Source organism: Thermobia domestica, chromosome 5, assembly GCF_964235325.1.
Source record: "Thermobia domestica chromosome 5, izTheDome1.hap1.1, whole genome shotgun sequence".
Classification (NCBI taxonomy): domain Eukaryota; kingdom Metazoa; phylum Arthropoda; class Insecta; order Zygentoma; family Lepismatidae; genus Thermobia; species Thermobia domestica.
Window position 1 is genome coordinate 255,875,044 of NC_137458.1, and position 72,089 is coordinate 255,947,132.

Below are 72,089 nucleotides of genomic sequence, written 5' to 3' on the forward strand. Positions count from 1 at the left end.
CCTCTTAAATTTTTTTTAAAAACCCTTTTATCCCCTGTGGAACCTAAATAACCTATAAGACTAAAGAATGGATGTGATTTCAAATTTCCTGTTGTTCGTTTAGTAAAATTAATTGGCTACACAAATCTTCCGAAAATCTTCCGTTTTTAGTTGAGACATACTAGTCCTTGCAGTTTGATTTTTTCAATCTGATAAAGGAAAACTGGGATAAACAGGCGTCCCGAAAGCCTTTTTCGGGACATTTAATTCTTTCATTGAAAACCGGGACGTCTGGCAACCCTACACATGTACTCAACACAATGACACACATAGTACATGTAATAATTATATATATATTGGGTAAATACTTTGGGGATATGCAGTGGCGTATTTACGATTTTGTTTCGGGGGGGCTTTGCTAACTTTCGGAGGGGCTTTGCCTGAAAATGTGAAAATTCTGCAAGATATTTCATATACTTTACTATAGTAAGTAAGATTTCGGGGGGGGCTTAAGCCCGGAAGCCCCCCCCCCTAAATACGCCACTGGGGATATTTAAATTTAACAACGCTGTGGGTTCAAACGGAGATGTGTGTCAAGTGCAGCGATCTTCAGAGTCAGAATTAGGTGTGAAACGACTGTTATTCAGAAGATATTAGTGACAAAAGAAGTGCGTCATACTTCTCCATTCCTTATCCTCCATCTGATTAACAAAAGTGTAAAACAGTGATCACCAAACCGTAGATCGCGAGCTACCAGTACCTCGCGGAGATAATTTCGGTAGATCGCGTTAACGCTCCGGTTGGTTAACCTTCATTCCTGTAAGATTAATTCCTTGAATAATGTAAGATTTTAAAAGAATAGTTGGTAGGTCTTTTGATTGGTATTTAACAATAGGGTTTAAAAAGGGTATGTTAGTTCAGAAGCTTCATAAGTTTGGCCAACACTGGTGTAAAAGATTTATTATTGCTGTGTGAAGATGACTGTTGACCTTAGACACGCAATAGAAAAGAGGAATCGAGATATAATGTACTACGGTAACGTTACTCCTTCGTTTCACTGCGTTCACACTGCCGCTAAACAGAGAACGTCGTTTCCGTTTCGTTTCTTTGCTAATCGATATTAAAGAAAGCAATGCTTAGATTAGCGGAAGTGCGTGAAAGGTCCTACGTTACGGCAATTAACCTTTCAGTGATAGCAGAATTTTTGTATTAATAGTGAACTTGTTGGTATTAACCTCCTTTATCAGCAGCGATTAGATAAATAACGAGACTTGAAGTTTTAAGTAGAATATCAACTATTGTAGCTCGTTCGATGTCCTTACGGGAATCAAACCTGGATCCTCGGTGCACCAAAGACACGTGTGCTAACCACTACAAATAAGAAGAGCTGTTTTTTTTTTTAAAGTCAGGTCGGATTATATGAATTTTTTAGCGTTACCTACCGTCGATTTATTATACTTATGTGAGTAAAACAGTGTTACTACTGCTGTCCTGTCTTCATAAATTTTGCATTCTTTGTTCTAAGGTATAACAAAGGAGAAAGAATCTTGTTAGTTACGTGCGGGATGCTAGGTTTTTTTTTTTTTCGTGCTTCATTAACAATGGAATTTGGTTTAAGATAAATGTCTTCATTTGCTCTTCATAGAAGAGTTCAAAGTTCTTTAAGAGTTTCAAGATCATAAATATGAATATACAAATAAAACTGTAACAAAATAATGTACTCCAGGTGGGGGGGGGGGTAAATGTTATTAAGAGCATAAAATGGTATCATTGTTAGTGTTACCAGACTTTCTACTTTTATTTTAAAAAAAACGTGGTGAAATATAACAAATAATTTTTATAACAGCTATCCCATAATTTTCGCTAATTGTAACTTCCCTCAGGAAACCTGTCTTAAAAACTGGCATTGCCTACAAAACGGGAAATTTTTCTTCTCATCTCGAAAACAGATGAGATGTATCATTTTAATTTGGGATGAGATTAGAAACATGAGTATTAACCCAGGCCTGTAGCCAGCCCAAAAATGCAGGGGAGGCCCGGCTGAAGTTAGGGGGGCCCGATTCAACCATATTATATTTCATCACCATATTATAGTTCATTTGCAAGCCTACCGTGAAAATTTTAGGCGGGCAGCAAAATTTTAGGGGGCCGGCTCCCTTAGGCCCCCCCCCCGAATACGGGCCTGTATTAACCTAAATTGACTGATTGTTAACGAGGAATTCGTATGGCTATCAACCAATAGAAAAACCTTAACTACAAATTACACGAATTTAGTGGTCTGTTCTCCACTTTATTTTACCACGCGCGGTGGCTCAGTGGTAGAGCGTTCACCTCCGGTGCTTGGGGTCCGTGATTCGATCCCAGCTCGCGCCGTGTGGACTTTGTGGTGGACAAACGCCATACTCGTGGGCTTTCTCGGGGTTCTCCCGTTTTCTCCCACTTTCTTCATTCCATCATTTCACTCATCTCTCATTATCACCGTCTCCTTTAGCCTAACCGGCATAACTGTGGGACGTAAACCTTAAAGATTTCATTTCATTTTTTCCACTTTATTTTGAAACCTTAACTCTGATAATGACTATTCCTATTTCATGGTCATAAATCAATATATTATAGTAATGACTTTTATTTAATATTTATTTTTCTTCAAAATGAACGTTTTGGAAAAGTAGTTTTCAGGATCATAATAACGTGTTAAAACTACGAATTAGAATGGAAAATATTACAATGCGGACATGCACGATCGCAAATATCTGGAAGAACTGAAATGGGGAAATATATTGGAAATGTGAATTAGAAGAAAATAGAAAAAGCTGTTATGTGACTGTAAATTAACACAGCATTGTAAGATTTGTTGATGAATACTATACGTCCTACCCATAAGTAGTGGCGTATTCAGGGGGGGGGGCTTTCTGGATTAAGCCCCCTCCCGAAATCTTACTGTAGTAAAGTATTGAAATATCTTGCAAAATTTTCACATTTTCAGGCAAAGCCCCCCGATACAAAATCGTAAATACGCCACTGCCCATAAGTATGTAGGTCATTCAGAAAGTAATGACCTCAAGTCCATTGCTTGACCAATAGTATCGCAAACATTATAAACTGTTTATCATTAATGCACTTATGTTTAAGCTATAGAACGCCACTTGTTTCATCTTTTTATCTCATCTTGTTCTAGAGTAATGGAGCAAACAGTGGCATCCAGTGGTGACGTTCAGTTGAAACAGTGGGTTGTCATTGAATTTCTGACTGCGGAAGGTTGTGCACCTACGGACATTCATTGCCGGCGACGAGTCGTGAATACGCCATTACGACTCGGAAACGAAGTATCAGTCGATGGAGTACCGCCACACGTTCTATTCTCTGCCAAAAAAAATTAAATGTAGTCTCATCTGCTAGCAAAAGTGATGTTCACATTCTGCTTCATTCTGCCTGTAGTCCAGATTTTGCGCCCTGTGAATTTTTGGTTCTTCCCCAAATTTAAGGATCAACGCTACAGAAGGGCCAACGCTACAGTTGTAAGGCGGAGGTTGAAGCAGCAGTTCGGCAATAGTGTCGCCAGCAGCCACCACAGTTCTTCGCCGACGGCATGAAGAACCTTGTTTTGCGAAGGCGCAAGTGTGCTCTCCGTAATGGGGACTATGTTTAAAAAATGATGCAACCATTGACAGCTGACATTGCAAGCTTTCCACTGACACCTACTGATACTATCTGTCAAAATTAAATGAAGTTATCACCTTGGAGGCATTACTTTCTGAATCACCCTTGTAGTATTGCCTACGAGACGGGATTTGGCTGTCTCGTCTCCATAATGTGGCATTATACTCTTATCTTATCTCGAAATGAATGTTTGTGTCTATTGGAAGAGATCTGTCTCATCTTGTACTTTGTCACGAAAATTCTGACTCCTCTCATTTCCTCTTCTGAAAGATTCTGTTTCGTGGCAACGCTGTTAATGAAATAATCTTCGTTGATAAATAGTAATCTAAAAATAATTCATAGTACCAATAGCTGAAATGTGAATCCAGAATGCGAAACTTTATAATCTTATGTATCTCAACTTTCATATCTCGATGTTATATTTCTCTAAGTGATCAGAATCTTTACAGCTTTATTTTTCTGTATTTACAATACTGACAAGGAACGGACATGGACATGTTATCCGGACAACGGAATCAAACTTACTGCATTCGATAAACATAAAAATGATATATTCATGCACAAAAAATTAGGTAATATGGTCAACGGTGTAGTCTGAAAATTTCACAGGTTATTTTTTTTTTTTTTTTTTTCATTTTTGTTACTGCAACAGAATTAGTATTTTATTCACTTCTTTTAAAATACAAATTCGTCTTGAGTATTTTTGTTCTCTGTTAGTCAGAGCAAAAAAATTCTTGTCTTCCCGGTTCTAGCTGTTTATCTTCCCTCGCGTTGACCTCAAAATTCAAGCTCTCTAGTAGATAACAACAGCCCCTCTGTTAACAGGGAAATGTCTGTTTCACAACTCTATATAAATTATGCAATCTCAGTACTAGTTTTATTATTATTATTATTATTATTATTATTATTATTATTATTATTATTATTATTATTATTATTATTATTATTATTATTATTATTGGTAGAAGACTTTAAAAGAAGTTCATATAATCTGTGTACTTTTTCTGTCCTCAAACTGCAGACGTTATATATGTTTTAACACTGTTTTAAAGATGAATTATAACAAGAAAGTCCTTGGTACAAACATATATAAAATCTTTTATGTTTAATATTTTCAAATGATGCTATGTATGATTATTGTACATTTAGATGTAAACCACTTTGCCCGAGTTTGGGGGCAACACACACAAATACACGGAGTACAGAATACACATACGTACAAGCTTGAGCACAAAAAGAATCTCTTCTTCTCATTTAGCGCCGCCCAGGCACCTTGTTGTAAACCAATCTTGATGTTAAATTCTGTTATCAGCATGACGTGGTCCAATCGCTACTTTCCCCGCCCACGGAGAACTTTTCTTAGTGACTTTGCCCTTAGTGTTGTGCGCAAACCAATCAGCTCCCTTTTCAGGTTGCTGACTACTACTTGGTTCCTCCCCGGTTAACTTTCAGACTACCACGCATGTCCAACCTTTGACCTAACGGTCCTAGTGCAATGTCTGCACACGTTACACCTATACGCCCTACCCGTAAATTGGTGCCGACCGTAGGGCCCAACAAGCCCTTTAAAAGCTCGTGATTTTGACTCGTTCTTCGGACTTAGTCCCTTATTTCTGGCCCCTCAAAGTCGTGCTATCTAGGTGGTGTCCGCAATGTCTTAGGCACGACTTAGTCCAGAAATTTCGAGTGGATCCTATAGTAATCCTTGCCGTCACTCTGCCTGTCACTCTGCTGGCTTCCCCGAAAGCCTCCTTACTCTCTTTTGCTTACCATGCATACCTTGTCTCATTGGCTAACTTGGCAATCTGTTTCTGAAATTTTGACAACAGCCACTGCTCTGCCCATAATCACTGGTCGGCTTAGGAAACTGACGGTCAAAGTCTGCCTTCTTCGAACTTGGCAATCTGCTTCTACAAGCTTAGCTCCAACCCGGACCTGTGCGCCCAGAAATTGCTGGCGAGCTTAGGAAGCTGATGGTCGAAGTTCTGTCATTTCCCTATTTGATGTGTGTTTAGATAAACTCTAGGTTATTTTCCTAGCGAGCTTAAACACGCCGGTAGATCAAATAGTCAGATCTGGTAAAACTTTCTTATTTGATATGGTTTAGTTAGACTCTAGGTTTATTGCCTAATTAGCTTAAACACATGGGTAGATCAAATAGTTACACCTGTGCACATAAACCTTCTTTGGTAAACTCCCCTATTTGATGTGTGTTTAGATAGGCTGTAGGTTTATTGCCTAGCTAGCTTAAACACATCGGTAGATCAAATAGTTACATCTGTACACCTAAACCTTCTACTAGGACTGACTCGTGCCTTCCCAGTCTAGTGAAGTTTTGTTTTATTTTGTGAGTTTTTCTGTGAAAGTTTTTAGAGATTGGAACCTGTCACCTAAGTCATACATAAACATTTTCTATAGATACTTAGTTACACTCAAAGCCCCGGCTCGTGGACTTGTAATATCAGTAGGACAAATAACCGCAGGCTTACTGTAAGAAACTGTGCTTCTGAGCGTTTGTTCTCAAGTGACATCCCAAAGGATTGGTAGCTAATAACTTTTTGTCGAGATAACAAACTCTATCCTTTTTATTAGAAGTTAAGTCTTGGCCGAGGCCGATCTTACCTTGTAAAACTAAGATCCTCAAATTGGTTGTTTGCTGAGTTCCTGTTCCATTTTATAACTTTGCCGCTCGAGTTATAATTAGTGATTTGCAGAAACTTTGTTGACCAATTATGACTATTTTGGTTAATTACTAAACTCTCTTGTATGGGTGTCGGTCTACCCAAACGCATACCACTGACCCGCCACAACGGAGTCCCTGGGGTACATTAACCTGTTAGTATCAAGGAAATCAAAGACTCGCAGTGAAATAGCTATTGCATCAACACTGTTCATTGGAAAGTTATGGTTTACAGTTCATTCTCTTCAGCATGGAACAAGCTTTCCAGAGGTACCTTTAGAAAGCTTGTTTCATGCCGCAGAGAATGAACTGTAAACCATAACTTTCCAGTGAACAGTGTGGATGCAATAGCTATTTTATTGTAAGTCTACTATTTTCTTTATACTAAGAGGGTTAATGGACCCCAGGGACTTACTTCGTTGTTCATGGCATCTATTATTTTGTGCATGAACATATCTTTTTTATGTTTATCGAATGGACTAGGTTTAATTCGGATGTCCGGATAACACGTTCCTGTTCATTCCTTGTAAGATTTAAGTTGATTAGCAATAAATCTGTGCCAATAATCGCAGATGACAAAATTGAAGTCTGTTTTTGCAGATTGGCAAGTTATTTATTACTTGGACTTGCATCTTTGCGTCCGTATAATCATGGGCAGCCGAGGGAGATAGCGGGCCCTCCCCCCTGGCTCACGAAAATATATACGTAATATAGGAAACCACGTAGAATATATAAAATACGAGGAATACTAGATGTAATATAGCAACCATGGAGATGCTTCCCCAAGAAAATTTTCTTCGGGCACCACTGAGTGTAATTATAACGTCTTCCTCGTATTAAATGAATACTAATTTTCTTCTTTAACTTTCAATTTATATGTACGTTAACAAGAAGTTAACTTTCTTTTTCGAGTAGGTATGAATCCCTTAAATTATCATTCTAGATAAGAGGGAAGACTATCGAAGTGGATCTATATGCTTATCTTTCATTACTGTAGATGTAACTCTGAACTTCGTAGGGATCAATGGGGAACTGGTTCAATTAACAGATGCCAGATCGTAAATGGTGAAGAACAATAACGAAATACCAACTTCCTACCTGTAAACTAGGTCATTGGAACGATACTTATAATGAAAGAACGAGCTAAAGTGTTGAAATATTGTATTTTTCCGATTGAGGGTAAATGACTAGTTAGGGTTTGAGTTGCAAAATTGAGACATGTCACACAAATAAATAAAAAAGCAGAATTTTTATGGTAAAAATCTTAAAATAGTGGAGAGCGAAAGATTCCACACTGCATTTTCGATGTACACATTAAAAAATGGCTGTGCTAATTGAACACAATGGCTCTGTGTTAACCAAGATGTTCTAAATTTTGTCACATGCTTGGTGCTACTTCATTTCCATCACATTTTGGAGTAAAAAGTTTTAAAATTGTAGTCGTTAAATTAACCAACTGACATAGTGAATGAAGAATCACTTTAGGAACACACTATTGGTATTGTTTCATATACAGAGGAGAAATTGCTGCTTCTACAAAAATATTTTCTTTCTTCTTAAACGTACATGACTTTTACGACGAATAATAAAGTGTGCATAAACTATTTATAGCTGGTTACGAGAAATGAAATATAATTAGTCAGGGACGAAGAGAAATATAATGAACATACGGGCAACATATGGCAGCACTTCTACTGATGTAAATATTGTTAGAAAGTTCATACACTCACAATATCGATAATGTTTTCGTCAAAAATTACTTAGTATACAAATAATAATAATAATAATAATAATAATAATAATAATAATAATAACATTAATAATAATAATAGCTACTCAATGTCAGTTACTAGATATGTATGAAACCTTTGGAAGTAAGTGTACACGCAATAAACTATCCACTAATCAACCATACAGTACCAATCACAAGCTGGATTCTAATAGCACCACTGATCAGTCTTTCTATTATTCTTGTTAACAATTTTAACTAACATCTTACTTCAGTTTGGATCTTGTTCGACATTCTAAAAGCCTTTGATACAGTTTGGCATAAAGCATTAATACAGTATTAAAACTGTAGTCTCATCGCTAATTTTCTCCACCAGCACCAGGTCTCCGTTCAGACCAACATGGAACAATCTCATCATTTTCAACTCTGCACCTATGTATCGCAAAGTTCTGTACTGCATCATTACAATACATCCTTTATGTCTCCAACATGTGTAGATCTCAGTCTCCAGCATATGCACTACAGTTTGCTGATTATACTGCTTGTTTGAATCTTGTGCTGACTGTATTAATTAACTCCTACAACCAGCTTTGGACAAACTCGAAACCTGATGTCCCAATTCTAATAGATCGAAGAGTCATTTGGGTCTTTGATCTTAAAAGCAGGGGTAAAAGTGAAGAGGAAAGCAAGAGATCGCCGTCCCCCACTTTCTAAAAATTACAATGGGCAAAGTTAGGCACGGGGGACGGAGTGACGTCATGGGTTTTCCTACCTTTTTGATCCACTTTCACCCCTGCTGTAAAGGAAAAAAACAATGTATCAGCCAAAACCCAGAACGTTCATGATTATCTCTTTTATCTTTTCAGTATCACCTCAAAACATCTCAAATACTTGGGTATAACCTTGGACAAGCATATCACCTGGAAACTTCATCTTGCACAACTGGAAACTAATATCCTTTGATGTTTGAATCTTTTACAAAATCTTACAGGACAACCTGGGATTTTCCTTATTATCAACCCTCTACGGTCTTCGTGCGCCCAGTAATCACATTTAGTGATCTTACTTGGTCATCATTGTCCCGAGGACTCGTGCCTGCAATCCCAGACAACTAACGATAATGCCTCAATAGAATACTGGCAGACATAAATGAGTAATCAGTTTGGAATCAGTCAATAATCAGTCGTTTGAATAGAAGGTTAGCAGATTAGACGGGACCTATGCTTGGGACGTTGAATCGATTCCAGAAAACCACTTGTAGACATCTCTTACTGTTTTTCTCTTATTCGTGTTGACAGACAAGAGTACTTAGCATATCTACAAGACATCGGATACTTCTTCGTAGCATAGTTTGGAGGTCTAATAATCACTTCTTTAGAAACATCGATAATCACAAAAAGTGTTTAGAGTGCTTCAGCTCTTTTAGACCCTTGTTATGGCTGATTAAATGATAATGAATGATATATCGTAACATAGCTTTTGTGAGATGTATTTAAAATGCTTTGTTTTAGGCCATAGAATAGAGAATAGAAAATTTTTAATTTGCCTTTTAGCATGCAAAAAGCCCAAGTCCCGTGAAATTCAAATTATTTCCGCTAGAACAACTTGCTGGCTACACCCATGTGATGAGACTTGGTCTTTTCGTAGCGGTGCCTATCCTCCAACTGAACACCCGAAAATATCCTGTCTCAGCTTGGAGAACAAGTTAGTTTGAATAGTACCGCAAATGTCCCATTATCACAAATATCGATACTCGAAGTACCGCAAATGACGTAGTATTGCAAATGTCGATACCGCAAGTGTTGCGCTTTCAATCTACTATAAATCTTTTCAAGACATTAAGAACTGTTAAACAAAGCATTAAACATAATAAATATTTCTGTTGTAAAGTAAAAATGAAATTAAAATTGTCAATAACTACACTGGTATGTAAAACTTAAGGACACGATAGATAAAGTGAAATAAAATATTGTATAGTCGGCGGAAATAAATAAAAGCCCCGTAACATGTTACAAGGGGTAACCTACACATACAAACGGAGCAAGAGTTGCATTGAGAGACGTCATCTTGACAGAAGAGCAATGAGTCTACTCCGTAGCACGAAGTAGTTGAATGAAAAGAACAAGACAGTGTGTCAGTCAGAGAGCTACTTATGTTCTTTGGGGTGATGTTACAACAATATAGCCCGTAAAGAACATTTTGATAACTTCACAAGAGAGAGAATCGTCGGGAAACTAGAAAAAGGATGAAGCATGAAGAGAGTCGCTAAGGAGTTTGGTATTGTCCACAGTACTGTTTCATGTGCATGGGAACGTTCCGAAGTTATGCTATGCGATGGAAAGATGGTGGCCGATCATGGCCAAGTACAGAAGCGGGTGACAGGCAAGCAACAGGCAAGAAGGGACAGGAGTTAAACAGCGGATACAATTGGAAACAAATTTAAGAGGACTGCAGGGCGCCAAATCTCACGCTTTACAGTGTCCCATCGACTGTATGGGGGTAGTATCTTTGCCCGATAACCATTGCATTGCATTCCGTTGACACTGGTTTGGCCGTCTGTAGTAGTGCCAAGTACATCAGGAAAGGATCGGGCAAGAGTGGGGTCACGTTCCTTTTTCCAATGAGAGTAGATTCAATATGAGTAAAGATTCTGGATTTGGTGAGAGATGGGAACACACAATGAGTATTGCCGAACGTAACTGTTTCGGTGCTCTAGGTGTTCTTATGTGGGGAGGCATAATATTGAGCTCCCAACTTTTGAACATGGTACACTCACCGGCCATCGTTATTCTGACATTTGTACCTCTTCCTTCCCCAACAGCGTCTTTTCAGAAGTACAGTGAATCCCGACTTAATCTTTATTTATGATAATGCGTGACCGTATCGAACAGCGCAGGTGACAGAGCTCTTGGAATGAGAAGATATTCGGTGAGTGGACTGGCCTACAAGTTCCCCCAACCTGAATCCCACTGAGATACTATAGCCAAACTTCCAGATGTACTAGGAACCATCAAGGAGTTGTTAACAGTACTGGTGGAGGAATGGAACTCCATATCACACACGCACACACACAAATGCCAACTTTATGAGCAGCATGGGAATACATTGCACAGCATGCATCGCTGTACGTGGTGATCCATTCCACATCCTTCTAAGATCCATTTCACTCATTCTATAATGTTCATCATGAATCGCAACTTCTTCAGTCTCAGTTATTGTTTCTGTATATAAAACACTTTTTTCTTCTAATCACATGTTTCTTGCTGTTGTTTCTTGTATCATACTTTAGCACTATTTTCTTCGTATGGTTCAAGTTTCGCTGATATATGCCAATTGCGAGTGACACAGCATTCAAAACGTGTTTTCGGTCTTTAAGTTTTGCACACCGGTGTACGTAATAAACATGTGCGGTGCCCTTTCATTTCAAAGTTGATACTTCTTGCATACAGTCGTTCTTTCAGAAAAAATGTTCCGGGGGGCACACTTAGTATTCTGGAAAGACATTGCTGGTACTATTCTATTTACTATTATATTATAGACGAATTATTTTGATATCCTCCTGGGGGCACTCTCAGAGGCCCGGGGCAGTGCCCCCCAAAAGAAAGATGTCTGCAATAAACACTGCTTGTATAATGTATTTTCAGAACAGTCATAAGAAGTATGTACTGAACCTTTTCTTCCCGTTTTCTTTCTTTCCTCTTCTACTTTTTTTTTATGTTGTGATCTTCTTTTTGTTCACCTCAACCATAAGATGGTGGGCAACATAGAAATTTTAAAATTTTTCTCTCCTTTGGGATAGCTGTTTTATACTTTGATAAGGTCTCTTCCTTGTAACTGCATCTAGCTATTCTATCCTTGGTTTTCCTTCTGCCTTCCCCACTATCAGCAGAGTGATCCAATCGGAGTGCTGAATAAGATGACCAAGCAAACTGTTTATTCTTTTTCCTATTATCTTCATGATCTGTCGTCCTTCATTAGCTTCCTTTAGTACGTCTTCATTCCTTTTCCTTTCGGTCCATGATATGCGCAGCATTTCGCGCCAACACCACATTTCAAATGCTTCCAGCGTGGATAGTGGGAAGAAATAAATACCAGCCCCCTGAAGCAGGGGCACCATGGACAGTTATTTTTGTTTCTGCTTGACGAGATCATTGCACCCGCTACTTTTACCTGCATGACAGGACGAAATATGTAATATGAAAAATGAAACATATTTTAAATATGCTAGCCGTTACGAAGAATAGTCGAAAAATATTACTATTAGCCACTCTTCCCCCTGCGAATTCATAACTTCATCCCCATTTGCTTAGGACGAAGTAATATTTCTGAAAGTCAGGATCTGTATTACTTATTAAAAAGTGATTCCAACCTTCCCAACATTTGGGTGAGTTTTCTGAAGGCGGTTATATCCTCTCAACAGCCAGCAAGGGTCATTTAGAACTTTGTTTATAGTTTGAGTGTCCTCCTCTTCGACGTATTCTCAGGACAGTGGAGTGCGCAATAAGAAGTCTCTTGTACCCCCTTCAACAATATAATGAAAAAATAAACATGGATTTGATTTTAAGATATGTATACAAAAAAAACGTACTTACCTTGAAACAACATGAGGTTGGGTGTCTGAATTCCCCTTTGACAAAATTCTGTGTACCCCGCTGCTCAGGCGAAATACTTTCTTCAATTGTACTAAAAGTAAGTAAAAAAAAAAAAAAAGTATGACAGGACTGGCAGAGAATCTAGTCTTTGTCTCCTCTTGTCCAGTACATCTTCAATAAATTCATACTTGTGATATTTTATCGAGAAGTTTATTAGTAGTCTGTCCTTGCGTGTTACAAGAAGTCCACAAAGGGTGAAATATAACAACATTCAAGCGATATTATATATATATATATATATATATATATATATATATATATATATATATATATATATATATATATATAGTTTTATTTTTTCTCAAAAACCACACTGAGAAAAATCCGTTCACCGGACAGCAGTATATTGTACAAATATACGGAATCCTCTTGCTTACTATAGAAATTAGTATGGAACATATGTTAACCGTATGCTACATAGGCACTGCGCTTAGATGTTACATCATGCCGTTGCAGGTTGTCTGATATCTAACAGTCTTCCTTATATTGCACACATATATGTATGTTACCTTCGTCAGCTATATGTTATATACGACCATTTATATGTGAGATCCTGACCGCCTACATTGTTTCATACGAAAAGTACGTATAGATTGAACACTTATACAGAAAGTATTATAAAACATGCGTTTTCAGTTAAGATTTACAAATGTAACACAATTTTACGTGTGACACATACGATTTTTTTCCTCAGTGCATAAATAATTATTCATTACTATGCATTTAATTACAATAACCTTAAACAATAAATGACATAATATATAATCCCAAACAAAGCGACTTTTGCCTAATTATTTTACAATTAAAATTTAACAGCGCCATGGCTCAGTGTTAGAGCGTTCACCTCCGGTGTTTGGGCTCCCTGGTTCGATCCCAGCTCGAGCCGTATGGACTCTGTGTTGCTGGGTTCTCCCGTTCCCTCCCACTTTCTTTATTTCATTCATTTCTCATAATGACCGTCTCCTTTAGCCTAACCGGTATAACCGTGGGATGTAAAACTTACAGATTTCATTTCAATGTTTTTTTTTTTAAATTTAACAAGCAAATATTGTTATAACCCACGGTCTCATTCAAATTTATATTTATTAACAGTCTTCTTCATCATCATCTTCGTATTATTATTATTAATGTTAATTGAAGAAAATTTTATCCCGAATAGTTCATAAATTGCTAATGAAAGATCTCTTTTAATTCTTTGCCGCTTGGCAAAGTTCCCAAACTAGCTGACATATGTCCTCGTTAAATGGCTATACTAATCTGTTGTATGAGAAATGCTCTAGCTCGAATATCTCCCGATTTTAACGATATGCGTTGACCAATAGGGATGAGTACGAGACAAGATTTGTGGCTGTCTCGTCTCGAAAATGTGCTGTAAAAGTGATGTCTCGACTCGAAAAATGTATATTTTTCTATTGGAAGAGCCGTGTCTGGACTCGAATTTTCTGAGGAAATTCCTGTCTCGACTCGAATTTTGTCAGGAAAATCCTGTCTCGACTCGTCTCGTGCGCATCCCTATTGGCCAACTTCACTGATAAAATTAAACCACTCTTGGCGGCATGAACAATTTAATTCAATTGCTATTGTAATAAATATTTGTCCAATAAATTAACATATTTATTCCTTTTCTTGACTTCTTTTCGAGCAGCTACGAGTTCTTATCAAGTCATTATCGAAGGATTTGGTACATTTACGGAGCATAAGTGTCTGTACAGGTAAAATCCCAAAAAAGCGCCTATTTGATGTAGGTCTACATTTCATGTAGAACTATATGAGTTTCTGTGTAATTCTAAAATAAAGACATTTACATTTTATTGCTACAAGCTAAGAGAAGAAAGTTTTCCTTTCACAGAAGTTGTATAAAAGCTTTGTTCTCTTATCTGGTAGGGACAAAATTTCAATTTTAACTAACGTGACTTCCCTCATGAACTGGCCGAAGCGTTCTTGCACACTCTCTGCAATCATGGAAAGGTTCAATGTGAGAATATTGTCGAAATTTCTCAAAAATCGAGAGAAGAAAGTTATTTTCTTCTGAAGAAAAATCTAGGAATAAAAAGTTACTACTATTCAACTTCGGGTTAGTAACAACTGGAAATGCAATTGTTAGATGTGGACCCATATTTCAATTCGCGATTAATGTTTCACAAGCCTTTCCCTTGCGTATTGTTCATACTATTTGTGCATTTTCTTCAAATACTTATATCGTTACATAATTTCAAAGAGGGGAAATGTCAATTCTGGTTCTTATAGAAAGTTTTATAGATATCTTTGGATTCCGTTTTAAAATTCCATGTTTCTGTGTTTCAAAGGAAATTGCATTGTAAGAGCTCCTTCGTGCCTAAGCAGTTAGGGTATACTCCTTTGTCGTGGGAGAGTCGGGTTTGATTCCCGGCGGGAACTCATGTGGTTCGGATTCCACGTTAATGAGTAGGTCCACGTCTCATATAGCCTCGCTGCTGAAAGGGACGTTAAACTCAAAATAAAATCAACTCCAATTGTATAGTACTTTCACTTAAGGATCTGCTTTTCCTACCGTAATGAGATTAAATTCATGATCTTTAGAATCAATTTTGCTTTCAAATGAGACCACTTGCATGCGTCACAGTTTATAAGTTTGAAAATATTTTCCGAGAAAAAATTATTATTATTATTATTACTATTATTATTATTATTATTATTATTATTATTATTATTATTATTATTATTATTATTATTATTATTATTATTATTATTATTATTATTATTATTATTATTATTAGGGAGATATCTTGACAGATTTGAGAAATGGAGTAGTGGACAAGCAAGTAGCAGGACATGATTTGACTGATTTTAAAACAGTGGTAGGAGATGATGGAGTTGAATTGTTAATTGGCACAGAAGATGCAAATGACAGCCACAGTGAAGAATACAATAGAATATCCTTAAAGGAAACAAGTTGTGGATTGGATTCTATAAGTAAGTACAAATTATTGAGGCACTCAAAAGAAGTTTATAGAGTAGTATTTTAGGCAAGAGTTTATCTTACCAGATTCTATTTCAAATAGGTCAACAGATTGGCGCAATGTATAAAAGAAGTCTACGCCTCCAATTGAGACAATGGCACAATATTATGGAAATGAAGCTACGTATAAGGATATGCTACAAGATATGAAAAAAAAAACGAGTGGAAAAGAACTTAATCTGTGGATTCTGGAGGAATTCAGAAAACGTGATCTTGTAATTTGTAAATTACAAGAAATTGTGAAGCTAAAATCTATGCAGGAAATGAGGAACAATGTTACTGAAATTGAACAGAGATTGAGAAGATTAGAGAAGAAGGACAGTTAAAATAAAAAATATTACTTTAGTTGTGTATATTTAAACATGTAGTATTCTTCATTTTTTTTGGGGGGGGCAATCCCCGGGAGGATGTTAGGGGTATCAGACTTTGTGTATAGAATGAGGCTTCAGTAATACTTTAGGCTGAAAAGTATTTTAGTATTAGAACTGCACCCGCTGACTCCCAACATATTTGAATCCTCCTACCAAGATATCTGCGTACCTATTCGAAATGTATCTCGAAATATACTATATACCCTAAGCTATGTACTGTATTTGTGACGTTTTATTATTGAAGTATGGTTTGAAGATATGACGGACGATATAATGTTTTTCAAAGCTTGATTAGGGAAGGCACGGTGGCTCAGTGTTACAGCGCTTACTTCTGGTGCTTGGAGTCCCTGGTCCAAGTAACTTTGTGGTGGACAAAACGTCTCCGTGGGTTTTCTCGGGGTACTCCCGTTTACTCCCACATTTTCATCCTACCAAGTCTTCCATTATCATGCACTTGCCTTAATTATCCGTATCCCTTAGCCTAAAGGACATAATCGTGAGATGTTAAACTGAAAGATTTCAATGATTTTCGAACAAAGAGTACAACAGTTTTTGTAGGTAAAATATTTAGAGAGACACATAAGCAAATGCAAGATCAAGACCAAGACCCTTGATGGTGGTGGCGGTAGTAAGCCCCTGATTTGAGGCTATTAAACTCAAGAAGGTCGAGCCCAGAGCAGGGGAGGATCCAGGCCAACTTCTCGGGGGGCGGTGTGTTGTCATACTGCTACTTAGAGCTACTTTTAACAGCTTCAAACTCTGGGATGGGTTTTATTTATATATGTAAAATAAGAAAGTTTCCTCTTCTGGAGGGGGTCGATCGTCCCCCCCTGGATCCGCCACTATCCCAGAGCCACACAGAAAGAAAGAAGGAGTTCTACCACAACGCTTGGCACTGGAATAATTGAAGCACAACATCATATTATTATTATTATTATTATTATTATTATTATTATTATTATTATTATTATTATTATTATTATTATTATTATTATTATTATTATTATTATTATTATTGAACAGTCGTCAGTACTATTTATACGAAAATAAACATATGTGTGATTTCTTCTTATGTCCAATGTTTATGGCCTTTAGGCTAAAAGAGACGGATAATTCATGCATGCAATTGAATTTGTTGACCACGAAAGATTTGGTGGAATGAGAATGTGGTACGAAAAGGGGAGAATCTTGAGAAAATCCCCGAACACAATGTTTTCCCCCTATAAACTCACATGGTCGGGAATCGAACCGGAGACGCGTCACACCGGAAGTGAGCGATCTACCACTGAATCACCGTGTCCGCACAGGTGTGAACTTTTTTCTTTAAGAATAAGAAACATGTACGTTTCATTCTTAATTAGGCTCTTCTCAAAAGTCAAAGGTCAAAGTGCACATATTGTGTCCGGTTACATGTAAATACCATCAGTAGGAACTGCATATCAACAAGCAGTGTGCATTAAAACGTCACCATATCCCATTGATGTAATTTATTCTTTTTAACAATCCATATATCTTCACGTTTGGCATTTACATAAAGAAACACACACACACACACATAATCACATATAGGCATACACACAATGGAGCTCTTCTCTGCTAGATGGTAACACTGTTATCCGAACTCCACCTACTCATCTGCAAGGTGAGAAGATTTTCTTTCTGGTTGGCTCGCTCCAGTAACCCTGAAATATAAGATGCTGAGGTGATGTGTTGGTTCTTGTAATTTTGTACGAGACCACTTCATATAGATATATATGTAGATCAAGCCACAACTTGGTTCTCAGCCATTGAACTTGGACACACCAACAATACAAGGGTTGAAAATGTTGTTGGTAAGCAAACATTATTTTCATTCCAATGTCGCTTCTTTATGTTACTTTTTATAGGGTATGTTGCATTGTAATGAACTTTACTCAATTAACACGAAATGTAATACTTTTCCCACAAAAAATATAACTTTTACTTTTTTTTAGGGTATATATATCTTGCGATTATTTGACTACATTATAGTTTAAACGGGGAAAAATCAATTGGTCCTAAGGTTGATGTGTTTTCAACGTAGTTATTAGATGCTATATAGAATAAGTCTGATTAAAAAGGGGTTAAGCAGGATTTTTTAAATCTTTGTGAGCTGTTTAATTGGAAGTAGTCGAGTGGTTAATACCAGGAGTTTTTTTTTTTTTTTTTTCATGATTCCGGCTTCAAACCACGATGTAACCATGAGTGATTCACATTTTAGCTTTACAAATGATAAGTCTCTCATTAAATAGCTCTTATTCGTTGTGAAGTGAAGGATTCATTGGAAATCAACATATAGCCTACGATGAAAACTTACGAATGACCCCGCGTAGCGTAGTCGCTAACTCTCTCGCCCTCGGAGCGAGAGGTGCAGGGTTCGATACCCGTTGGAGGTACTCGGTCGAAAAAATGTAGAAAGTTTTTCCAGACCAACCATTCTGAATGAGGTTTTCCTTATTCACACCAGGCAAATCGGGGTGGTATCTAACATATAGGTCTAGGCCTTTCCTTCCTTCTCTTTCCCCGGGTAGTGTGCTCACCGAGGGACGTCATCCCTCAAACGTGACGGGCTAACATAGCCATAGACGCCGAAAATCCAGAAATCTAAATCCTAAATCCTGAAACTTACGAGCACTTCTTCTTTATTTATTTATTTATTTTCTTATTTATTGGATTTTTTTTCACCAATATACATCTTTTAAGATTGGTTTTGCATTTTTTCAGTATTTTCTTCCATTAAAATTGGATGTATATGTTCCACGCCAAAAATTCTGCTCGGTAATCTCTTGCTGACTATAGCATGTCGTTGAGCACTTACTTCTCTCAGATAAAAATACTGTATGGCTTACGTTTACATTATAAATTTTTTATGCCATGGAAGTGTGTTTCTACATTTCGGAGATTAAATTCTTTTATAATTAGTATAATTTTTGTACTTCAGTGAACAGCAGTAGCTGCTTGCACTTTTATTTCTACTACTCTATAAGCTTCAGATTTTATTTGTTAAACGAACTTCTTATTTGGCCACTTTAACGGTAAATATTATCAATCAACAAATCGTAACAATGAGGCAAAGAACTGGAAGGAAATCGATCAGGCCTTATACTTAATGGTACCATCACGGCATATGCCTGGTGAAACTGAAAGAAAGCACATGGAGAATCTCAGTGCCAGATGTCCGGCGCCAAATTGGAACCCAGTCTCTCTGCATTGTAAACGAGAACACTGAGTACTTATCCTCATCGTTATAGGCATAGTCCTTTCCTTTGGTACCATGGTTAGGACGCGGAACATAAGTACAGGAGGTCCTGGGTTCGATGCCTGGTAGAGAAAACTTAACATGTAAACAGAATACTGTAGTTTTACTTACGAGACAAGGCGAGAAGTAAGGTCTTCTTGTCCCGTCTCGTAATGTTTTGAAGAAGTTTTATCTCCTGTCGATTTTTTTCGTTCCATTATTTTAATTTATAGAGAAAATTTATGCCATACCTGAAACCTTCCTGGTCATAAGAGGCGAAAGTTGTTACATAACACTTAAACCAAATTTTTGTTCGAGTATATTGTGCAATGGCTTGTGTATCTTTTAACGGTGATAAATGCTGTTCATTATGTTCATAAATCACTTTATCAATTTATGGTTTTTGTACTATGAATAATGTAACATTTACAATAATGTTTTGAGATTTCAGACGCGGATAAAGTAGTGTTACTCATGAGACTTGAGAAATTGCTCCGTCTCGTCTCGAAACTCATTCTCTAAACCGTATTGTCATAGTTTTCGTCTCGTCTCGCCTCGTTTCGAAGCTGAGAATGTACTCATCTCCTGGGTAACATTCTTTCGGTTTCCACCTCAAAATGTAGCTCCACGTCTCATATAGCCTTCATGATGAAAGGGAATGCTAACTCCAATCCAACCAAAGGGGCACAGGGGTACAGTAGTAGATGATTCAGCTCTGGTGCTAGATATCACTGGTTAGATATGAGACCAAATGACGTTGCTGGACAATATCATGGTCGCAGGATTTCTCGAGAGTCTTATGTGTTCTTCCACATTCTCATTCCAACAATTATTATCATTTATGTTCATTGATCATCCATCTCCTTTAGCCTTATTAGATATAAACATTGGATGGAAAATGAAATCTTTGAGTTTTATGTCCTATCGGTTGTACCGTGTAGGCTAAAGGAGACGGTGATGATGAGAAATGAATAAAAGGGTGGAATGAAGGAAGTGGGAGAACCCCGAGAAAACTTGCGAGCACGGTGTTTGTCCACCACAAAGTTCACACGGTGCGAACTTGGATCGAACCAGGGATCACAAACACCGGAAGTGAACGCTCCACCACTGAGCTACCGGCCTCCAAACATTGGATGGAAAACTAGGAAGTTTAGTTCATTCCGTTTTCCAATCCAACCAACTACATATAGGCCTACGCTTATTTTCTTACTTTTTTTTCGAATAAAATCATATTATTCTCTATTATGACCTACATGCTTTGTACTTAATTGGACATAAAGAAATAATTTTACTTGGACTTATAATTGAAGATTCTATGGAAAAATCTGTGAACTTCATTATTTTTTCGTTTCGTGAGTTTTTGCCAAAAACGGCAATTCTAGAAAATCAGCAATGAATAACCCGGTAACTTTGAGGTGGTTAGAAAATAACCCCTCTAGTAAAAAGAAAGGAAGAAAGAAAAAAGAAAATGCGAAATGCCTTTTAGCCGGTTTTCTTCATTTGAAAATATTTTACTATTCCAAGCACTGTTTTATTATTTACCTTAAGTTAAGTTAATTAATTAATTACGAATTTAGGGATCATTTTTCAATTTCAAGCTTGTTTAATGGGAACCAAACCACACGAGTTTCCACTAGGAATTAAACCTGGATCTTCCTCGCCGAAACCATAAACAAAACCAATCTAATTTCAGGAACAACTAAAAAAAAACATAAAATGAAATTTCTAATTAGTATTCCACCACTATGGCTTTCAAGATAAAGAAAAGGGATGATTAATGAGAGTTATTAAGTATGAAATTATTAGGGGAGGGAGAATGTGGGAGAGGGCCTTTTGCACCAGAACTGAGTGCTCTACCAGTAAGGTACCATGGCCCCAGGGAGTTCTAAACTTAGCATTAGTCCCAATGTTAATACGCTAGAAATAGACACTAGGGATGCGCACGAGACGAGTCGAGACAGGATTTTCCTGACAAAATTCGAGTCGAGACACGGCTCTTCCAATAGAAAAATATACATTTTTCGAGTCGAGACATCACTTTTACACCACATTTTCGAGACGAGACAGACCAACAAATCTTGTCTCGTACGCATCCCTAATAGACACCGTATTTCTCTCGCCCAACCAGGGAGATGACATCACTTCAGACCAGTGGGGACCAGCAAAGAGTCAGTTTATAACTATAAATTATGCATGAAGAAACTGACAGAAAATATTTCACATAGTCATTATTGCTTGCTGTTTGTTTATTAAAAGAAGAAATATTGAAGAATATTTTTCGGGTTCTTATAAGTCTCTTTTCAGCGCAGAGGTTATTTATGAGGGTGAGCTCTATGAGCGTGCCGCATCTAGCCCAATAGTGGGCTGAGTTTATAAATAGTGGTCCAATTGTGGATAGAGAATGGTCCAACTCATTAGGCGGTTAACTACATATCGGGAGGGTATCCATTCGAGATTCGAACTTGCGACTATATGCACAAATAGCCCATACATTAATTAGTCTCTTGGGACACCCAATAGAAGATGGAAGCGTGCCGGCAGGGAGAATCGTCATCATTATCACAGGTACTTTGCCATTATCGCGGTCACTTGTCATAAACTGAGATGCTTCCATGTATAAAAATTTTCAGTTAACTTCCCAGTGTTGAGTTAGGAGAATCACATGAGATAATTACATAGAGTAATGAACTGGATTAAAAAATAAATGATGTTAGGGACGTGACCGAAATTATGGTGGAGGAAGCAGAAGCTTGAAATAAACGATTTTCAAGAGCTCCCTCGTGACTATATGATTAGCGTGCTTGTCTTCGGCGCGGATAACTCGGGTTCGATTCCTGGTGAGAGTTTGTTTAGTTCTGATATCACATTAAGCTTTATGTCTATCTACATCTCACATAGTCTCGATGTTAAAAGCGACGCTACATTCTAATAGAAAAAAATGTATTCAACCAAATAATTCTTATGTCGAAAGAAAGAAATTAGTAACGATCACAGTGCCTGTAATCTTCTTGTTCTATTTTTTCAAATTGCTGGAAGTTATCTGAGACAGTGACTGGTGAACTCATATGATAATGACAGTTATGATGATTTATGTGTGTGTCAAACATAATGGCTCGTACCATGTATCTTCAAACAGTCGCTAGCTTTATTAGAATATAATATTAATTGAAGATGCATTAACGGTGTTGAGTACGCGCTCCATCCTTATTTTTTCTTTAGCTCGTTGCAGAGATGCCCATGAGACGAGACGAAAATTAAAATTTTCTCGCGTTCTTTTTAGATTTTTTGTAGAAATCTTGTCTCGTCTCAATTCTCGAACACTTCTTCCTCTCGTCTCGATTCTTCAACTGTTTTCACTCGTCTCCTCTCAATTCTAGATTTTTTTTCTCATCTCATCACAATTCGTGAAGAGGTTTTTCTGATGTTCTGATACGCTGATGTGCTTTGTGTTGAATTAACACACAAGTAACACGCTAAAGTAGTAGTCATTTTGTGTTGTTTCAACACCTCATTTTGTACAGTGTGTTAGTGCTGTTAAGCGGTTAGTATACGCGTCTTTGTGATGGGAGACCTATGTTCGATTCCCTGCGATAGCTCGTATGGTTCAGATAGCACGTTAAGCTGTCGATCCACATCTTGTATAGCCTTGCTGCTGAAAGGGAGCTAAATTTCAAATCAGATCAGATCAGATCAGATAATTGATAGTTCTGCTGGAAAAGATTGTTTATGGCTGTATAAAAATTACTCTCTTAAATTTCAGTTCGTTGAATTGATTTTGAGTTTTAACTTCCTTTTCAGCAGTACGGCTCTTTGAGACGGGACCTACTGATTAACGTGCAATCCGAACCACATGAGCTCCCGCCGGAAATCGAATTCGGATCTTCCACACCAGAGGTGGATACGCTACAGGCCCGTATCCAGGGGGGGTCTAGGAGGCCGCCACCCCTAAATTTTGGCTGCCCCCGTAAAATTTTCACGGTAGACTGGCAAAGAACTATAATATGGTTGCATCGGGCCCCCCTAACTTCAGCCGGGCCCCCCCCCTACATTTTGGGGCTGGCTACAGGCCGGTACGCTAACCGCTTAGCCATGAGCGAGCTTTACATTTTGGAGCGTGTCTCCTCCTAACAGTAATATAGACAAGACATTCCTTGCAGTGACACACACTCTCCTAATAATTTCGAAGTTATTATATTTGTACCTTATAACATTCGGTTATATTAATAAATCAGTGTGGGGAAGGGAGAAAACCAAGGTACTCAACTTTTGGATAAATTAAGAAACGAAATGTTTTTGTTTGTTTGTTTGTTTAGGGTACAAGAAACAAGGACTATGGTTAATCAAACTCATAAGAGTGATACGTAAAAGGGATACATAACTATATTAGTAAAATATTTTTTTAAAAAAATTCTTGCGTTCAAAATTTACGTTCCACGCCTCTGAAGAAAGAGTCTCTTTTACAACAGTAGTAGAATAATTCTATACAGTTACCTTAGTAACAGTTGGGGCGTGGCAAATTGGCAGTCTTTTGAACAAGTACATTGTTGATAGGCGGTTATAAAAATAGTAATAGTCTGTATTGTATAGCATGCATTACAATTAAGATGTTAGTGAAATTTTAAGAATAATAGAGTTTTCTGCAACTGATGATCTAGTTCAAAGTAAGGTTTAAATAAAATCCCTGACTACGATAACATATAATTATAACCAGTGAATATATATCTATCTTCTTTCCTCATCTAGCTAGCATCAAATATAAGAATATCTACCATTGGAAATTCCCAGATTGCCTACCCTATGTCATCTAAAATGACGACTAGAAATTTTTGAATTAAACATTGAATTTGTGTACTAAATTATTAACCATCATCATTACTAAATTGTGATAACTATGGCAATTTGCCTTACGATGCAAATCGTTAAGTATCTATTTTCGATTGACGTTTCCTGGGATAAGGCGAAACGGGAAAAGGCGAATAGTACATTCTTGCCCGTTATAACTTGCAAGAGCTGTTAGAGCTCAATCAGCATGTTGGGAAATACGACAATGAATAAAATTGAAAAAAAAATATATGAAATATTTGAAATGAAATGAAATATTTGAGTTTTACGTCCCACGGTTATGCCGGTTAGATTAAAGGAGACGGTGATGATGATGATGAGTAATGAATGAAATGGTGGAATGAAGAAAGTGGGAGGAAACAGAAGAACCCCGAGAAAACCCACGCACACGGTGTTCATCCACCACAAAGTGCACTTGGCCGGGGGTGGGATCGAACTCGGGACTCCAAGCAGCAGATGTGAACGCTCTACCACTGAGCCACCGCGGCCTCTATGAAATATTTGAGTTTTACGTCCCACGGTTATGCCGGCTAGGCTAGGTAATGATGAGAAATGAATGAAATGATGGAATGAAGAAAGTGAGAGGAAACGGGAGAACCCTGACGAAACCCACGCACACGGTGTTTGCCCACCACAAAGTTCACTTATCGGGAGATGTGATCGAACCCAGGACCTCATGCACCAGAGGTGAACGCTCTACCACTGAGCCCCATGAATAAAATTGAATTCAATGTTTTAACCGATATACATTTCATGACCCATATGCTGAAAAAGTTGTTTTCGATGTATGTTTGCTCGTTAATCGTCTATTTTTCCATTTGTCTATTGACATGTGATCATATCTGGATGCCAAATTATAAGGCTCACATAAGATTCTACAAAGTGGGTTTTCGACTTTCAGCTTTTTCTCCAAGAATAAACGTAACGCACTGTAAAGTGAAAATCAAAATTCAATTTACTCCAAAACAACTTGAAAATTTATATTTTAGAAATGATTTAAGATAAACTAGCAATATTGAAATTAACTTATTGATTTTCATATATATGATCAAAAATAGAGATTAATAAGTAGTGTAGTTTTTTCGAACGTGTTTTATGATATCACAATTTTATAGTTTTGATGGCAATTAATGTACAACGAAAATACCCTCACGATATAGAAATTTCCTCGTCATAATTTTAGACAATATGGGATTAGGCAAGATAAGAACTCTCATCTTGCTAAAAATGACAGGTTCTTATCTTGTTGAAATCAATGGTTCCTAAGCTATTAGGCGAGATGAGATTAGGCAAAAATAGATTCGAGCCATTAATTTTACATAAAGATGAATATCCTTATTCTATTACCCAGGCCTGTATCCTGTGATGTTATGTAAGCCGGCAGAACAAAGAAGTATCGTGGGTTGCATACAAGCAAGTTTTCTTACAAACAGTCAGAAGAGAAAAATGCATAACTTTTGAACTCCCCGACCTCTGCTTCTAAATTCAAGAAAAGAAACTTCGTACACGAATAGATCTGTTAAAAATATATCTGTGTACCAAATATTGGGGCAATATGTGACTCTTTTCTATGTGAAACCCTGTACACAGGCACACGTATTATTTTATAACAACTCCTTAGGATCTCTCATAGCAGTCTCCCTACTCTAAAAGAGGATGTTTGTGTTTTGGAATGTATGTTCTTCATTTGAATGTTCCTGTTCTGTACGCGTTAATATATATCTACATCATCTTTATCTTCTACGTCCATGTTGCTGCATGCTTGCCCCATTTAGCACGTATATAAGGTTAAGCATTTTAAAGTGATTTCCGACATTCACAACGTCTTGGACAATCGTCATCTTGGACACACGTCAATATGTGTGTGTGTGTATGTTATTATACCTATAGGTGTATATTGGGTAGAGATAAATTCTCTCCCCCATGATAATTGATGGATGTCAATCAGGAAACAGTGAAGACTATTTGAAAGCCTCAAGAAACATTATGGACTGTATAACATTTCATTGAAGTTGAATACCTTTTACGAAAGTTATCGTGGAACGCAGGGGCGGATCCAGGACCGACTTCTGGGGGGAGGCGGTGGGTTGTCATACTGCTACTTAGAGCTACTTTTAAGAGCTTCAAACTCTGGAATGGGTTTTATTTATATATATAAAATAAGAAAGTTTCCTCTTCTGGGGGAAGGCGATTGCCCCGATCGCCCCCTGGATCCGCCACTAGTGGAACGTTTTATAAATCAGGAGGGAATTGCATTCATTTTTCTTCTAATTTTTCACTGATTTTACGTCTATCCAGTGAGGATTATTGGGAAGGATTTTTTTCTAAATTTATACAAACGATGAAAGGAGAATGCAATGATGATATAACTGCAAGCAATAAAAATCAATATGAAGCCTTGTGTTGGGGCACGGTGGCTCAGTGGTAGAGCGCTTACCTCTGGTGCGTGTGGTCCCTGTTTCGATCTCCGGCCAAATAAGTTTGTGGTGGACAACATCGTGTTTTGAGTTTTCCCGGCGTAGCCCCGTTTCCTCCCACATTCTCATTCGAATAATTCTTCCATAATCATTCACTTGACTTAATCATTCGTCTCCGTTAACCTAAAATAGCATAATCGTGAGCTCTTAAACTGAAAGATTTCATTTTATGAAGTCTTATGTATGTCACATTGCATTAAAATAGGAGGTAATAGGAGAGAATTAATTTATCATATTATTTAAATAAAGAAACTTAGAAGTTCAGAAGCACTTATCCTGTCTCACCTGCTTATCTGCTTCTCTTTGACATATTTTAATCACGGCTAATGTGGATAATTCTAAAATGGATGTTGGAAGTTCTAAAGAAGTTAGAAACCATATAGAGTTAAAGTCGAATAAATAGTACGTAAATTATACTGGCTTTTCTTTTATTTATTTATTTATTTATTTATTTATTTATTTATTTATTTATTTATTTATTTATTTTGTTATCCTATGTATGTTTTCAAAATTTAACATAAAACATTTTATCAGCTTCTACCCTTTTTTTTCGATGGATTTCAACTTGAAAAAATAATCTTATTTCCTAAGTTTGGACGAATTTGAATGCCTAGTTTCAGTAACGTCCGATATATTTTATAAAAATTTTCGTGGAACAGACACAAGTCGGACAAACACAAAAATTCTGGTTGACTCCAATGATGGAAACTCTCTTACGTTTTCTTCAAATGGCATAAGCTAAACGCAACTTCGAAGCCATTCTATATGGAAGGAATATTGAAGCTTGGGAAGAAAGATGTAAGAGCCTTTATCTAAGATACCACATCAGCATTTGCATAGTAAGACTGACCCTGGAATCTAGCCAATCTGGATAACTGAATACGAGATCAAATCCAGAACCTCTTAAGCTATTTCGTGACATTTATCAATTTATGTATTTCATCTGACGACATCGACTCTAAAGTGGACTTTTTGGAGAATATACTGCTTTAAAAACTCATAAGGTTATTCACAAATTTCTAAGCACAATACGTAGACGCATAAGGAATCCAACCTCACAAATACGACTACTCTATCATCATCATCATTACAAATGGTTCAATTTATATCCTATCAATAACGAAACAAGGAACAAATGAAACTACCACTTTCTACCCAAATGTATTAATTTCATGAAGTATTATAAATGTATTAATTTCCAACGAAATAATACGTTCCTATTCATCAGTTGCGTCATGATTTGGCCTTGGCGTCATAAAGTACAATGCCTAAAGCAATATTATAAGTAATGAATATGAAGTGACTAGTATTAAAACAATAGTATAAATTCATCTTGCATACGTAATAGCTTATAAATGGGTAACCAGCTGGGTGAGCTAGTATTTGGAAGTTAATTAGGGTAACCAAAATTACACTTTCTTTCTTTCTTTATACTTTTAATTTACTTTTTGATAATCATGCTTTGTCGCTTTGCAAATAATGGGTTTATTTTTTTTAAAAAAAAAAAAAACAAAGAATGAAACTCAAATATTATTCTAAATATTTTATTTTCTGCCTATTTATTAATATTTTACACACAACAAATTATTTCATACTAATAAACTGAAATCAAATTTTGTTTATCAGTTTTATAGATTGAGACTTTTAGTGAGTGTAAAGAAACTGTGCAGTGCAATAACAAAACAATGACAATTTTGTTGTCGATCTCAGTCTTTTCCTGCACCATTTTGAAAAAGTAGATTAATTGCAAGTTGTACATGATCCTCAGGATTCTCTTGGCAGGCACCACCATTCAGAATTCAAAATCAATTTGAGCTTTGAAAAGCTTCTCTTAATTGTAGTATAATGATAAATTACTCAGATTCAACGCAGGGGTGGATCCAGGACGGACTTCTGTGGAGAGCGGTGGGTTGTAATACTGCTACTTAGAGCTACTTTTAAGAGCTCCAAACTCTGAGATGGGTTTTATTTATATGTAAAATAAGAAAATTATCTCTTCTGGGGGGCGATCCGCCCCTGGATCCGCCACTGATTCAACTGTGCAGTGGCCATAAAACGTTAAACTTGATATATTGTAATGAGATTTTTAATGGATTTACCGTTCCTCACAGAAATATAGGTTTACAATTTCAGTTGTATAAGTATATAATATAACATACTCAAAAATATACATAATTAAAATGGCTAGCTTCTCTATTCGCTGTAAATAAAACAAAAGTCTAAATATAATTCTTGGTTACAATTATTGGCCTAATAACTGCACAAGCAATTAATTTTCAGGATTTAAATCTTATTTTACATACTATATACTTTTATGATATTTTACATATATTTAAAAGCTTTTATGCTTCTAAAATTTGTGTTACCTGGATTCTGAGAGACAACCAAAATCATGCAAAAGGTAGTAACTAACCATGGGCCTTTTGCAGAGCTATTCTGACGCGTGATTAGTGCCATACTAAAGAGTTCGACTACCATATGTTTCCTACAGTACTCAGGCCTTTAGTATGGCGCTAATCATACATCAAAACGACTCTGCATAAGGCGGCATATGCCTAAAGGAGTAACAACACATTTTTTGGGAGGAGATCGGGAATATTTGGGACTATGTTGTTCTTGTATACTGAAATTAATAGTTTTATATTAGCTGATCTATCTTACAATATAAGTTATCAGTGGTGGATCCAGTCTGGGGCCAGGGGCCTCCAGTTTTTTGAGCGACAAAAATGATTTAAGCTATTACTTATATAGGGTCTATTCATGATAATTTATAGCAAACTCATGATTACCTATCGTAGTCTGAGTTCTGACTGCCTCCCTCTCAGTTTTTACCTTCTAAATCTGCCACTGCCAGTTATACAGCATGTCGGGGGAGGGATACAAAAGATGCAACAGGGAATCTGGCGCCCCTGTGTCCCCTCTAACGTTGTCACTTGTCTAAAGTTGTGCTTTTTGTGATTTTCTTTGACTGAGTAGGTGGTTATTTAGTGTAAGAAAAATTTGAGAATTTTATGAATGCGACAGATAATTATGGAATGCAAATTTGTAATCTTATAAATAACACGAATAGTTTAACGTGTTTATTGGTTTACTAGTTAATACTACGTTTTCACTTCTTCTAACATGCATATTGCTGATGTAAGGAACACAACAAGTACACCTCAAGATAGACGACTATAAAATTACAGTTTTGCAAGAATAATAGGAAGGTAACTTTGACACAAATACGCTGGAAACTCAGAGAAATATCCTCACCCTAAATAGCGGAGAAGTAATTTTAATTAATGGGTCTCTATGTACCTTTATTGGAATATCATGAGCATAAGTTAGATTATTACATTAATACGTGAACATTATATAACTAACGGAAATGCAAAAGCTGAAGGAACTACTCCAGTTTTGCTTTTTGTGCTAAGTACTTCCGTGAAATAGGATGATATGTTCATGCATACGTATGTTCATACATTCATACATTCAAATGCAAGAAAAGAAAGAAATTTAATTATGTCAGTGTAGTTCGAATATTTATACCGGTGTGTTTGTGAAAACTGCTGTAGATTTACTGAAGCTATCAAAAGTACAGGTGACACATCTACTGCTTCCAGTTTCTTTAGAATAGGGTTTGCCACTGCACTAATTTGACAAACCGTAAAAAGTAGCTTCCAGGATCTGTTATACTCTTTTGATTTCTATTACTCTACAGTTCCATTTAGCGAACTAGTGAACAGGTAAGTAGACCACCAATGATTTCTAAAACAGCAAGCAGCTCTCAATTCTAAAACCGGTTTGCAATTGTTGCGTTAGAGGAATAAGAATAGAGTTGCATATAAGATAGGAGTTGTGACTGTCTCGTCTCGAAAATGTATAGTGAAAGTGATGTCTCGTCTCGGACACTAGAAACTGTTAGTATTGCCTAGGAGATTCACCTCGAAAACGAGACGAGAAGTGTATCGTTTCATCCTGAAAACGGGATGAAAAATGTAACGTTTCTTCTCGAAAATGAGACGAGAAATGCACTGTTTCATCTCGAAAAAGAGACGAGAAGTGTATCGTTTCATCCTGAAAACGGGATGAAAAATGTAACGTTTCTTCTCGAAAATGAGACGAGAAATGTACTGTTTCATCTCGAAAAAGAGACGAGAAGTGTATCGTTTCATCCTGAAAACGGGATGAAAAATGTAACGTTTCTTCTCGAAAATGAGACGAGAAATGTACTGTTTCATCTCGAAAACGAGACGAGAAGTGTATCGTTTCATCCTGAAAACGGGATGAAAAATGTAACGTTTCTTCTCAAAAACGAGACGAGAGAAGTAATGTTTCATCTTAAAAACGAGACGAGAAGTGTATCGTTTCATCCTGAAAACGGGATGAAAAATGTAACGTTTCTTCTCAAAAACGAGACGAGAGATGTAATGTTTCATCTTAAAAACGAGACGAGAAGTGTATCGTTTCATCCTGAAAACGGGATGAAAAATGTAACGTTTCTTCTCGAAAATGAGACGAGAAATGTACTATTTTATCTCGAAAACGAGACGAGAAGTGTATCGTTTCATCCTGAAAACGGGATGAAAATGTAACGTTTCTTCTCGAAAATGAGACGAGAAATGTACTGTTTCATCTCGAAAACGAGGCGAGAAGTGTACCGTTTCATCCTGAAAACGGGATGAAAAATGTAACGTTTCTTCTCGAAAATGAGACGAGAAATGTACTATTTCATCTCGAAAACGAGAAGAGAAGTGTATCGTTTCATTCTGAAAACGAGATGAAAAATGTAACGTTTCTTCTCGAAAACGAGACGAGAAATGTAATGTTTCATCTTAAAAACGAGACGAGAAATTTACCGTTTCATCTCCAAAACGAGACGAGAAATGTATTTTCATCTCAAAAACAAAGCGCGAATATTTTTAAATTCAAGATGAACCGGGAGCAACAATCTCGTCTCGTTTTCGAGACGAGAAATTTCACGATCCTCGTGGACAACATTAGTTTACCCAACTCTTCGATCTCAAACATTGTTTTAGTGTTACCTGATTCAAAGTATAAAAAACTATACATTGATAAAGTGATTGTACGAACACAATGAAGAACAAATATCAACGTTTAAAGACGCTGAGATCATTACACAATATACTTCATTAATAACTATGGTTTAAATGTTGTTATATCGCACTCTTCATGGACGTTTCGTAACGCGGATGGATTCTGGCATCTTCTACATGAAATTAAGAAAAAACAATCAGGACATAAATTTTGTTCATAGAAAATGAAAGGAGAAAATTTTCGGGCTGAGACGTGTAAAGCTTTTCGAGAATCGAGACGAGACAATAACGGTATTTCGAAGTGCAGGTAGTCTTCTCCAGTCAGCTCTCCACTTATTTCTTACAATACGTAAAATCCACATAAAGTACATGCTATTATAACAAATGGTACTTCGTTTCTTTCCTCACGTATCAAATTTTAATCCAATTTAGAATTGTTCAGATGTGATATATGGTTGAAACTCCTTTTTGTACACTTTCAGAACTCAAATCTTGGAAAGTCGGTTACTGTCCCTGCGCTAGACATAGTATTGTAGTTCGTTTAGAAATTTGTTGGGTAGCTGGGAACTATAGGAACAGAACAAACCCAACTAAACCCACGGATAACATGTTTATCTACCTTAAACGCACATAATCTGAGATCGAACAAGAGACTTCTCACACCAGAGGTGAACACTACCACTGAGTTCCCTTGTTCCTTTCTATTATAATGTAATGATTTATGTTCACAAGTTTTTTTTCTCCCTTAGAAGTTCATGAAGTACATTCTATGATAATATCGCGAAATATATTTTTTACTTTCGAACGACGAAAAGAGAGAAGAAAGTATTGTGACCATATAAAAGATCAAATTCAAGATTTCAACGTATTTACACGTTTCGTAGCGCATACATAGTAAAAATGATTATTCGACTTTGTCCGTCTATTCGTCAGTTCGTCCTGGTATACAATAGCCTAGAGGCAATACCATCCAACGTATCAAGACCAAATTTTATATTTACAGTTTTCATGTAATTCTTTAGTTTTTTTTTTTTTAACTTTCTTCCTACCCCTAAAACTACAGGTAGTTTACTAAAGGGTTAAAATCAAAATTTGCTATTTTCTCAAAAACGACTCAAACCATTTTGTTATTTCGTAAGTTCTTTTTTCAATAACAACTCACACAATGGTATCTGAAATATCACTAGGAAAAACTAAGAAGGGATAATTTACTCGTGTTTTTCAGCCTTTTTTTTTTAAATTTTGTTCGTATTTCTTAAGTAAATATTTATTCACCAAGGGCGCCCATCGAGAGGGGAAAATGGGGCGCTCGCCTTCCCCTTAGAGGAAATTGTGCTTCGGAAGATCGATAACCCAACAGATATTTTAGAATAGTTACCCCAAAATTTGAGATTACATTTGAAATGTCGCTTATACTTGCCCCCCCTTGGAAACCACAACATGGGCGCCCTTGTTATTCACTGCCTGACAATATGGCATAACTCATTTGTCCTGACAAAATGTACGAGGGGTATTTATTCCTGAGGTGAGTTTCTTCGGAAGATTTTTTCAAAAAGGACACAAGCAATCTTGTTCATATTTTTCATCTTGTTTCAAACTTGTTCATTGTTCATATTGATAACCTGACAATTTGACATAATTCATTCGTTTTGATAAATATACGAGGGTTAGTAGGGTGAATTTTTTGACGACTTTTCTAAATATTTCAGAATACTAAATATTTCGTAATAGCCTGATAATATGTAATAAATCATTTGTCCTGAAAATATATACAAGGGATAGCTTATTCTAAACGATGGGTTATTTTTGGACGATTTTTCCAAAAACAAATCAGGCGATTGTTTTACATATTCCATAAATAAATATTTTATTAATAACCTGACAAATTAGTAAAACTCATTTTTTCTTTTAAAAAAATGTACGAGGGATAGTTTATTCTTGAGTATGATTTTTTCCGGACGACTTTCTCAAAAAAGCAGCTCAGACGATTTTGCACATATTTTATAAATAAAATAAATATTTCATCAGTAACTCTATAATGTTGGGTAAATTACTCCTTAGGAATAAATTCACAATAAGTAGTTTACGTTTGGGACAAGTTTCTTTTCAGACTACTTTCAGGCAATTTTTTATGTTTCATAAATAAACATTTCATTAATATTCCTATAATGTTACACAACTTCCATGAGAATATTCTCAAGGGGTAGTTTACTCTTGGGGTGAGTTTTCTCACAGTTTTTTGAAATATGACTTTTACAAGTTTGTTATTTTTGTTTGTTTTGTTTGTTAGTTTGTTGAATATACAAATATTTTATTAATAACTCTAACATACAGCATAAGTCATTTCGTTATGGAAAAATCTATAAAAGGTAGTTTACTTCTGGGGATGTTTTCTTTGAGCGAAATTTGGCTTTGGCTTTCGGGGCCGCGGTGACTCACTGGTAGATTGTTCATATGTAGTGCATGGAGTTCTTGGTTCGATACCAGCTCGAACCGAGTGAGCTTTGTGGTGGACAAACACCATATACATGGGTTTTCTCGGGGTTCTCCCGTTTCCTCCCACTTTCTTCATTCCACCATTTCATTCATTTCTCATCATCACCGTCTCCTTTAGCCCAGCCGGCATAACTGTGGGACGTAAAACTTAAAGATTTAATTTCATTTTCTCTTTTGGCTTTATACATTTCTTCGTGGAGGGGGAAGCGTACGTAGTGTTTTTTTTTTTTTTTATGCTTAAGGTGTCAATGAAAGTAGTTCAACATATTGACAGAACTTTACTACTGAGATGCAAGTATTAGATTGTTCTGCTCGAAGATTCATTATATGATGTGCTTTCCCACTACTACTAATGTGTCCGAAGATTCCCTTTACAGCTGTAGATTTTTTGTTACGTTAAAACTTTGAGATGACCTTCTGTTTATCTTTACCTGGGATGAAAATAGTCCTTTTTTTTTTTTTTCGAAACCTGGTGCACATATCATCATGGCAGTAGGGTTTGAAGGTTCTCAGAACAGGACTGACATATGAGTACCCTGTAACTCAAAGGGACTAAGCTAATTGTTTTCAGTCTTTTCATTGCATTTTTTAAAACTTTTACCGTCTACCTTGCATTGATCGTGATTTTGTTGTTTTGAAGTGGTGAATATAGGTTCATGTTCAGTTGCAACATGTATATCAGGAGTAGAAACGTTCCGGTGTTGAAAGTAGAAAACAGTTTCACCATGTTCTGATGATTAATGTGTGTGGTTGTTGCAATCTGTACTACTGAAAAATGATTAGAACACAAGAACATCTGCAATGGAAACGACAAGCAAAAGTATCAGGATTTGCACTTACAGTGTTCAGAATTTTGTGTAAAAGTAGTATCCTAATCTGAGACTTCATCTTGTCCATCAGGATTTACGTAATGGTGGAAATATGCTCTGTTATAACTTGATCTTCATTACTGTGTGAAGCTATGTTTGATTCGCAGTTGTCATCTAAATATTCCACTAGAATAATAGGCCCAATGACAGCCATGTATACAGGAATTTATTTCAGGAGGGGCCCAAAGCTTTTGTGGGGTCCAAATTCAATATGAGGATAAATTATAAATGAGTATAAGTTAAAATTTGCAGAATCACCCCTGAAAATAGTCAAAATCTATAGAAAAGTCGGAATTTCAGGAAGAGGAGGTTCGCACATTCCTGCGAACCCCTCTGCTGTTATTTACTATTTATGAATTTTTATCTCTCCACCAAAGTCAATATTAATTCTAATAGAATATCACAAATATAGTAAAATACACTTTTCCTTTTTTAAAAAAAGGAAAAATCCAGCCGAAGAGAGGACACAACAGTCTGAAGAAAACAGAATAACCAAGGGAACGCGTAAGTCATCGTACCGAACTCACAATCTCTCGGCGTGCAAAGCTGTGTAAGCACAGTTTCTTCTGCCAGGTTAATTGCTCACCAACTTTGTTCAGATCTGACTAGTAGTTACCGAGAAATAAAGTACCACACTCGAGCCGAACCGAGCCTGTCCCTGACTGAGCTCATGTACTGAATATAGCGATCTTTGTTCCTTAGAGGATGGGCTGATTGCTCACCAAATTTCGTTCATATTCCGCCAGACCCTGTGTGAATCTAGTTTCATAGTTTGAGAGGCCCTAAAATTCCGAGAATCTTGGGTGTTGCATGGGCTGCGGGTCCATTTGCCTACACTGAATGTGATTACAAATTTTCTTCGTGAAGGGGAAATTAGTTGTGAAAATATTGGTAGCTAGTGGGCTGATTTCATGAAGTGGACCGGAAGAAAATCCCAACAGGGGTACGAAATTCTTCCTGAGGTTTCGCCAAACGGGCTTAATCTAGGTTACCAGTATTTTGGCAGTACCCACCTTTTCCCAAAGTCCCTTCCGAGCACAGTTTAAATTGTTGGTAATCCACATTGGGCGTGAATAGAGATGTGGCTGTGAATGGAGAAAATAATTCCCCCAAGCCATCCCCTGAAATCATCAGCGATTCTAAAACACTCTCAACATTGATGAAATGAGTCATATATACAATATCATTCAAGTGCACGCTTTTAATTCTAGTCGTTAAGAGTTCTCCCACGACATGACATGACATGACATGACATAAGAACAATTTCCTCTCGTGGTGTGCTCTTTTAAGATCAAGGTTACTTCCTGTACTTTTTCAGCCATAAATTGACTGCAGGTACAATAAAGAAGTCATCGTAAGTTGTGAAACCCACAAAAGAAACTAAAGCTTAGTGTTTAATCGACTTTTCCCCCCTGGTGTCATCTAGTAAATGATCTAACCTTGAATATGCCTGAACTAAACTATAATACAACCCATCTCCATCGTAACAAAAGGAACATTTTTCGCCATAGGCGTGAGAGAGAGAGACTCACTCGCTCATTCTTCTATGACGTAATAGATGTGCTCATTCTTTCACACACACATGCTGATAAACATACAATATAGATACACAAAAAAAGCCACAAGAAACTCAACGCTAGATATCATGTAGGGTGTGGTCAAAATTCAAGGTTTCCGCGGAAAAAAGACCCTCCGGGACACAACAACAAGATTCCAGAGGAAGTGCATCACTATAAATACTTAATTCAACCTTCTTCAGTTAAAACAAAACAAAAGAAGAACGAAAATAAGAATTCAAGACTATTTAAGGGGCATGCTTAATTATCATTGATTGCGATCTTGTTTCATAGACTATAAAGAAAATTCTTTTTCTTCTTCTTTCTTTGTATCACGAAGCATCATTCTACAGAGAAATCGAAAGTTAAATCCAGTTTGGCAAACCCATTATTTAAAAGAATATTCTAACAAAACTACAAGTAAATGACAGCAAGTCATTTCAACGAACTGTGTGATTCTTTAGTACATTTTTTTTTTTTTTGTTCTTGTATATTTGTTAATACATATTTAAAACCCAGCTTGGAATTTTACATAAATATGTTGATTATTGAACGGTGAATGTCCTATATAATCTGTTCAGAACTTGTTTTGCCAATAAAAATATCACCTTCTTTCTCTTCTTCGTATATACCATGTTGATATTTAGTTCTATGAATTATTCATTTTAAAAACTTTAGACGTAATACTATTGGTTCTATGTACACTGTGCTATTCTAGTCACGCTTGGTCATTATTTGATAATTCATCAAACACAGACCATCAAATAAGAATCCATCGAAAGGGAACGGCAACTGGAACTAAAAAAAAGAAAAAGAAAAGAAAAGAAAAAAGACAAAGAAAGAAAGCAAAACTAGGGTTATCATTTCTTTTTCTATAAAGTTTTTGGATAGATACTTTTTGGAACTCAGTGCTACAAAATCATTAGAGCTTCTTCATGATAATCTAACACGCTAGGTAAACTTCTGTTGACCGTTGTTTAAAATTAGTATGCGTGTATTTGTAAGGAGTATTTGTGTCAACCAGGGGTTCACCAACGGAGGAGAGGTCCACCGAATCCAGACACCCCTTCCCTTGTCTACTTGTTTAGCAGAGAAATCTATATTATAAAATTGAAAATGACTATGTTTGGGACTCTTAATCTCTTGAACCAACCGAAAGATCTCGATCAAATTTTCAACATAGATGAGGTTCGGGCCTGGAATGTTTTTTTTTTTTTTTTTTTTTTTATCGTTTTACTTCGACAGTGCAACGTACAGGAGGGGGAGATATTTAAAACTGATCGAAAATGTCCGATATTAGTGTCGAACCCATAGTTTTCGGGATCGCTGAGATGAACAGTAGCACTTTCGATGCTGTTTAAATCCAAAATCAGCCCGCAACTTGGGGAAGGGGAGGTATATAAAAAAAATTCAAAATGACCGTTGGTAGTGCCGAATCTACTGTTTCCTTCCCGTGCGAAGAACGGGCAATCTGTTAGTACTTGATACAGACTAAAGATTTGACCTTGCTTATCAAGTGTAGTATTTCTTTCCTGGTGAAAACAACCTAATTTTATCATTTTTCGTGAGAATATAGGTGTCAATACTTAGAATTTTTACAAATTTAAAAAAAAAAATGGATAAGATAATCTGTGGTTAAATGAATTTTAACCACAGATTATCTTATCCATTTTTTTAAAATTTGTTTCCCAACACAATACCGGTTTCAATACTATATAAACATAGTATATTGTATCACTAGTCTACTTAGTACCTTACTTAGTAGGCTAGTAATATAAATACTTAGTACCTACTGCAATTTATGATCGTTTCATCCTTGTGACGAAATACTCAGCACCAACTGCAATTTGTGGTCGTTTCATCGTTGTGACTAAAATACTTAGTATCAATTGCCATTTGTGATCGTTCCATCCTTGTGACTAAATTACTTAGTATCAATTGCCATTTGTGATCGTTCCATCCTTGTAACGAAAATACTACTTAGTACCCACTGCCATTTGTGATCGTTCCATCCTTTGAAGAAATACTTAGTACCAACTGCTATTTGTTGTCGTTTCATCGTTGTGACTAAAATACTTAGTATTAATTGCCATTTGTGATCGTTCCATCCTTGTGACGAACATACTAGTTAGTACCTACTGCCATTTGTGATCGTTCCATCCTTGTGACGAAATACTCAGTACCAACTGCTATTTGTAGTCGCTCCATCGCTGTGACTAAAGTACGTAGTATCAATTGCCATTTGTGATCGTTCCATCCTTGTAACGAAAATACTAGTTAGTACCTACTGCCATTTGTGATCGTTCCATCCTTTGAAGAAATACTTAGTACCAACTGCTATTTGTTGTCGTTTCATCGTTGTGACTAAAATACTTAGTATCAATTGCCATTTGTGATCGTTCCATCCTTGTGACGAACATACTAGTTAGTACCTACTGCCATTTGTGATCGTTCCATCCTTGTGACGAAATACTCAGTACCAACTGCTATTTGTAGTCGCTCCATCGCTGTGACTAAAATACTTAGTATCAATTGCCATTTGTGATCGTTCCATTCTTGTAACGAAAATACTACTTAGTACCTACTGCCATTTGTGATCGTTCCATCCTTGTGACGAAATACTCAGTACCAACTGCTATTTGTAGTCGCTCCATCGCTGTGACTAAAATACTTAGTATCAATTGCCATTTGTGATCGTTCCATTCTTGTAACGAAAATACTACTTAGTACCTACTGCCATTTGTGATCGTTCCATCCTTGTGACAAAAATTCTACTTAGTACCTACTGCCATTTGTGATCGTTCCATCCTTGTGGCGAAAATACTTAGTATCAACTGCCATTTGCGATCATTCCATCCTTGTGACGAAAATACATATAACCAACTACCAAATGACGTTTCTCACGAGACGAGAACTATCTCGTATCGTCTTGATTCTCATTTCCAAAGCGGGACGAACTCGAGACGAGACGATAATCATAGCAATTCTTGTCTCGTTCTCGAGACAAGATGAGAGGTTTCAGGAGTTTCGTGGCAAATGCTAGTTTACACAAGTCTTAGGCCTCGAACGCTTTTCTAACGTTATATGACTCATACTATACAAATATAAATTGATAAAGTGATTGTACGAACACAATGATAACTATTTATCAGCGTTTATTAACGATACACAAGTTATTACACAATGTAGTCCTGCTTCAATAATAAATATGGTTTAAATTTTGTAATATGAACCTTTGTACGAGAACACGGTGGTTCAGTGGTAGAGCGCTTATACCAGGTGCGTGGGGTCCCTGATTCGATCCCCGGTCAAGTAAGTTTGTGATGGATAACATCGTGTCCATGGGTTTGCTCGCAGTACTCCCATTTTCTCTCACATTCTCATTCCACCAATTCTTCCATCATCATTCACTTGTTTTAATCATTCATCTCCCTTAGCCCATAATCGTGGGACGCTAAATTGAAATATTTGATTTCATTTTCATGAAACCTTATTGGACCTCTCGTGACATAGAATGATTCTGATAAGTTTTGGGTAAAACTAAAAACATAAATTTTGGACATACTTCGTCGAGAACTGAGACGAGACACAGGCCCGTATCCACGGGGGATCTAGGGGGCCGCCGGTGATGAACTATAATATGTTTGAATCAAACCTCCCTTAACTTCTACTGGGCCCCACCTACATTTTTGGGCTGGCTACCGGCCTAAACGTAGGGATTACTTGCCAGGTTACAGGTAATCCGTATGTTTCTTTGGGAAACCGCTCGCACACGTCTTGCCGAGGTTTGAAACATACATTTTTCAATCGAGCAGGTATGACTTCGAGTGTCATGTTTTAAACTGCACTCTCTACGTTGCCTTGTTTTTGAATTACAGCCCTCTGAAGTTTATTTCCTACGCTTTCGGCACGTTATATCGCCGAAAATACCCGTCACTGACCAAAGTTCCAGTGGACTTTTTGCTGATTTCGGTGTCGATAGTCAGCCCCCGAAGTTTGTTCAAATATTTTCTTACTATCCTATATAAATTTTTCTATAAGATTTTTAAAAAAGTATTAAAATGTAATTGATCTGTATGAATTAAGCTACGTATATTATTACTGTTTAAATTTGCTTATGTTCTTTCTATTATTCTAGGCTTTGCTTACATTGCTCGGTGGGATAGCTGCCGCTCCTAATGAGCCCACTCCTGTCCAACAATATTTGTTAGTTCCTGTGTATCAAAGACTAGTTCCAGAAGGAAGAGCCTTAGCTGCGGGTGGTCCTGCTGAAGTACAACAAGTAATTGAAATGGAGGAAGAAGCGTCTCAGTTCCATTCTCAGGATGGCCAGGGACAGTTCTTGTTCGGCTATTCCATTCCTAACCAAGCCAGAATCGAATCCAGGACCTTGGATGGCACAGTACGTGGTTCTTATAGCTACATTGATCCAACTGGGAAGGCTGTGAAAGTTCAATATGAGGCGGACAAAGACGGATTTCGCGCCAGTGGTAACAATATCCCTAAAAACGTTATAGTAGGATTGCCTCAACAAGTTGCAGATACTCCAGCTGTGACAGAGGCAAAGAGGTTACATTTCCAGCTGTTTCAGCAAGCTTTAGCAGCTGCTGAAGCAGCAAATGCAGCGGCTGGTACTTCTGACTCATCTGACGATGGTAACGGTAATGTTAATGGTAACAGACAAGATGACAACCGCGGATTGGACGAGGCTGTGGTCATTGAAAGCGTAAATGGAGGGGGCGTCGTTACCAACGATGAAGATGAAGAAGTAGATGTTGTCCACGATCGTTACCCAAAACTTCACTTCACATACAATGTAAATAATCCATCACAAATTCACGATCCTCAAAACAACGCAGTTATCCTTGAAAATCCTGCCTTGACTCAGTCATCCAGTTTGAGAAACCGCGCCGGGAAGAGTAGACCAGTATCCACAGTTCCCGGTAAATCATCCGTGGGTCGCAAACAAACGGGAGGGTTTTTCTACAGCTATCATCATACCGTGCCAGTATATGTCCAAGTTGTTGCCACAAAGAGTAGTAATGTAGCTGAATTGCCCCAATCGGATCTTTCTGTGTCACAGAAAGCTGCGTATTTTGGTGCGATTCCAGTAGCCGCTGTTCATGACGTTCAGGTACCTGATAAATTCAGAAATACCATCGAAAACTACCAGCTGCTTCCAGTATACCTGGAACCAGTGCAACAGGCAAATTAATTGTCAAAATTCAATATTCATATATTTAAAATATGGTCTTAATTTTACATTCTCAATTATCTTTACAGTACAAAAATACTTCTAGGGCATTTTTCGTGTTAGTTTAAAAAGTAACTTACACACAAATATATATTATTAACAAATGTATAAACTCTCCAACAGAATTTAAGCATCATTCTTGCCATGAGTACTTAGGGGAAAGTAGTTACTCATAGTAATTACAAATTTTCCTCAATGATTATTATTATTATTTTGATGTTACATATACACTTTTTGTGGGGTTTTGTTTATGTTAGAAGTTATAGGGCTTCTTTGCGCGCAGAAGTTACCCTGAATGACAAGTTTTAAAGTAACCTTGTATATGAGTTTCTGGAATCAAAAACTTATGTAAAGATTAAATTCGGAATCAGATATCTCTCCTGCCATCTCAAGGTTACGCTGATAAAATTATCATTATAAGTTATGTCAAGGATCTTCTTCTTTTCTGTCATCCTCTTGTCCCGTATTGGTATAGTTTCCTCTGGTTATTGTCTTGTTCGGAATTCTTTCAGGTATTAAATGCATCTCTAAAAGTTCAAGTTCAACAGGAAAAATTTTGGTTGGCCTTTACGTTTATAAAAATGCCTATGCAGTCCTCTTTCGCATAACATAGGCTTATAATTTGGAGCTTATATTTAGTAGTAAGTCCACGTCTCATATAGCCTTGCTACTGAAAAGAATTGTTAATTTCGAAAGAAATAAGTTAATCATATTACAAAATTAGATTTTAAAAAATATACAAAAAGAAAGTTTAGATTGACATTTCATATAAAAGGTTACATGTATTGAAAAAATGTTAATAAACAAATAAACGTTTTACACAATCAATGGATGGTTCATGCATCTGATATCATTTGGTTAAGGTAGGTTTCAATGAAATGTGTTACATATGAAATTGAAATCGTTACGTTTTGTGTTAATATACGTTTTGTGTTTAAAGTTCTTTGCCTAAATTTCCAAAGAAAGAAAAAAAAACTATAAGGAATAAGTAGATCCAGTGGCGTACGAAGATTTTAATTTCTTTGAGCAGGTATGCAAAAATTAGCACTTAGCATGAGGGACGTCATTTAGGGGGCAGGAGGGATCAATTTCCCCCCTATAGTTTGAGGTATACATATACTTTAATCGATTGTCTTCTAATATACTAGTACAAAACGTTAAAGCCTTATGAAGGTGGTGCTCTTGATCCCCTCAAGCGAAGTCTGAAATGACGCCCCTGCTTATCATATTCAAATATGTATATAAACACCTGAAATTATATATGACTTAGGAAACTTGAACCACTTCTCTTGTCGAGCTTCTATATACGCCACTGAGTACATTAAAGTAAAGGAAGCGTATTACATGAAAATAAATGTGAACATCTTACCGTTTTGCATCAAAATTGCAACTTTCTTGAATTACTAACTATTGAATCATGCACTTTAGTTATACAGGGAAGTGGCAAAATTAGTAATTCATTGTGCTGTCTCTTGGTAGTGGTTTGTTACGAATTCAGTGAAGTTGAAAGGATCGTTTGATGGATGTACAGAAATGCAATTAATCTGTTGATACTAAATCAAAATTCGAATTTAGAAACTTAAAAAAAAGTTACAAGAAAGTAACAATTACAAAAAAGTTTTACCTTAATTTTTAAAGGCATTTTAGTGCCATCTAGTACTGCATGAAAACAGCACCTTTTCTGCAATTTAGTTAGTCTCTTGCAATTTGTTAGTAACATAAATGCTTTTCATAATTTTGTGTATATTTGTTAGAAGTTAAGTGATGTGATCTATCCTTAAAATCAAAATTGTGCTCAATTCTGTGTGTTTGTGTGTGTGTTTGGATGTGATATGTAATTGTACATGGTAGTCATAATTCATGAATAGTATTACAAACAATACAATCACTTACATATACGATATCAAACATAAAGGAAAGTAGGACATTTAAGTATGTACTTTATGAAGTTTTTAATTGTGTATATTGAGATTCTTATTTCAGCAATTGCAGACAAAAATATTGTTTCTTTTATATGTTCAAGAATAGTCATTTATTAAAAACGCGTGTTATATACGCATTAAAATGTTCCTATAAAAATGTAAAAAAAATATATAAAATAACAACAAAAAAGATGAAAAGTTATACTAACATAATTATCAATGTAACACTTAGAAGTTCATTGATTGAAAAAATGTAGCTTTTAAGTCAAAATGGTTGGAGATTTGTACTCTTCATTAGAGTTATTTACAAATAAAATATTTGTGAATTGTCATGTTATTCTTTGAATGGAAACCATGTATCTGTTCGTTTTTTTTTTTTTCCTCTTAAATCTTTGGAATGGTTGACAACAGGCCTGTAGCCAGCCGAAAAATGTAGGGGGAGGGGGCGGCTGAAGTTAGGGGGCCCGATCCAACCATATCATAGTTCATCACCATATTATAGTTAATTTGCAAGCCTACCGTGAAAATTTTAGCCTAGGCCTCCCGGGATACGGGTCTGGTACATAAGTCCCTCCTTCTCTTTTTGATTACCTTCGTTTCCCATTAAAATGTTAAGTTTTTATAATTTGCATAGAAGTTACATGATCGAATACATCGGATCAACACATATTGTACTCCATCAGCTCATGCGCGACATAGTGTATCAGTGGCAGGGTGCTTATTTCTGGTGCGTGGGGGTCTCTGTTTTCATCCCCGACCAAGTAAGTTTGTAGTGGACCACATCCTGTCCGTGGGTTTTTTCCGGGTACTCCCGTTTTCTCACTTTCTCATTCCACCAAATTTTCCATCATCATTAACTTGCCCTACTCATCGTCTCCCTTAGCGTAAAGGGCATAACTGGGACGTTAAGCAGAAATATTTCATTTCATTTTTCCATTAGCTCATATTGCATCATAACGACTTTCTCAAATTGTGTGACTGGAGCTAAAAGAAAAAAAAAAACCTCGAAAACTCATCGGGCAGAAACACAACTTTGTCATCAGATTCTAATTTGTGACAAGTCAAAATGTAAATAGGATTAAGGAGAGGTTTGTTCCATTCCCGAATGGTTGGATTGAACTAGTCATTGATTCCGGTAGTTCATGTGATACTTTCAGGTGTATCCTGGGGTAGCAAGACTGAGATTGTAGCCCCTTCCTGATTTACAAGGGTTCACATTTATTAATTAAATTAGTTGTGGTTCTCGGATTGTAGTCATAGCTAGAGGTTAAGTAGCTTGAGGTGTCGAAATGCTTTCGAAAAGAGGATGTAACCTTACCTTAACGCTCCAATGACGACATTGGGTATGTGGATATGACTCCTGCTTTCTAGAGATGTTTCCTCCACTAATAGCTTAAACTGCTAGATGGGCTTCTTTCCGTTTCTGCTCTAATGTGAATATATACCATTATACTCCTTTCATAAGCAGCAACTGAATTGTACCACCAACTTGAACCACTCTAGCGAAGTATTGTTTTAAATTGGAGCTTTCGTACGGAGCAACTACAGCTGCTGCAACTAAAACACCGTCCGCTCTAACGCAACCAACTCGAGCAAATCTCAGTGTCCGCAACCGTCCAAGGTTGTCAGTGTATCTTTTGTAAAATAAATAAATAAATAAATAAAGTTGGATGTTGATTGGTTGGATCAAAGACGAAAAATGCACAATTGTTTATCGCTTAAAATTTATCTTATTTTACATCATATATGGAGTTCTCGAATGTCTTAAAACAGTCTTCTGTTATGTTTTGTTCTTTGAGATCTGAATTCCAGCCACCACTATTTGCCAAATGAAGCATTTCCGGACCTATGTTTTATTATTATTATTATTATTATTATTATTATTATTATTATTATTATTATTATTATTATTATTATTATTCAATCACTAAAGAAATAAGTGAAAGAGGGAAATATCTGGAAATATCTTGTTGACGAAACCATACATCGATGAGATTCCTCGCGGCTAAGTGGTAAAACTTCACTGTCTGTGCTAGAGGCCGGGTTTGATTCCCGGTAGTAGGTACTGTGGTTTGAAGTAAGGCCACGAATCTACGTCTAATACAGCTTAGTAGGGGCACGGTGGTTCAGTGGTAGAGTGCTTACCTCCGGTATGTGTGGGGTCGCTGGTTCGATCCCCGCGGTAGTAAGTTTGTGGTAGACAACATCGTGTTCGTGGCTTTTCTCAGGATGCTTTCATTTCCTCCTATATTCTCATTCCACCAATTCTTTCATCAATCTTTTGCCTTAACCGTTGTTTCCATTAGTCTAAAGGGCGTAATCGTGCTACGTTAAACTGAAAGATTTCATTTCACTTTTATTTAATATATTCTAGCCTAGTAGCCTAGGTGCTTATATTTCTTGTGTCCTAGCATTCCCATCACACTGTGGAGGAAATAGTTGATGTTCAGTGACAAAAAAAAAAAAAAAAGCAAAAAAGGTGTCGGTGTTTACTATAAGTTGATCAGTTTATATTTCCGTTCATACTAGTGCTAGTGGTACAGTCACCAGCATAAGTATCTCCTCCCCACATCTGAGTGCTCTAATTCCATTACTTAGGGTCTACGCCTGGATAGATGCAACCCAACTTACACAAGTTTTCTTGGCACTGACAGCAGTTGGTAGCTCTTATGCAGCTAAAAATGTGGAGTTGGTGACTAACGAAACAGTTTAATCGTTAGAATTATGCATTATTTCATTATATATTGTATGTTCAAAGAAATAAAAACACGGACCACGCGTGAATCAGAAAATGCTTGGAAGAAGATGAAAATATCAAATCTAGAACAACTGCAGGAAATAAGTTTGTAAATCATTGCCTTCATTGACAGATCTTTTTCCATTCTTATCATTCGAACATCTTTTTCTTTGTGGAGAAGAGTAGACTAATATCAAAGAAGACTTTATATTCCAAATCTCAAGCGTTGACGAAAGAGTCAAATTTTTAAGAAATAATGTGAAGAAGAATGATAGGTAAGTGATGGAGGAGTAAGTTACAAACTGGACGAAGAAGTGTCATGTAAAAGGTAGACACTATAACGGTTTTTGAAAGGTTTCTAGAGTATATTCTAATTCGCTAAAATATTTTTGGAAGAAGTGAATTATTGGAAACCAGATGACAGCAGTTAAGAGAAACTAATGGTAACACAGAATAACGGACTTCTTTCAAAGTGATACTGTTCTATTCTTCCATAGTTAATCAATGTAAGAAGTTAATCAGGTTACAGCATGGGATCTCTGAAAGCAACAAGAACATGGAGCGTTTATAGGCCTAAATAACTTTGTCACAGTTGTCAAAGTTATTTAGGCCTATAAACCTATATAGAAATTGGGAGTCACTGAACTAGTAAGAAATAGCGCGCTCAGCTTCTTTGAATTTTTCAATATTAAATTCACATAATCGTAATTATTTATTACGTCATTACTAGCATTACAATTTGCTCATAATTTTAGGTGGCTCTTGCTCACAATTTTAGGTGCCTCTGTGTAATAAGAATCTTACTTAAACTACTTACCTTGAGAAAGGAATCACACACTTTAATTCTGGCTATTACAGTATTTAACATCTTCCTTTTCCTTCTGACATATCTCTTACCACGTACTTCAGATTATAATTTCCTCTACAACAATATCTACTTTTGTACTACCTACAATTATACTCTTTTCACTATCATTATTTCCAATTACCTGCAGTTTCTTTTTCTCTGAGAATAAGCTTTTTTATATGCATGTTTACACCCATACAGAAATTTTTTAAACTTCATTTTCCTTAAGTTTTCTTGATTTTGAACTGTGATATTTTCTTTGCTTACTTATATTGTGCAACAACACTCCAATTATGTACAGTTTACTGTCTCAGTAAACACTAATAGGTCTTATTAGACAATATAGCTTCCGTGCTAAAGTATCACTTTATCTTTTCAAACATAATACGTTATGAAAATATTTTATCCTGAAAAATGAACATGTGAAATGGAGTGTATCTTATCTGCCGGTAAATACATATTTATTTTTTTTCTCTATGTGGAAGCAAATAGAACTAACATATCTGTTGTTACCTTTAAAGTTAGTAACAGAGGAGCATTTCTATGAACACCTCCTACATTCACATTCCACCATTACACTTAATGTTGCTGATTCTAAGATTAGTGTATTGCATTTTATTAAAATCAGTCTCAGTGCCTATCACAAGCCACATAAATATGACAGCGCATTAAAGACAACACAGAAAAAAACAAAAGTATTAAATGTATGTGTTACAACTCCTGCAGATGCACCAAATTGATAACGAAATATTTTGGACTCGTTTCAACTGAAAACTTTAAACAATAGGGAGGGTCCTATCAGATTCAATGACAGTTAGAATATCATTCAAATAGTTAGACAAAGATTATTTGGTTGTAGAATGCTTTCACAATAATTCATTTCTACTTTTCTCTCTCTCTCTCTTTTGCTATGCAAACTCGTCTCGAAACATGGCTCAGTGGTAGAGCCTTCAGTGGGGTCCCGGGTTCGACCCCAGCCCCCGCCAAGTGGACAAACACCGTGTGCGTGGGTTTTCTCGGGGTTCTCCCGTTTCCTTCCACTTTCTTCATTCCACCATTTCATTCATTACTTGTCATCACCGTCTCCTTTAGCCTAACCGGCACAACCGTGGGACGTAAAACTCAAAGATTTTTTCATTTCGCCTCGAAACAATTAAAATATAATAATAATAATAATAATAATAATAATAATAATAATAATAATAATAATAATAATAATAATAATAATAAAATTGAGGATAATTCCCTAATAATGCATAGTTATGAAAAAAAATATGTTATATTCGGTACCATTTGTCTCTTTGATGGTACCTATACTGCTTATTTGCTTAGCGTCAATAGATGTCGCTATCTGCGCTACTGCTTGCCTTCATAATGAAATCCTTGAATAACTGTATATACAAAGTATTTAGAATTCGCATTGAAAACTTAGGTGCTTACAATTTTAATCTATACCAACTCGAAGGCTTTGCTAGAACAACTAGTTATTATTACTTAAATAATGGCTACATATATAAGTTGCAATTCTATTTGATTAGAACTTAAAATTAATCTTTCATGACGGACGATCATGATGTCTATGTCTCAAAGTTCTGAATTATTTTAAATCCATTAAAACATTCTCGATGTTATATGACTAGCATGCTCATCTTTGTCATAAAAACGACCCAATAGCCAACCTTTGAAACCCTACCGAAGTCACAAATAAAGGGGTTTAAATTTAAAATAGATCCATTTCTCATCTAGCCTGGATACTGAAAAGAGACGTTAAAATCCAATTCATCCCATCAAGTGAAAAGAAAAATGACGCTCAACAAGTAATTCGAAGTCTCAAATGACGTTACTTTAAAGCGCCAATGTTTGCACGTACGTGTTCACATTTTGCCTACTATCCTAAAGAAAGGACTGTTAAACTCTAGAAATCGAATGTGATTTCCATCACGTGTTAAGCTGTATGTCCATGCTTCGCTTATCATTAATGTTGGATAATCAAATATTCAAATAACAAGTTGTATATATCTAATTTATCTAACCTGTATTTGAAAGAGCACTAAAAAATTCAAATCAGGCTGCACATTAAAGAAACGGTAATTAACAGTTTTCGTTCTGAATGTGATCTAATGCAATTCAAATATTTACCACCAAATAATGTAGATTACATACATATAAGTAATGAGTTGTGTGATCATGTTCTCAGTTAGCCTTTGTGCTAAAAACAAACTCCAAATACAGTCGTCTACCTTAAACGAACGATTTTCAATATCTAATTTGAATCACCAAACGAAGTTAATGTGTTTCAGATCAATTGTCTCATTGAAGAAACATACTCCTAGGTCATAGATGATCAATTGTCTGATTGAAGAAACATACTCCTAAGTCATAGGTGGATCAATTGTCTGATTGAAGAAACATACTCCTAAGTCATAGATGGATCAGTTCCCTGATTGAAGAAGCATACTCCTAGGCCATTAGATGGATCAATTGTCTGATTGAAAAAACATGCTCCTAGATCATAGATGGATCAATTCTCTGATTGAAAAAACATATTCCTAGGTCAAAGATGGATCAATTGTCTGATTGAAGAAACATACTCCTAGGTTATAGAAGGACCAATTGTCTGATTGAAAAAACATACTCCTAGGTCAAAGATGGATCAATTGTCTGATTAAAGAAACATACTCCTAGGTCAAAGATGGATCAACTGTCTGATTGAAAAAAATACTCCTAGGTCAAAGATGGATCAATTGTCTGATTGAAGAAACATACTCTAGGTCATGGATCAATTGTCTGATTGAAGAAACATAATCCTAGGTTATAGATGGATCAATTGTCTAAATGAAGAAACATACTCCTAGATCATAGATGGATCAATTGTCTGATTGAAAAAACATACTCCTAGGTCAAAGATGGATCAATCGTCTGATTGAAAAAACATACTCTTAGGTCATAGAAGGATCAATTGTCTCATTGAAGAAACATACTTCTAGATCATAGATGGATCAATTGTCTGATTGAAAAACATACTCCTAGGTCAAAGATGGATCAATTGTCTGATTGAAGAAACATAATCCTAGGTTATGAATGGATCAATTGTCTGATTGAAAAAAACATACCCTAGGTCATAGATGGATCAATTGTCTGATTGAAGAAACATACTCCTAGGTTATAGATGGATCCATTGTCTGATTGAAGAAACATACTCCTAGATCATAGATGGATCAATTGTCTGATTGAAAAACATACTCCTAGGTCAAAGATGGATCAATTGTCTGATTGAAGAAACATACTCCTAGATTATAGATGGATCAATTGTCTGATTGAAGAAACATACTCCTAGATCATAAATGGATCAATTGTCTGATTGAAGAAACATACTCCCAGGTCAAAGATGGATCAATTGTCTGATTGAAAAAACATACTCCTAGGTCAAAGATGGATCAATTGTCTGATTGAAGAAACATACTCTAGGTCAAAGATGGATCAATTGTCTGATTGAAGAAACATAATTCTAGGTTATGAATGTATCAATTGTCTGATTGAAGAAACACACTCCTAGATCATAGATCGATCAATTGTCTGATTGAAAAAACATACTCCTAGGTCAAAGATGGATCAATTGTCTGATTGAAGAAACATGCTCCTAGGTTATAGATGGATCAATTGTCTGATTGAAGAAACATACTCCTAGATCATAGATGGATCAATTGTCTGATTGAAGAAACATACTCCTAGGTCAAAAATGGATCAATTGTCTGATTGAAGAAACATACTCTAGGTCAAAGATGGATCAATTGTCTGATTGAAGAAACATACTCTAGGTCAAAGATGGATCAATTGTCTGATTGAAGAAACATAATCCTAGGTTATAGATGGATCAATTGTCTGATTGAAGAAACATACTCCTAGATCATAGATGTATCAATTGTCTCATTGAAGAAACATACTCCTAGGTTATAGAGGGATCAATTGTCTCATTGAAAAAACATACTCCTAGGTCAAAGATGGATCAATCGTCTGATTGAAAAAACATACTCTTAGGTTATAGATGGATCAATTGTCTGATTGAAGAAACATACTCCTAGATCATAGATGGATCAATTGTCTGATTGAAAAAACATACTCCTAGGTCAAAGATGGATCAATTGTCTGATTGAAAAAACATACTCCTAGATTAAAGATGGATCAATTGTATGATTGAAGAAACATACTCTAGGTCATAGATGGATCAATTATCTGTTTGAAGAAACATACTTCTATGTTATAGATGGATCAATTGTCTGATTGAAGAAACATACTCCTAGATCACAGATGGATCAATTGTCTGATTGAAAAAACATACTCCTAGGTCAAAGATGGATCAATTGTCTGATTGAAGAAACATACTCTAGGTCATAGATGGATCAATTGTCTGATGGAAGAAACATATTCCTAGATCATAGATGGATCAATTGTCTGATTGAAAAAACATACTCCTAGGTCACAGATGGATCAATTGTCTGATTGAAGAAACATACTCCTAGATCATAGATGGATCAATTGTCTGATTGAAGAAACATACTCCTAGATCATAGATGGATCAATTGTCTGATTGAAAAACTAACTCCTAGGTCAAAGATGGATCAATTGTCTAATTGAAGAAACATACTCCTAGATCATAGATGGATCAATTGTCTGATTGAAGAAACATACTCCTAGATCATAAATGGATCAATTGTCTGATTGTAGAAACATACTCCTAGATCATAGATGGATCAATTGTCTGATTGAAAAACATACTCCTAGGTCAATGATGGATCAATTGTCTGATTGAAGAAACTTACTCCTAGGTTATAGATGGATCAATTGTCTGATTGAAGAAACATACTCCTAGATCATAGATGGATCAATTGTCTGATTGAAGAAACATACTCCTAGGTCAAAGATGGGTCAATTGTCTGATTGAAAAACATACTCCTAGGTCAAAGATGGATCAATTTTCTGATTGAAGAAGCATACTCCTAGATCATTGATTGATCAATTATCTGGTTGAAGAAACATAATCCTAGGTTATGAATGGATCAATTGTCTAATTGAAGAAACACACTCCTAGATCATAGGTCGATCAATTGTCTGATTGAAAAAACATACTCCTAGGTCAAAGATGGATCAATTGTCTGATTAAAAAAACATACTCCTAGGTTATAGATGGATCAATTGTCTGATTGAAGAAACATACTCCTAGATCATAGATGAATCCATTGTCTGATTGAAGAAACATACTCCTAGGTCAAAGATGGATCAATTGTCTGATTGAAGAAACATACTCTAGGTCAAAGATGGATCAATTGTCTGATTGAAGAAACATACTCCTAGATCATAGATGGATCAATTGTCTGATTGAAGAAACATACTCCTAGATCACAGACATATCAATTGTCTGATTGAAAAAACATACTCCTAGGTTATAGGTGGATCAATTGTCTGATTGAAAAAACATACTCTTAGGTCATAGATGGTTCAGTTCCCTGATTGAAGAAGCATACTCCTAGGTCATAGATGGATCAATTGTCTGGTTGAAAAAACATATTCCTAGGTCAAAGATGGATCAATTGTCTGATTGAAGAAACATACTCCTACATCATAGATGGATCAATTGTCTGATTGAAAAAACATACTCCTAGGTCAAAGATGGATCAATTGTCTGATTGGAGAAACATACTGTAGGTCACAGATGGATCAATTGTCTGATTGAAGAAACATACTCCTAGGTTATAGATGGATCAATTGTCTGATTGAAGAAGCATACTCCTAGATCATAGATGGATCAATTGTCTGATTGAAGAAACATACTCCTAGATCATAGATGGATCAATTGTCTGATTGAAGAAAAATACTCCTAGATCACAGACGGATCAATTGTCTGATTGAAAAACATACTCCTAGGTTATAGATGGATCAATTGTCTGATTGAAAAAACATACTCCTAGGTCAAAAATGGATCAATTGTCTGATTGAAGAAACATACTCCTAGATCATAGATGGATCAATTGTCTGATTGAAAAAACATACTCCTAGGTCATAGATGGGTCAATTGTCTGATTGAAGAAACATATTCCTAGGTCATAGATGGAACAATTGTCTGATTGAAGAAACGTACTCCTAGGTTATAGATGGATTAGTGAGATGTGACAGCTGCACAGAGTTGAAGCAGCAGAACGTTGAGTTTCTACTAATTTCGATATCAAATTTATTTTAGATTGATTAGCACTTTTGCTTCTCGGATTATCAGGTAAATTTTATCTTTCTGTCAGTTTAATGCATTATTCAGAGACGTCGATCAGGAAGCAGGGAAAAAAGGTAGGCATGCGAAATACATGGTAAACAAATCTTTAAACATTCTAAGATGAATACAACAATTATTGTGTTATTGAGTGGGATTGCTACACTATTACCAACTCGGGCTTTGTCCTCCTCGGGCTTAGGATCGAAAGTTTTAAATTTGTTTGAAATCTTTTCTAGGAAACAAAACAAAACTAAAAATGCATTTCACATTGCTTACAATTTGATTTTTTAAAATATATTTTAAATTAACGTTCATCAAACTATGAAAGAACTCAATATTCCACTCCATTCAGAAGTACTGTGCCGTTGTGGGTTAATTAGCAAAATTTGAAGAAACAAGCACGAAATTTCGTCCTTTTCAAGCCTTCTTCTAGATATAAAGTAGAACTAAACATTCTACCTTCGGATGCGAGCGAGTCCTTTAAGAAAAGTAACATTGATATATATATATATATATATCCTAAGAAGCTCATGCAACATTTTTTATAAAAGGAGTTTGGCTACAGGCATATAATTTGAAGCACTCACTAACTACCTCTATAAAAATTTTTGCGGAAGTACCGCAAGTTTCTGAAACTTGGATATTTGAATAGGGCACATGCTAGTTTTTAAGTAAAGTCTTGACCCGACTACGGTGAGTCCCATAGTTTTGGAGCTATAGACCTTTAAAGTTCATTTTTTGGCAGCCTATAACTTTGAAAGGAAGCATTTGGGCACCCTGGATGGTCTATACATTTTGTCTTATCTTGCTGTCAGGAATTACCTCCCAAACGTTGTCGGTGTTTTTTTGAAACACCCTATATATATATATATATATATATATATATATATATATATATATATATATATATATATATATATATATATTGAGTCATTAGTTTACTATACTCGTATATAGGGTTATCATACTTCCCGTTTTCATCGGAACAGACACACTTTGAAGCCTCTTACACTAGTATCTCGGCGGTTAACATTTTGTCTCAGTTTTCAGTCTTGTCGATATTTTACTTTGTGTGTGTGTGTGTGTGTGTGTGTGTGTATGTGTGCGTTGGTGAACCCGTCAATCTTTGTAGGTCGATCGGTCTACACAGCAGCACTGTGAGCAAGTTTTGCAAAGCGAGCATTTTTTAGTGGTTGCTCGAAATGTTTTTTACTTTTAACGCGTTCAGGACCCTCATAGGGGTCCCCCCGCGAGTTCTTTTGACTCCGCTCGTTTATACGGATACAGCCGGTTGTGTGTGTAAAGTGTGTGTTCAAACTGAAAAATTTCGTTTCTCGATTGGTGTGTATTCCGACGCAGTGCCATCTACGTGTGTATTCCAAGTAGGAACTAGAGCAATTCAAACTCCCTGCAGCAACGTTCACCATTGTTGCCAATCAAGTATTTGTTGAAATGTTAAAGAAAATTAGCAGCTGTAGCAGAGGAATTATTCACAGTACGCACTAGGATATGAATATTACGCAAAAATAACCCTATGCCTAAAATGTTTTTGTTTGAACTGAGGGGAGGCAGAGGTGTGTATATATATAAAAATCTATATTATAAAATTGAAAGTGACTATGTTTGTGACTCTTAATCTCTTGAACTGTCCGACCAATCTCGATCAAATTTGCTACATAGATGCGGTTCTGGGCTGGGAGTGTTTTTAGCTGTTTACTTTGACAGTAGAACTTAGGGGAGGGGGAGGAGAGGGACATAGAAAAAATAAATAAAACTTAATAACTCTTGAACCAAATGACCGATCTTGATCAAATTTTCAATGTAGATGAGGTTTGGGACTGGGATGACTTTCATCATTTCATTTTGACGGAGAACGTAGGGGAGGGGGTGGAGGGGGAAATTTATGAAATCAATAAACATAAAAATAAAAGTGACCATGTTTGTGAATTAATAACTTTTGAACAACCCGATCGATCTCAATCAGATTTTCAACATATATGAAATTCAAACATGAGAAGATTTTTATCATTTCATTTTGACAGTAGATTGTAGGGGAGGGACAGAGGGAAGGGGAAATATATGAAAATGAATAAAACTTAACTCTTGAACCACCCTACCGATCTCGATCTAATTTTCAACATAGATAAGGTTTGGGTGGGATGCTTTCTTCATTTCACTTTTACAGTACAAAGAAGGGGAGGGGAGGGGACAGATATATAAAAATAAATAAAACTTAATAACTCTTGAACCACTCAACCGACCTTGATCAAACTTTCAACATAGATAGGGTTCGGGCATGGGATGTTTTTGTCATTTAACTTTTACAGTGCAGCCTAGGGGAGGGGGAGGGAGGAGATATATAAAAATCAATTCATATAAGACTAAAAGTGACTATTTTTGTAACTTAATAACTCTTGAACTATCCGATCGATCTCAATCAAATTTTCAAGATACATGAGGTTCGGATCTGAAAACATATTTGCAATTTCACTTTAGCGCCAGATCCAAGGGGAGGGGGACGTATAAATAAAAACTAATAAAACCTAATAACTTTTGAACCACCCAACCAATCTTGATCAAATTTTCAACATATATCAGGGTCGGGCCTTGAGAGTTCTTTTATCGTTTCACTTTGACGAGCCAACGTAGCGGAGGGGAAGGAGGAGATATATGTAAAAATAATAAAATAAAAATGACTGCATTTGTGACTTCATCACTCTTGAACCACCCGACCGATCTCAATCAAATTTTCAACATACATGAGTTTTGAGGCAGGGATTGTTTTAGGCTATTCAGTTTCACAATGAAGCGTATAGAGTAGGAGGGGGGAGAAATTTCTAAATGATCCAAAATGACCGAAATTAGTGTTGAATCCATAGTTTTAGGGGTCGATGAGAGAAACAATGACACTTCTAATGCTGTTTCAATCCAAGTTCAGCCCTGATAGTTGGGGAGGGTACAACGTAGTGGAGAGGAATAAACACTTAAAAATGATCGAAAATGACTATTAGTGTCGAATCCATAGTTTTAGGAGTAGCTGTGAAAAACAGTGACAATTCCGAAGCCGTGTGTCGCAGCAAGGAGGAGGGGGAGGGGAGCTGTATAAATAATGATCGAAAATCACCAATATTAGTGTCTAATTCATAGTTTTCGAGATCATTCAGATGATTAGGGACATTTGCGATCCGGTTTAAGTCTAAAATCAGCCCCGCCACTTGGGGGAGGGGAAGAAAGAGATATATAAATTATAGAAAATGGCCACTATTAGTATCGAATTTATAGTTTTCTGGATCCCGTATATGAACAGTGGTACTTTCGATCCCGTGTAAATTCAAATTCAAACTCACACCTTGGGGGAGAGGGAGCAGGAGATATTTAAAAATCATCGAAAGTAACCGATATTAGTATTAAATCCACATTTTTTGAGGTCGTTGAGATGAAAGGTGACACTCCCGATGTCATGGCCCGCAACATGGGGCTGGAGGAAATGTATATATATAAATGGTCAAAAATGACATATACTACTGATAAATCTATAGTTCTTGCGGTAGCCGCAACGAACAGTGACACTTCTGATGCTGTTTAAGTCAATTTTCAGCCCTGACACTTGGGGGATGAGGAGGGATGACATACATTAAAATGATCCAAAATGAGCAATATCAGTGTGCATTTAAATTATTTATCTCAACCTAGCGAAGCGGGAAATATATGCTAATATATCTATCTATCTATCTATCTATCTATCTATCTATCTATATATATATATATATATATATATATATATATATATATATATATATATATATATAAAATTGAAGATCACTGTTTGTGACTCTAAATCTGCTGAACCGCCTGACCGATCTCGATCAAATTTGTAACATGGATGAGGTTTGAGGCTGGAGGCTGGGCTGGCTTTAGGCTATTCAGTTTGATGGTAGAACTGAGGATTAGGGGAGGAGGAGTGGGTATAAAAATAAATAAAACTTAATAACTCCCGAACAACTCGACCGACCTTCAAATTTTCAACATAGATGAGGTAAAGGCCTGGGATCGTTTCTATGATTTAAATTTGACGGAGCAATCAATGTATGTGAGGAGAAGGAAGGGGAGATATATAAAAATCATTTTATATAAGAATGAAAGTGACTATTTTTGTAACTTAATAAATCTTGAAGTATCCGACCGATCTCAATCAAATTTTCGAGTTACACGAGGTTCGAATGTGGAAACTGTTTGTAATTTCACTTTGATGCTATATTCCAGAGGAGCGGGAGGGGAAGGGGACGAATGAATAAAAATTAATAAAACTAATAACTTTTGAACCACCCAACCAATCTCGATCAAATTTTCAACATGTATGATGGTCGGTCGTTGGGTGTTTTTTATCGTTTCACATTGACGAGCCAGCATAGGGGAGGGGGAGGGGGAGATGTATATTAAAATTAAAATAAAAAAGACTGCTTTGTGACTTCATCACTCCTGAACCACCCCACAGATCTCAATCAAATTTTCAACCTACAAGAATTATGGGGCAGGGATTACTCTAGGCTACTCACTTTGACGATGCAACGTAGGGGAGGGGGAGAAATTTAAAAATGATCAGAATGACCAATATTAGTGTTGAATCCATAGTTTTCTGGATCGATGAGAGAAACAGTGACACTTCTGATGCTGTTTCAATCCAAGTTCAACCCTGAGAGTTGGGGAGGGGGAGAAAACAACGTAGGGGTGGGGAATAAACATTAAAAATGATTGGAAATGACTAATATTAGTGTCGAATCCATAGTTTTAGGATTAGCTGAGATTTACGGTGACAATTTTGATGGCGTGTGCCGCAGCACGGTTGAGGGAGAGGGGGAGCTATATATAATAATGATCGAAAATGAACAATATTTGTGTCTATTCCGTAGTTTTCGCGATCATTCAGATGAACAGTGACATTTCCAATCCAGTTTAAATCCAAAATCATCCCCACAAGTTGTAGGAGGGGGAGAAAGTGTTATATAAAAATGATCGAAAATGACCACTATCAGTATCGAATGTAAAGTTTTGTGGGTCGCTTAGATAAACAGTGATACTTTCAATCCCGTTTAAATTCAAATTCGAACCTTCAACTTGAAAGAGGAAGAGGTTTAAAATGATCGAAAATGACCGATATTAGTGCTGAATCCACATTTTTGGGGGTCACTGAGATGAACGGTGACACTTCCAATGGCATAGGCCGCAACATGGCGGAGGGGGATAATGGTCGAAAATGACAGATATTAGTCTTGAATTTATAGTTTTGGGATCACCGAGATGAACAGTGACACTTCTGATGCTGCTAAAATCCAAATTCAGCCCCACATCTTGGAGAGGAGAAGAGAAATAAACGGATAAACAGTAAGCCATATTAGTGTCGAATTCATAGTTTCCAAGGTCGCTGAGATGACCTGTGACACACCCGATTTCCTGCCGCGCAACATAGATGAGAGGGATATATATATATATATATATATATATATATATATATATATATATATATATATATATATATATATATATAAATGGTCAAAATTTTTCGATTTAAGTGTTTGATCCGGAGTTTTTAGGGCGGCTGAGATGAAGAATGACACTTCTGATCCCGTTTAAAACCAAATTCAGTCCGCAACTTGGGAGATGGAGAGATAATAAAATGATCGAAAACGATTAATATTAGTGATTTCCGGGGTCGCCGAGATGATCAGTGATCTTTCCGATGCCGTTTAATTCGATGCCATTAAAAACGAAAGCAGCATATTTCGTGGTTACAAAACATATGAGAGAGGGAATTGTGCATTTAAATTTTCATTTTACCCAACGAAAGGGGTAAATATATGCTGTTAAAACTTCATAACTTTGGAACCACTGAACCGATCTCTTTCTAATTTTCAACATGGATGTAGTTCAGAGCTGAAATGACTTTTATCATTTTAGTTTTACGGTATATATATATATCACACCACCCGGTAAAGGCATTTTTCTGTTCGTAGTACACGTAGAATCTTCAAACAAAAAATGAATCACTGCTTACGACAAACAAGAAGTATCCCCCTTTTCCTCAACCCTAACCGAAGTTGCTCATTGTGGGTCTTCACAGGTAGGCCTAGTGTATCATCTTGCAACACGAATCAAGTTTGAGGACAGGTAGCCGGGTCTGTAAATATCTGAGGGTTCAGTGAATATATTCCGGTGCACGCTAATCTATTGAGAGCAATATCCATGCGACACACGTATCAATATGCCTCTGAAACAAGTTTAAAGCCGTAAATTAGTTAGAAATAAATAATTGCTACCTTATTCTCAGATCAGTGTTATGGTTGCAACGACAGTTGCAACACTATGCGGCTTAGCTGTAATGCTTTTGCCTCTACCAAAGTCGGTGGTGATAAGTAACTTAAGATTAAAAGGTAAAATCTTCTACCCTACAGCGGTCTAGGTTTGTGATTTAAAGGATATCTTTCTTAATCATCGTAGTTTCAGAAGACAGTATAGTTGTATCTCTTTGCTTATTGCAACCTCCGCGGCAGGTAGCCATAGAAATACGGAGTTAACAGAACCTCCGTAAGACAAAACGATCTCAGAAATAGTTTAGGAAGGTTATCGATCAGCACTGGAACTTATTTTTCTGTCCACTTGAGGTCCTCTTTTATGACTGTCTTCTGAAGGGGAAGTTGGTGAAGAGAGGGTTAACCATCTTCAATTTCCTTCGGAACCAACTGCGCGTCTTCCTGGTATCCTTCTTCCACCGTCTGTTGGTGATTATGTTTTGAATGGAAAATACGTGCTCGTGAATGAAGCATGCTTTATGGTAGTTGCTCACACCTGAGCTACTGAACCTTACAGCCCCCACACCACTAACAGAATTCACAAGATTATTTGAAAAACACAAATATTGCTCTGGAAACATCTGTTAAAAACGTTCTATCTTCATGGCAAAATCCTTGATATGTGCCAGGAAGTAGGAACTTAAGCCCGTAAAACTGCAAAATTCTCTTTTGGTGGAATCTTGAACTCTGTATTTTTGGTTTTCTTGCAGAGATTTTAACAGAATTCCCTGATACTAAATATACGAGTACATTCACTCTGAGTAAAATAAATTTGTCTTAGGTGAAGCACAAAAATTTCTTATTTTTTAAAATAAAATTCCAATAGCTATTATTGAAAAGTGTAGCCTCTCAGCACGATGTCATCGGCAAAAGATGTTAATCTTTTCGTTAATCAATGTAAAATCATCCTAGTTGCAATTAAGAGAGCTTGTGTGCTAGTTTTATGACCCATCACGCATATGAGAATTTTGTAAGATTTTCTTGTGTGGTTGGCCTCGAAGATCATGTATCAACGACTTTTCGGAAGGGGCAAGATTTGGTGGTAGCTCGAGGAGAGATCTAAGGTGGTTATGTATTTTTTGCCTTTCAAAGTCTTTAACACATACTCAATTGACTGGAATGGCACAGACATGTATTTAATGTATGTTTTACACTTCTGTAAATTCAAAATAATTCTAAATGCGTTCGCATTTCGTTTCTTGACAATAATTTGTGGCGAAGCTATTATCATCTATAATTCTAGCATTAATTCTTGAATTTGTTCTTGAATTTGTATGTTTGCCTGATCTCGAACATGCATTGGAACAGGGAGATTTGTTCTGGAACACTGCCGATTTGGGGATTCTTACTTTATGATTGTAGCCCCTATTGCCAACCTCCTCTTTTCTTGTACAATTTTTATTTTCTTCTATTAAGCTCGCTTCCATTGTTACAAAAGATAATTCCTGACATGCCACAAGTTCAACCACTGGCGTATTGTTCCTTAAAGTTACAGGATAACTGGATTGGAAATTACCAGTCACGTTGTTTACGTGTAACCTTTGTTCAATAGCTTGTATATGTCAAGAAAGCCGTGGAGAAACGATACGAAGAAAGATGCAGAATCATCAATCTGTCTTTTTGCTATCACCGGAGTAAATGCGTGGAAAAGTGGAACTAAAGTAATGCGTTTGTCGATAAAAAAGCAAGCTTGTTTTCTTTTTCTAAGTATATGAGTCGTGTGTTGTGATAAAAAGTTTTCCTGGTTCTTCACTGGGAATGTTGGCTTTTTATGATTTTTAAATAGAGAGATAAGAAAGATTCTGTTAAATCGATTGTAACATATAAGCGTTTTAGCATGTCTAAACCAAAAATAACTGGAATACATGATTTCTTCATCATACGAAAGTAATGAGAGAATTTCGTTTCCCAACTTTGAATGATACTATTGCTACATATTTCAAGTTAATTTTATTTCATATCCATTTAACCGCTGTTTTATGTTGTATTAATTGAACATCAGGAAGTAAATATTCGAAAGACCAGATGGAAATGCTCGATCCGGTGTCCACTAGCACTGTTCGTCTGCGTAATTTAGTGATTATTTATAGGCTTTGTTCTGTCATTAGAAATGCTTGATATTTGACTCCAGGACAAGGGTTGGCCCTACTCGCTTTTTGGACGTTTAAAGTAGGTAGAATCACAGTGCCTACGCTTTCTGCATATTGCATAGTCCAGTATTTGATCTTCTGTTGTGGATTTTGCTGGAGGTTTTGTGGTGACCCCTGATTCCTCTATACTTCTTTCCGTTCTAATAGTTTTTTTCTTTCATCGACTATTCCCTTAATTCCCATTTCTGTTTTGGTTATGCAAACTGGTTTGTGCAACTATTAAATATGGCTCTAACATTTTATTGGACAGGGAAGAAAATTCGTTTTAAACAGTAGTTTTCTCCTGGTGTGGAGATTCTACGACGTCGAGGTTAGACTTACGATCTTTCTCTAGTTGTTGTGGTGATATTGGAGTATGTAATAGCAGAGAGGATTATATTGAAAAATAGGATTTTGTATAGGTACTGCTAAATTGACATTAACTTTATCCTGTGATGATTCAAGAGACTGAGGTAGTTCATTTATGTATATACAAGTACAGTGCGACAATAATATATAGAATTGTTTTTTTTTTTTTTTTTTTGCAATAGAGAAATGAAAACTGCGCCGAAAGCAAATATGCTTCTTCGTTGCTAAGCGGTTATCGTGCGCGCCTTTGGAGTGGTAGACCCGGGTTCAATTCCCGGCGGAAGCTCATGTGTTTCGGATTCCACGTTAATCAGTAGTTCCCTTCTCATATGGCCTCGCTGCTGAAAGGGATGTTAAACTCAAAATCAACTCAACTGAAAGTATATATTTATCAAGTGGCTAGCACAAATGTCAGTAGTCGAACAGTAACAGTTACACATCATTACTATTATTATTATTATTATTATTATTATTATTATTATTATTATTATTATTATTATTATTATTATTATTATTATTATTATTATTATTATTATTGAATAGAATCTTGTAATTAGGTTTTGTTCCCTGAAGATGGGAAAGTCAACTACGAAATCTCATAGGTAGTTATATAATGCTTATATGAAGCATTGTGTAGCATTTGAGTTGCGCAATATTTCATAGGGCAGTGAGTCTGAAGCATGTCGGTAAGACAGAAAACCGAGAGAACAATGGTGCACATGTAGAAGCCACGGATCAAGTTTTGTTGGTCACCAATTTTGGATTCCAATGATCTCGCTATTCTCTCATTAAATTAACAGTTGAATTCTTTAAGAGCATATGTATGGATTTCATGAAGAGGTCGAAATAGAAAAAATTCTGTAAGAGTACTGTAAATATGTGAGACAAATGGATAAAAGAAAAGTTATCAGAAAAGTGAAGGCACAGATTATTGCTAACCATTCGCATTAAAATTGACAACATTGCATATTACCATAAGCTATGGTTTGTTTCATAGTTACTATGGCTAAAACAGTAAAATAGATAAATTGATTCGATTAGACAAATATATTATAATATTCCAGAGAAACAAAAATTTTAAGTGATACAAGATTACGACGTTCAATAGTATAATAGTATATTTGTGTGTTGTTGCTAAGTGTTAATGCAAGTAACATGATAATGTCTTAACCTCTTAAAATCCCCCTTTTGTCACTTTTAAACTTACTGCCTTTTTCGTCTTATTGTTTTATATTCTTGTTTTATTTATCTTGTTTTGCAGTATTCTTGCCGTTTAGTACTTCATTTTCGATGTTATAACCAAAATATTAAATTCGGTGGTACGAATAGTTGAGTTAAGTTGATTTTGAGTTTAACATCCCTTTCAGCAGCGAGGCTATATGAGACGGGAACTACTGATTAACATGGAATCCGAACCACATGAGCTCCCACCGGGACTCGAGCCCGGGTCTCCTACCTGGTATGAATAATGTATCTTGTCTCGTCTTTCTTGTAGGCATATAATATTGTTCTCCCGCTGGCCTTGTAGCTAGCACGTGCCTCTTTAGTCACATGGTCTCATGGAAGCATTAATAAAATCTGAACTATTATAGTGGTTCGGATTCCACCTTAACTTATAAGTCTCTTTCTCATACGGCATCGCTGCTGATAAGAAACTAACCTTCATCGAACAAGCAAACAGATATAACCTACTTTAGTCTCGCCATTCCATTTCAAAATGAAATGAAATCTTACAGTTTAACGTCCCACGATTATGCTTGTTAGGTTAAGGGAGGCGATGATTAAGGCAAGTGAATGACGATGGAATAATTAATAGAATGAGAATGTGGAAGGAAATGGGAGAGTTTCGAGAAAACCCATGGAAACGATGTTGTCCACCACAAACTACTTCTCCGGGGATTGAATCAATGCACTATTCCATTTGAAATCAAATGAAAGTTCTAGTTTTATATCCCTTAGTTATTCTCTATAACTTATAATCGACGGATGATTATTGAGAGTGAATGATTATGAAATAATTGGTGGAAAGGAAAATGTGGAAAGAAATTGGAGGACCCAAAAAAGTCAACAGCATATATCCATGTGATTCATTTGCTACAAAGTTAACTAGTGTTTAAAGCAATTGCTCTAATTGCATTGCTCACATTTACTCACTGAACTCGCATTTTACACATTTTACACACAATATCTTTGTTTGTTTGTTAGTGTCTTCGTTTGTTACAATAAGTTACTCGCAACACCTTTTGCAAATGCCGAGTTGTTTTGGGTGCTCACTTGTACGTACCCAGTCAAGGTCGAGATACTGCATTCTGCTGTCTCTGGAAATGTAGCTTAATCGCTGGCGCAACTTTTGGGAGCGTATCAGGAAAATAGCTCCATTGGTAAAGCAGATATGAGTGCATTCTCGGTTTTCCTATGGCCCAGCTTGCATACACCTTTTGCAGGGTACACAAACAGGGGTGTGTGTATGTGTGTGTGCTCTACAATTGTTGTAGTGTTCTAAAATAATATTTTTGGTAATGCTTACTTTTACACTGCCAGCCACAGTTGCATTCTTAATTTATACTAGCCTTGAATATTGGTACAGCGTACCACCTGATGATATACAGTTAAAATATTATCTTCGAATTTAAGAGTATTACTTTTCTAACCCACATCACTGATACATCCAACAAGAATAAAATAAAAATATATCTTTTGCTGGTTTGGTACTTTCTACTGATGGAAGGAGTGAAACTAAACCTCCACAAAGTTTTCCGGTTTGAAAGATTTACCTCACAACGAAGTATCGTTGTTAGGAATAGCAGAAATGTGGTAATGTGATCCAAAATAGTTGAGACTGCAGTCACCTTCCTGCCAGTTCCTTGATTCCACATCTTTTCCTTAGAGGCAAAGAAGTCAGTTATTGCTGTTTCCATTTCTTGCTGGTTGGTGGAGCATCTTGATTTCAGGAAGTACCCCATGGACTAAAAGAGTAAGTTATATACCGGGTGTGGTATCGGTTTCATGGCATCAAGTTCCTTCAAGTTTTGCTGCGTTTTTCTTACCAAGTGTGACGTTATTCTGTTCCAGCAGGGAGTACTTTTGGTTCACCAATGCAGGATATTTTTGGCGTAGTGCAGCATACATCCGCTTCAAATATTCGGAATAAAGGTTGACGTTAATGGTACGACCGTTAGGAACAAACTCAAAGTGAATTACCCTCTAGTAGTCTCAACACACCTTTATGCTTGAAACGGCCCTGTTTAATGATCTGTTCTAGATGTTGGCTGTTGTTCAACCACTGTGTTTGCTCATTTGGATTTCTGAAAAAAAAAAACATACTTTACACCACAGGTTACAATTCTTTTCAGGAAATGCACATCGTGTTGATTTTGTAGCAATTGTTGACATACCACTCACCTCTAGGACTGAGCTGGGGTCAGTTTATGTGGCACAATGCGGAAGCTCCTGATGGTTTTCCCGAAAATTATTGAAGGTGGCGTACTACAGTGGACTAGGACACGCCGAAAAACGAGTACCTGGAGCTGTTATTGCTTGATGAAATCAGTTCAATATCTAATGCAATCACATCTTACCTTGATACAAAGAGAACTTTAATTCCATTAATTATTTCCTTACACGAGAAGTAATCAGGAGAAGTAATTATTTTTTTTTCTTAAGGGGTCTTTACAAACTGGATTTCGTGGTAAGTCACAGTAATGTTCCACCAGTACATTGTTAAAAATTCTTTCTTAAATTTGAGAAACAGTTTCTTATCTACGCACCAAGAATATGTTTTCTTAGAAAGCAGAGCTTGAAATACTTTTATCATGAGAAATCGAAAAAGTACATATTTTCCTTTCATTATGGAAAGGAGAATTAGGAAGTGGCATTACCATTATGCACTAGGCCTTAATTTTTGAACATTATAAAATATTTTTTTCAGGAACCTCTCATTTTTCCTAAACATTTTTTCTCTAATAAAGATTACTTTTAAACCTACTTTTAATAAAAATAAAAATAAACAATTTTGATGATTGAGCAATTTATTTATTTTATTATTTTTATTTATGTATGAATTTATTTATTTATTTATTTATTTTGCATAAATACGTTATACATTCACTCATTTTTCACCTAAGTTTCATATATTTTAGCATTTATATTTCTATAACTGGATTACTTACTTTTTCAAATAACAGTTATTACACTGGTACAAAGTATACTGATCATAATAAAACAAAAATTTTGGCTCTACCTATCTTCGTATATTATTTACACTTACGTTTTACTTCGCTGTGCATTTATCAATAACTCAAGATAACTGACAAATTTCAACAAGGTGTAGATTAGAAACACTGCTGCTAAAAATATAAAAGTTTTGTTATATTTTCTTAAGAGAGAGAGAAAAAAACTGCCAAAATATCATAAAGATTGCTGTCGATAGGTGACATGCGTTAGTTGAATTTATATGGTGACCTACTACAGAGTTCTTCAACGGGAACTTTCTGCACTCTTCTGTTTATTCGTCCTCTTGAGTTAGTGACCAACATTCACATTCACACATTACAAAAAGGAATATTATGCCCCATAAACTTATTTTATTTTAATATTTATCCTATAGTGGTCGCTACAGTACAAACAATCCTGGAAATCCTTGTAATCATATTCATAAATTTATATTGTATGTACCCATAAAATTTTTGAAACATTCACAGTAACATTTTAAAATAAAAATGATTTTTTTTCGGTAATTGAACGAGATATTTCTTCAAATGTTTGGAAAACTTCAGATTTTTCGTGGAATATGATTCAAGATGTGCTTTTATTAAATAGGATAGTTGGATCAATGGGTAGGTGGGGTTAGTCTACCACCAATCTACATAAACTTCAAAGGATGAAGGTTGGTAGTGACTGGATTGACAGTGTGAATGGGGGTTTGAGTGTATGACGTAAGTGAAGCGAAATAGTGGAATGCTAATGTGGGAGACTACGTCACACTCATGTATGCAAAGTGGGGATTAAACTAAATGGACCCTGCATACAATTAAGGGCTGAAGGCCGAAAGAGTTAAATGTAAGTCGGTAGAGCAAATGTTTAAAATTAATACATAATTTTAAAAAAGTTACTTTACTTAGAATGAGACTCTGAGTTTCAGGGCCCTCAGTGGTTGGAACGCATGACCTGAGAAGAAAATTACTCACAATAAACATTAAAATATGCCCAGCAGATTCATGGAGTCATCCAAATCATAGTTCGCGGCCTGTAAAGAAACATGTTACATTAAAATTTTGGCACATACCTTTAGCTGTCCTGAGGTGGTTGGCAAAGGAGACTCTCCAGGTTAGGTGGTTAATCCTTTTAATGGTGATCACAGATCGCAATAAAATATTCAACCCTTTACACAGAACACTCGCACAAGCGAAACGAGAGAAAAGAAAAAAAAATATTTGAATTTCAACACTGTTAAACTTGAGAGCTCTGATCAGGCCTTTTATACTTAATTGAGTTCACTGTTCGTGCGCGCTCTTCTTTTCATTTCTGATGGCCTCCTCTTCACAGACGATTCTCTGGTGTTGCCTTGTGTTCTTAGACCACTTCTGGTCCTGGGAGATGTCTGGACTCATGTAGTTCGTCGCAGGAAATTCTGGGAGGTGTCGAATTCCTCTCTGCTCCTGGACTTCGTAGTTGTCCTACTGACTGCAGGCGATCCTCAGCATCCGGTCCTCTCTCTCTCTGCTTAAGAACATTAGGTCTCAGTCATCGCTAGCCTCGGTGTTGACGTCTTGTCTTGGCGTTGCCTCTCTGTTATGGTTGAGTCCGAAGAGGATTCATTGAATAAACGTAGAAGGTTTCACACAAAATCCCATATCACGAGGCACTAATATATCTATGTACAAATATGTACAAGTGACGATGCCGCTCTATGTATAGCATATTTTAGTACGAAGCTATCTGACTCTGTTCTTCGCACTGTGTATTTAAATATAACTGCGAAATACACGGATATGCTATGCTATATACAGAAAGACGTAGCGAGCGAGCACCATAGTTGGTCACGTTGATAAATCTTTTAAATATATACACATAATAAATATCCACTTCCACAAAATGAAAGTAATTTGACTCGCGATAATTCTCGTTCGAGCACTAATGAAAGAACATTGCTCGTTCTTTCCGCGAGCCTACGACTTGTCAACCGATACTCAAATTGTTCGAGCTTCGAAACTGCACGAGCTCGACGTGAGCTATTCGAATGCCAACTAACAACTGACCTCGAGTCTTTGACCCGCGTTGTTTTAAGCAACCGCAAGTTCATTGTCTGGTCAAAGACTCGCTACAGACGCACCCACTTTTCAAAAGTAATGGATGAGAGGGTTGTGGGTATTTGCCTTCTTGAACACTATGGCTACGTGACCTAGTTTTCGTTACATTTTACACTTTGACTCACTTTTCTGTTAATATCTTCTCACACTATTCATGTATGTTTGCGTGGATATGTTCACTACACAGAGCATAAAATAAGCTTTCTACTGATATGCAACACTATACATTAATTATCAGCTTTGTACTCCAAATTGTTGCACAAACACAAAAAATTATATCAATTCTTTTTTCAAGCACACTTGCATGTCACCACCCACCCTTTACTGTCACCTGTCGGCAGGTTCACAAACTCTCACCTGTATGACTGAAAGGGGTGGGGGTGTAAACACTTTCAGTTTTTCAATGTTTTTAGTTTTTTCAGTGTTTAGCTGTTAGACATGGATGTGAGAATGGAAATATGTATATTATTGAACTTGTAATCAGCCTCTCAAGGACTGTCATACCTTAGTAACCTAATAAAAGGATATATAACACCTGTAGAGCTTCCCTCTCTCTCCTCAGGTTGGCGTCTGCAATGGGTTTAAAAAAAACTTTGGTACGTGTTCTGTAATCATGCAGCTTAAGAGAACCACAACCACTCTTCAGACATACATTGATACAAGCCTTTTTATCTTTATTAATACATATCAACGGTCTACTATTAAAATATATAACGTAAACATCCAGAAAGTTTTATACATATCATTATAAAGCATTAAAGCAGAAGCTACTAGTACAAACGACAGGGGTGACATCTACAGGGATAAACAAGCAGATTTCGTCGACTGCTGTGGTGACTGCGAAATTTTGAATTTTGTAGGCTCACTATGCCAGCCTGGAATTCGTTGAGTGAAGCGACGCTTAGGATATGTAGGATGCGAAAAAGAGGCGGAGCTAGAAAAAGTAACACTCTATTCTTCTCGTCGACTCGTATGGACATGCGAAAATTTCTAGTACTTGGGAGACAATGTCTTCTCCCGACTTCATGTCTGCGATGCGCACTGTGTCCTGCCCTTATTCAAGGGACTAGCAACGTTACCCTATCTCTTTCTTCTATTCTTCAATTCATATTCGTTCCTATTCTTGAAAATGAGATGGTAACAGTGGCCTGGTTTGCGCTGCTAAAAGCATGCATCTTTGCTCAAACAAAGGTTGAGCATCAAAGTTCGCTTTTTTTTTTTTTTTTTTTTTTTTTAACTGTTCCGTCGACTCTGTGAAACTCCAAGTTTCCAAGTACTTTCTGCTCCTAAGATTTTCATATACGAATATCTTTAAGTTATATTTATTAATGCAGTCTTATTCAAATGAACTGACGTTAAATTTGGTGTCACGTTATACAAATAATATAAAACACAAATAATATTTACATACAAACTTAACCTAATTAAAGTAGCTTCCCTTAATCCTTTATAATATAGATAATTAAACTAAAATAAACCTAATTGATTCATGAATTAAATATGTAAACAAAGCAAAAATTCAATATGCAAATAAGATAATATGTAAATACTAGTGTGCCTATCACAACAGACAGAGACGAAAATAATACAAGAAGGAGCATTTGAGTCGCTGGGCAGACTGTCGCATGTAGTTACATTTTTTACTTCGTTGGATTTACATTCTTGTCTTTTTTTTTTTTTTTTGATGGTGTTGCATTGGATGGATGGAATGTCTTACAGCATATAGGTTAGCCAATGATGCAGTCGGGGTAACTTACACTGAACACACACACATAAATACACAACAAAGTTACCAACACGAATACACAGACACATACACGCTTGCACTCATCCACATGTATGAAGTTTCAGTTTCTCAACCAAATCACCCCTTCATGTACAGTGTAAAAATATCCAAATACCCATAATTCCCTAACATCATTCCTCAAGGCTACACTTACTGACGTTCACTAATACTGAAAAACAATTTCCAATATCGCATAGCATACTACTTAATTCATATAACTATTGACTCATATACTTAATTCATTTGCATGTATGTGCAGGATGTTAATGAATTTTACCAACAAACTTTAAGAATGATTCCTCACTCAATGATCATATGGGAAAAAATGCATAGTTTCGGAGTTAGGGCAGTCCTAGTGTGGAGAAAGTACATTATAGCATGCGCTGAGCTGGCGGTTCCTAAAACTTCCGTCTTCCTGCCAACGTAATCCGTGTTAACTGATATCAAGGATTTCTTTTCGCCTATTTTGGACCTACCTTTTAAGTTTGTGCTTGTTGGAATTCTGTTGGAAGCGTGTCTGGGAATTATGCCTTGTATGGAATCCCTTGCGCACCATAGCACATTGCCGAAATATGCATTTTTGAACGTTATATCACTTGCTTTATGCCGATAAAGACTGTCACTCTACAGTTCCTCGTGTTCGAAATAACGTGCATTGCAAGTCATGTTTTCCACAGTTTTGGACAGCCCTAGCTCTGGAACTATGAACTTTTTCCCACAGGTCCATATGAAGTTTTTCCTTATGTTGATGTGAGTAACCATCTTAAAATTTGTCGATACAGTTCAGTAATACACTGTATATATAACGCATAAAAAAAAATGTTATTTGTTTGCTGCACAAGGTGCCGTATCATAGGACCTTGGGAGATCACTCGGAAATTTCCAGTAGCAAGGTCTGTCATATTTTGACATTGAAAAAATTATGGAAAAGTTAGAGAAAATCTTTTGTGTTGAACACCGATAATGAAATTGTCAAAATTGAATTTTGAGTTTTTGCATATTCAAGTAAAACTTCCAATGATTATAAATCACTTACGATTGGAGATAAAAGAATGAAAAAAAAAAAAAGCTAAGAGAGGAAAATGTCAAAAGGCACATACAATGAATCGCTGTTGGTTGGCCTACAAGTTTACCTGTTTTGGGTCCGAGAAGTTCCTTGAAAATTTCAGATGGTAAGATACGTAATTTGATACAGCGTTGGAAAGATCATAGAAAACAAACAACTTCTGAAGAAAAACATTTTTCGTGTATTGCACCGTTTATGAAACGGATACCATTTAATTGTGAATTTTATCTAACTGTACAAGATTTCACCATGAAATGGTGGGTATTTCGTAAACAATGCCCAACATGAAAAACTTTTCTTTACAAAAATTGTTCATTTTTCCATAATTTTTTTTCAGTGATGTTTAGAAATCCGTAATTTACTATTTACAATTTTGGGATGCCCTGTGGGTCAAGCAGAGCACTCAATTCAATGCCTATATGGCATTTTCTTTCTTACTTTTATTTCATCCTTCTATC

At 36.3% G+C, this 72,089-nt stretch overlaps 1 protein-coding gene across 1 annotated transcript; it reads left to right on the plus strand.

Moving 5' to 3' along the window:
* Positions 1 to 17,762: 17,762 nt before the first annotated feature.
* Positions 17,763 to 44,112, plus strand: LOC145686557 (uncharacterized). Its single transcript, XM_081759993.1, has 2 exons — positions 17,763 to 17,901; positions 40,743 to 44,112. The coding sequence occupies exons 1-2, from the start codon at positions 17,893 to 17,895 to the stop codon at positions 41,817 to 41,819; spliced, it is 1,086 nt and encodes a 361-aa protein (XP_081616119.1). The 5' UTR covers positions 17,763 to 17,892; the 3' UTR covers positions 41,820 to 44,112.
* The last annotated feature ends 27,977 nt before the right edge of the window (positions 44,113 to 72,089 follow it).